This window comes from Coffea arabica, chromosome 9c, assembly GCF_036785885.1.
Source record: "Coffea arabica cultivar ET-39 chromosome 9c, Coffea Arabica ET-39 HiFi, whole genome shotgun sequence".
Taxonomy (NCBI): domain Eukaryota; kingdom Viridiplantae; phylum Streptophyta; class Magnoliopsida; order Gentianales; family Rubiaceae; genus Coffea; species Coffea arabica.
In genome coordinates, this window is record NC_092326.1 from 17,433,099 (window position 1) to 17,505,187 (window position 72,089).

The window sequence follows — 72,089 nt, forward strand, 5'->3', positions numbered from 1 at the left end:
GATCCGAAATCCATCCAAACATCAACCATAGATATATATACAATGAAACCCAACCTTTACAAGCCAAACGGCCTACCAAAGGATCCATTTAATTCATACATATACAAGTAGCCATTTGCACACCAAACATTGGTGGAATCAAAGCATTTAGGGTTTTCACCCTCAAGGAGCTTATACAAAATACATATACATGAGCTCAACTTGCATCCAACTATCATAACCTTTCCAAAAGTGTTCATTTTCCTGTAAGGAAAACAAATAACACGGAATGAGCTAAAGCCCAGTGGTATACCACCCAATAAGCAATCAAAGTCATACACGAATGAACTTTCATTTAAAGTGCGCAACTAAGCAATGAAGCAAAACGGTAAAAGGATGCGGTCGGCTCTCAAGAGCCCATTTCCACGCTTGCAATCTTGATCCAACCTCATTGACCCTCCGTCAATGTTAAAAGTACCAAACCGTAGACCGCACTTTACTTCACCCCTTCCACCCAACATACCCCAACCGGGCCCGCACTCCAATTCAGTAGCTTTTGGTAATACTCGAGTATACCGGAACCAAGGGTCTCATTACCACAAGGTTCCCCAGTACAGTCCCCGTGGCAATTCAATCTTCACGACCAAGCCCTCGCCGGCTCGATCCTGTGACGACCCCACTTCTCCCAAGGGCGAACCCAAGGGTATCGGCGGGCCGCCTGCCTAGCTCGCGCCAGGACTCAAAACTTAAAACAATCAAAGCCAGAAAATTCAAAAGAGTTCTATATACAATCCCAAAAGAGTTATAATTACATTCTCCAAAAGTATCGAGTCAAACCACCAAAACAAAAACAAACATCCTAACTGTTCAACTATTACAAGCCAATCTTACTATACTAGTATACGAGCCAAAAGTCCCCGCGTCGGCCCCTGCTAAGGAAAACAAAAGGAACGGGGTAAGCTATATGCTTAGTAAGTAAACAGGGGCGAAAGCATAAATTTCACGTAACAGTTACACAATAAGAGTAAATCAAAAGCAGAAAAGTAACATCACATAATAAGGATACAGGTGGCTCCAAAGCCAACTCATGTGCCATGCGTGATCTCCTGCCGACACTCCGTCGACTGCAAATAATAGTCCGTAGAACTTCACTTGTACACCCACCGACACCTTATCACCCTCACTGGCCAGTCACCTCACAAACTTGCCCGGGCGAACGAAATCACAAACTTGAGCTTGAGTCACAAGCTCGGGTCACAAACTTGGTCACCTTCTCGGTGAACCGGATTCACAAAATTGGTTCATAAAATGAACCTACAAACTTGGTGACCTCAGACTAAGTTGGACTGCCTTCGACCAAGCCCTAACCGGCTCGAATAGTCCAACCAGGTCAAGAGTTCGCCCCAAACTCACAAATTTCACAAAATTATTCAAAATCACAAACTTTGCAAACTTCACAAACTTTATTCGAAAGTCGCCCCGAGCCACAAGCTCAAGGGTTTTGGTTCCAAAAGGTTCATATACATATGCCAAGTACAATTATATATTCAAATTAGGGTTTAGGTCGAGTGCGATAAAGTACACCCTCGCCTAAGTGCCCTTTTCACATATCTCAAACACATAGCAAAGAAAACACACCAAACTGGCCTGAATACTTACCCAAAATACCGAAAGTAGTACTAAAGCAAAATCGCTTCGCGCGTTCGCTAGTAGTGGGCCCCACCGGCTCCGCCTAACTCACCGCTGTCTGAAACGGAAGATTTTATCACATTATATCACAAACGGCTACTAACAGATCCAAAACAAGCAAAACGTCAAAATTGGCACGCGCAAGTGCGGAAACGGCAAAAAGGGGCGCACGCGCACGCGCGGAACGGCAAACGGGACGGCCAAATCCGCCATCTCAAACCGTTTTGGTCAAAAATTAGGCTAGGAATATTGGATCAAGGTGAACGAGACACCGTTTCGAAGCTATGAGGAAGGCCTACAATTCTCATGAAGACACCTTAAACTGGATCCGAATCAAAACAAGTTGAAATCATGGAAAATGGTACCAGAGGTTTGCACTTTGAATGACAGACAAGGTCTGTTTACTAGACCATAACTTCTAGCTCACAAGTCCAAATCAGGAAATTCCAAAGGCATTAGAAATCTGAGACATAAGGCTAAAACTTTGATGTTTTATCCAAGATCTGAATCCACTCAGAATAGAACGAAAATCGAGTGCCAAAATACCCGTCAGAACTGTCCAAATACAAGGCAGTTCTGACGATCGATATTGTTTTGATCATAACAGGAGCTACGGAACTCGGATTTTGACGCACTTTATACCGTTTCGAAGATGAGACCAAGATCTAAATTTCTTATGAAGAAGTAGACACCCAGATCGAATGGAATCAATAGGGAAAAACCCACGGTCAGAAACTGAAATTCAAAACGTACACAAACGAACGTCTAAAACAGGCCTGATGGTTTTGTCCATAACTCAGGATACACTAATCCGTTTGACCTGAAAGTTTACAAGTAGATTCAGGACTTAAGAGGCTACAATGTTGAAGAAGGCCACTCAGTCCAGTTCCTAGCTTAACTAGGTCAAAAATGCCAAATACTATACCAGAATTACCAAAACAGGTTTGCAAATCGCACAAAACTGTAATTACTATAACGCGGTCTATACAAGTCCAAATGCCGAAATTCCAAAGGCATATGATAGCTAAGACATCCAGCTACATTTCATCAGAAGACACCAACAACTAAATCCAAACCAATTCCAGTCAAAATGGCCAATTACCAGTACAGTTTTCGCATTCTGTCCAAAGCAGAACAGCTACAGTAATTTCGTCATAACTCATTCTACATTAATCCAAATGACCTGAAATTTTACAGGCACCTCAAACACATCAATACCTACAATTTTCATGTTTTGAGCAAAGTCAAATTCGGCCTCTAACCCTATGATCCAAAACCGGACAGAATTAGGGATTTTCAAACCCTAACTTGCTAATTTATCTTCCAAACCAGAAATTTGCTGCAATTAACTACCATTCACACCAACTAGCTTCATTCCCAATCATTTCCAATCATCATACATAGCCACATCATAGTAATCATATGCAACCAGCAAAAATCCCAAATAAATAGAAAACTTCATCAATCTTAACCAAAATCAAGAAATAGTCCACAAAATCACACTTATAACAACCACAAGTCATTTATTAAGCATCTTTAGATAGAAGAGAGGGGTTCCATAGTCACTTACCTTAGAACCAAAGAAGAGAGACCACTTAGCACCTTAAGCTTCCAACCAACTTCACCACACAACTCACTATCACTCACTTAATGGATTTTATGGAGGAACTTGAAGATTAATCGGTTTAGTTGAGAGATTGGGCAAGATTGAAGACAAGATTGTGGAGAGTTTCTTTTCTCTTTTTGCTTGGAGAAGGTCGGCCAAAGAGAGGGAAGAAATGGTGATTTTTTTGTGAAATTTTTAGATATTTAACCAATTTTGGTCAAAAGTCAAAAAATGAAATAGTAATTCATAAGTCTTCTCCAATGAAATGGTGACACTTGTCACCACCTTTAATGCATTCCTATCCTTTCTTTTCTCTCTCACATCAATCAATTCACACTCTCTACTTATCTCTTAACACCCGATAAATTTTACACAGTATCCGGAATTTAACCTAATTGGCCGAATTTTCCCGAACTTTTCGCACTAGCGGGTCCCACTTCCGATATACGTTCTTAATTTCTCAAAAACAAACTAATCCTAGAAAAATCATCTAAAAACTCTATTTACTCAATAAAAATTATCTAGGGAATTTTCTAATAAAGAAAATATAGAAAAGGACGGGCAATAAATATAACTCCACTTAAGCTTTCTAACATTGTGACACTAGAGGTTTACTAATCCAGAGTTTACTAACCATTTTCAAACTTGTTAAACCTCTGTAAACTATAACGAATCCTATTTTTTTTTCTTGTGCCAAAACACACACTAGAATACCGCATAAACTAGGGTTTTATCGTAAGCAAAGTTAGGGTTTTCAATCTTGGCCGAGATTAGGGTTTCTCCTTAGCCCTAAAACCTTAATTTAACCGTACAAAATAATGAATAACCCTAATCTCAACGCATGAACGGACTAGGTCCTCACAGATCCAATTGACTACCAAACGGGGTTGAGCTCAGTAATGCAGTAAGGCCGTTGGACATCGTCCAAACGACATCAATTCAGTTTCCATGAAATGGAATTCACCAACCAATATATCAAGTTCAGTAATGCAATAAAACGGTAGCCAATCAATGACAATATCAAAAGAGGTGAGGGCGGTCAAGTACACCCTCACCTTAATCAATTCCCATATGCAAGTAAGCCTTCAAGGCATCACATAAACATTTAGCAAAGCCACATAGTAACACTTTAGTGAGTAGTATACTCACCAAGTGAGAAAGTGGTGTTTCATACACCGTGGTCACCAAGACGTCGTGAGCTACCGTCACGCCCTAGAATCACGCAACAAATGCAATGAGACTCGATAACGAGTCATATAGAAATTAAGAGGTATACTGTCCTCTAGGTGACCCTTTAGGGGGATGATACGAACCAAGAGACACCATTGCGAACTATTCGAGTTCCCCTAGGACCCGTAACTCGAGCACGAGCTAAGAAGATGAGGGAGGAACTCCAAGGACTTGTTCATGAGATACAAGGCCAAGAAATTGTTCCCAAGGTCATGGAGGGGCTTGAGCATGAAGGAATGAAAGTCATCCATGTAGTGCACGCCAAAGAGAACCATGTGTGACCCTTCTCTAGTCACATTTGCTGTTTTAGTTAAGTCATTGTAATAAGGGCTTAATGGTCCATAGCCTTGTTTTATTTACCTAAGCGATGATCTCATAAGGTTATTTACCTAAGCAATGACCTCATAAGGTTGTTTACTTAAGGGATGACCTCATAAGGTTTGGTCAAGCCCACAATTCTTAGTCTTATGGAAATAGTCAAGCCTACAATTGTTAGTCTTAGTCAAGACCACAACTCTAGACTAGTTCCACATTTAGTTGTTCATCTCTATTTAAGGCTATAAATAGCCCACACTTCCAATGGTTTATGCATTCAATCAATAAATCAGATTTTGAGAGTTTTCTTGGTTTCTCCAAGGCTTCTTGAATACCTTAGAATTTCTCTAGGTGTTCGTGACTTATCAATCTAGAATCGCACTAGGTTGTGGCGTCTTCTACCATTATACCAAGGTTCGTTAACCACGTGATTAACGGGTTGAGGTCATCCGCTTCAAACTTGGTGTCCTCTTGTCGATCCTGAAGCTAATCTTTTACGGGTTTCGTCACAAGGTTGGCGACGTTCGTATCAGTTGGTAATCAGAGCTAATTAAGAGATATCACGTTATATCCTTTTTTTTATTTGCTTTTCGAGTCAAGTTGTCGAAAATTCTGTTTTCGTGTTCTAAGTTGCTATCCGCAATTTCCAGATTTGTTACTTCGTGTTCTTGCGTTATTTTTCCAGATTTGTTACGACATGAACTTGTGTCTAGTTGTTAATTGCTGTGGTTAGCCTGGTTTGGTCCAGCCTTTTTTTTTTGTGTCTTATTCTTGATTCTTTGTTTGAGTCTTGTTTCTATCCTGTTATATCCATTCAATTCCAGTCTTTTGTTCTATTTGATCATTCGAGGTTACTGTTCATCCAAAAAAAAATCAGTTTGTAGCAAGGGTTTTAGAGTCCTATCTAGTTATTACCTTGTGTTCTTGTTTACATACAAAAAAAAAAAAAATAGCTGGCTAACCTTACAAAAATTCCTGGAAATTTGTCTTGATCAAAACTTGGGTTTTTTTTGAAGTTCCTGATTGTTTAAAACCACAATCTTGAAGTTCTTGGAACTTTAGTTGGGATTCTTGAAGCCAACCAAAATCTGTCTTGATCAAAATCGTGAAATCTTGGATTGTTTAGGGAGGAAATCATCTTCAATTTTGTGTTTCTTGAATTCTGGGAATTAACATCTTGAATTCTTGAAAGAATCTTGAAGTTTCTGGGTTTTGGGAACCAAATCTTGGTAAACAACAAGGCTGCAAATTTTCAGCTGCCAAAATCCTTGTCTTCACCACAACAATCTTCTTTCTTGACTAAGAACATTTTAGCCACGAAATTTGGCTCTTCTTGGCTGATTAGAAAACAAAAACAAAGGAAGAAGAAGAATATTCAGCCTATTCAAGTCAAATTTCCCAACCTATTCAAGTCAAATTTTCCAACCTGTTCAAGTCAAATTTTCCACCCTTGTTCCCAAAAACAACCAAATCAGTTCCAATCTTGAACTTGACCTTAGAATTTATGGGAACCAGCAAATAGGAAGACTAATCCTTGTTTCCAAAGGATTAAAGAAGAAAAGTCAGCCTTGGGTTTCCAAAACAGTCCTACCACAACACAAATTCATCTTCCATTCGGATTCCATCTTTGCAACCATTGGGGAATTTCTGTCCAATCATTAATTCTGGAAATTTTCGTGCATCATTAGGTTAGTTTTAAGTGTCATTCTGAATCCTCTAAGTGTCCATTTATCTACTAAAACACTGCCCAGAAATGCAGCAACCAGCAGCTCAAAATTCCAGTTTTGGGTAGAGTTTTTGTCTAGGATCCTTAAAATTCAACTTTGAGTCATTCATTGAGTCGTGGTCAGTCACTTCATCTTTTGTTCTTTTTTTCGTTCAAAGTGCTACAATCTTGTGACCCTGGTTGGTAAGTCTATCCACACTAGAAGGAGTTCTAACTTCTTCGAGGAGTTGACCGAGGAGCCTTGAAAATACCTTGGTGAGTTCTTAGAGTGTTCAAACACGAGAGCGAGAGTAAACACGTGAGGAAGTGTGCGAGATAAACTTTGCTTCTTTCCATTATTATTTTTTTTTACCCTACCATGGCTAACGAGGGGGGAGCAAGCTCCCAAGCTTTTGATCTTAAACTTTTCACAGAAGCAATCAAAGGCGAATTGGGACGCATGATGGACCAAAAACTTGAACTGATGCACCAACGCATTGACAGCTTAGAGTTGTCTCATGGAAGCTCCAAAGGCAGCCGTGGAAAGGCTTATGCACATGAGTCTAGCGACTCTAACTCAGACAACAACTATGAGCATAAGCAAAGTAGGTCCAAGCGTGATGTTAGGCCTTCAAATGACCACATTCCGGGCATAAAGATGAAAATTCCGCCTTTCCAAGGACGATCAGACCCTGATGCCTACTTAGAGTGGGAGAAGCGGATTGAACTTGTTTTCGATTGCAATACTTACTCGGAGGAGCAAAAGGTCAAGTTGGCCGTGGTCGAATTCACCGACTACGCCGTTGTGTGGTGGGATCAACTCTCCACTAGTCGAAGGAGGAGTCGTGAACCTACCATACAAACTTGGACGGAGCTAAGACGACTAATGAGGAAGCGTTTCGTACCCAGTCACTACTACCGTGACTTGTACCAAAAGCTTCAAACCCTCAACCAAGGAGTACGAAGTGTCGAGGACTATCACAAAGAAATGGAAATACTCATGCTACGGGCAGACATCATGGAGGATCGAGAAGCAACAATGGCACGCTTCTTGAACGGACTAAGGCCCGAAATCGCTGACCAAGTAGAGTTACACCACTATGTGGAACTTGGGGATTTGGTGGAAAAGGCCATCAAGATTGAAAGGAGGATTAAGAGGAGGGGTTCGACTCGGAGTTACTCCAACTTTTCACCCTCTTATCTCCGAACTACACCGCCAAAGAAAGAGGATAAAGGGCCGAGTAATTCCATCCCTTCAAGACCAAGGCCGGATATGACTAAGTGGGAGTCTAAGGCAACACCAAAGACTGCCATTGAGTCGAGCATGGGGCGAAATCGAGATACTAGATGCTTCAAATGCCAAGGCCGAGGGCATATTGCTAGCCAATGCCCGAACCAACGCACTATGATCATCTTACCCAATGGTGAGTTTTTCACCGATGATGAAGATGAGAAGGAGGAGTTGCCATCCCTTGAGGAAGAAGAGGAAGCATTACCCGTCGATGAACGAGTTGGACTCGTTGTCAGACGAGCCTTAGCAACCCAAGTGAAAGCTGCCGACCATGTACAAAGGGAGAACATTTTCTACACCCGTTGCTATATCAAAGGCAAGGTATGTAGTTTGATCATAGATGGAGGTAGTTGTGCTAACGTCGCTAGTGCCTTGATGGTGGAGAAACTAGCACTACCCACTCTACGACATCCAACACCTTATCGTTTGCAATGGTTGAACGATAGTGGGGATGTTCGTGTGACCAAGCAAGTCCAAGTACCTTTCCGAATTGGAAAGTATGAGGACGTGGTGTTATGCGACGTGGTCCCTATGCAAGCATGTCACATACTATTGGGGAGACCATGGCAATTCGACAAGGGAGTTACATTCGATGGCATTACCAATAAATACTCTTTCAAGCAAGGCGAGAAGAGGATTGTGCTTGTGCCACTCACTCCTATCCAAGTTCGTGAAGATCAAGAAAGCCTGATCAAGGAGAGCGAGCTTGAGAATGAGAAGAAAAAAATAGAAAAAATCGAGAGCTCAACAGGAAATGATAAGGCCGAGAAAATTGAGAGGAAAAAGACATATAGTGAGCCGGCCAAAATTGAAAAGAGAGAGAAAAGGCAAAATCTATTGATAAAAGCCAATGTAGTAAGAAAAGCTTTGAGTGTTAATACACCCATCTTTGTACTTTTGAGCAAAGAGGTGTTGGTTGTTACAAGTGATCTTACTAACACTCTACCATCTAGTATTGTCTCTTTTTTTCAGGATTATGAGGATGTCTTTCCCGATGAGATTCCAAATGGACTACCACCAATAAGGGGAATCGAGCATCAAATTGACTTGGTTCCAGGTGCCCTACTTCCTAACAGACCAGCCTACAAAATGGGTCCAGATGAGACAAAGGAGCTCCAACGCCAAATCGAAGAGCTTTTAACAAAGGGATGGGCACGAGAAAGCTTGAGCCCATGTGCGGTTCCTGTCATCTTGGTGCCTAAAAAGGATGGAAGTTGGCGAATGTGCACTGACTGTAGGGCCGTTAATGCAATAACGGTAAAATATCGTCACCCTATTCCTAGACTTGATGATATGTTAGATGAGCTATATGGTTTTAACCCTTTAACACCACTAGACTTATCACCTTTACCTTCTTCTGAGCACATTAACATGGATGGTGCTAAACGATCAGATTTTGTCAAGAAATTACACGAGCAGGTACGCCTAAACATTGAGCGAAGGATGGACCAAGTTGCTCAACGGGTTAACAAGGGACGCCAACGCGTTGTGTTTGAACCTGGTAACTGGGTGTGGTTACATCTACGCAAGGAAAGGTTCCCAGTCCAAAGACGCAATAAATTACTTCCCCGAGGAGATGGGCCGTTCCAAGTCATCAAGCGCATCAATGACAATGCTTACAAACTGGACCTACCCGGTGAGTACAATGTGAGCGCTACATTCAATGTCTCTGATCTATCTCCTTTTCTTGCAGACGATGAAGCTGATTTGAGGACAAATCCTTTTGAAGAAGAGGGGGATGATACGAACCAAGAGACACCAGTGCGAACTATTCGAGTTCCCCTAGGACCCGTAACTCGAGCACGAGCTAACAAGATGAGGAAGGAACTCCAAGGACTTGTTCATGAGATACAAGGCCAAGAAATTGTCCCCAAGGTCATTGAGGGGCTTGAGCATGAAGGAATGAAAGTCATCCATGTAGTGCACGCCAAAGAGAACCATGTGTGACCCTTCTCTAGTCACATTTGCTGTTTTAGTTAAGTCATTGTAATAAGGGCTTAATGGTCCATAGCCTTGCTTTATTTACCTAAGCGATGATCTCATAAGGTTATTTACCTAAGCAATGACCTCATAAGGTTGTTTACCTAAGGGATGACCTCATAAGGTTTGGTCAAGCCCACAATTCTTAGTCTTATGGAATAGTCAAGCCTACAATTGTTAGTCTTAGTCAAGACCACAACTCTAGACTAGTTCCACATTTAGTTGTTCATCTCTATGTAAGGCTATAAATAGCCCACACTTCCAATGGTTTAGGCATTCAATCAATAAATCAGATTTTGAGATTTTTCTTGGTTTCTCCAAGGCTTCTTGAATACCTTAGAATTTCTCTAGGTGTTCGTGACTTATCAATCTAGAATCACACTAGGTTGTGGCGTCTTCTACCATTATACCAAGGTTCGTTAACCACGTGATTAACGGGTTGAGGTCATCCGCTTCAAACTTGGTGTCCTCTTGTCGATCCTGAAGCTAATCTTTTACGGGTTTCGTCACAAGGTTGGCGACGTTCGTATCAGTGATGATACGAACCAAGAGACACCAGTGCGAACTATTCGAGTTCCCCTAGGACCCGTAACTCGAGCACGAGCTAACAAGATGAGGAAGGAACTCCAAGGACTTGTTCATGAGATACAAGGCCAAGAAATTGTCCCCAAGGTCATTGAGGGGCTTGAGCATGAAGGAATGAAAGTCATCCATGTAGTGCACGCCAAAGAGAACCATGTGTGACCCTTCTCTAGTCACATTTGCTGTTTTAGTTAAGTCATTGTAATAAGGGCTTAATGGTCCATAGCCTTGCTTTATTTACCTAAGCGATGATCTCATAAGGTTATTTACCTAAGCAATGACCTCATAAGGTTGTTTACCTAAGGGATGACCTCATAAGGTTTGGTCAAGCCCACAATTCTTAGTCTTATGGAATAGTCAAGCCTACAATTGTTAGTCTTAGTCAAGACCACAACTCTAGACTAGTTCCACATTTAGTTGTTCATCTCTATGTAAGGCTATAAATAGCCCACACTTCCAATGGTTTAGGCATTCAATCAATAAATCAGATTTTGAGAGTTTTCTTGGTTTCTCCAAGGCTTCTTGAATACCTTAGAATTTCTCTAGGTGTTCGTGACTTATCAATCTAGAATCGCACTAGGTTGTGGCGTCTTCTACCATTATACCAAGGTTCGTTAACCACGTGATTAACGGGTTGAGGTCATCCGCTTCAAACTTGGTGTCCTCTTGTCGATCCTGAAGCTAATCTTTTACGGGTTTCGTCACAAGGTTGGCGACGTTCGTATCAGTTGGTATCAGAGCCAGGTTAAGAGGTATCACGTTATATCCTTTTTTTTATTTGCTTTTCGAGTCAAGTTGTCGAAAATTCTGTTTTCGTGTTCTAAGTTGCTATCCGCAATTTCCAGATTTGTTACTTCGTGTTCTTGCGTTATTTTTCCAGATTTGTTACGACATAAACTTGTGTCTAGTTGTTGTTAATTGCTGTGGTTAGCCTGGTTTGGTCCAGCCTTTTTTTTTGTGTCTTATTCTTGATTCCTTGTTTGAGTCTTGTTTCTATCATGTTATATCCATTCCATTCTAGTCTTTTGTTCTATTTGATCATTCGAGGTTACTGTTCATCCGAAAAAAATCAGTTTGTAGCAAGGGTTTTAGAGTCCTATCTAGTTATTACCTTGTGTTCTTGTTTATATACAAAAAAAAAGAAAAATAGCTGGCTAACCTTACAAAAATTCCTGGAAATCTGTCTTGACCAAACCTTATGAGGTCATCCCTTACGTAAACAACCTTATGAGGTCATTGCTTAGGTAAATAACCTTATGAGATCATCGCTTAGGTAAATAAAGCAAGGCTATGGACCATTAAGCCCTTATTACAGTGACTTAACTAAAACAGCAAATGTGACTAGAGAAGGGTCACACATGGTTCTCTTTGGCGTGCACTACATGGATGACTTTCATTCCTTCATGCTCAAGCCCCTCAATGACCTTGGGGACAATTTCTTGGCCTTGTATCTCATGAACAAGTCCTTGGAGTTCCTTCCTCATCTTGTTAGCTCGTGCTCGAGTTACGGGTCCTAGGGGAACTCGAATAGTTCGCACTGGTGTCTCTTTGGAAACAAGGATTAGTCTTCCTATTTGCTGGTTCCCATAAATTCTAAGGTCAAGTTCAAGATTGGAACTGATTTGGTTGTTTTTGGGAACAAGGGTGGAAAATTTGACTTGAACAGGTTGGAAAATTTGACTTGAATAGGCTGAATATTCTTCTTCTTCCTTTGTTTTTGTTTTCTAATCAGCCAAGAAGAGCCAAATTTCGTGGCTAAAATGTTCTTAGTCAAGAAAGAAGATTGTTGTGGTGAAGACAAGGATTTTGGCAGCTGAAAATTTGCAGCCTTGTTGTTTACCAAGATTTGGTTCCCAAAACCCAGAAACTTCAAGATTCTTTCAAGAATTCAAGATGTTAATTCCCAGAATTCAAGAAACACAAAATTGAAGATGATTTCCTCCCTAAACAATCCAAGATTTCACGATTTGATCAAGACAGATTTTGGTTGGCTTCAAGAATCCCAACTAAAGTTCCAAGAACTTCAAGATTGTGGTTTTAAACAATCAGGAACTTCAAAAAACCCAAGTTTTGGTCAAGACAGATTTCCAGGAATTTTTGTAAGGTTAGCCAGCTATTTTTTTTTTTTTGTATGTAAACAAGAACACAAGGTAATAACTAGATAGGACTCTAAAACCCTTGCTACAAACTGATATTTTTCGGATGAACAGTAACCTCGAATGATCAAATAGAACAAAAGACTGGAATTGAATGGATATAACAGGATAGAAACAAGACTCAAACAAGGAATCAAGAATAAGAAAAAAAAGGCTGGACCAAACCAGGCTAACCACAGCAATTAACAACAACTAGACACAAGTTTATGTCGTAACAAATCTGGAAAAATAACGCAAGAACACGAAGTAACAAATCTGGAAATTGCGGATAGCAACTTAGAACACGAAAACAGAATTTTCGACAACTTGACTCGAAAAGCAAATAAAAAAAAAGGATATAACGTGATACCTCTTAATTAGCTCTGATTACCAACTGATACGAACGTCGCCAACCTTGTGACGAAACCCGTAAAAGATTAGCTTCAGGATCGACAAGAGGACACCAAGTTTGAAGCGGATGACCTCAACCCGTTAATCACGTGGTTAACGAACCTTGGTATAATGGTAGAAGACGCCACAACCTAGTGCGATTCTAGATTGATAAGTCACGAACACCTAGAGAAATTCTAAGGTATTCAAGAAGCCTTGGAGAAACCAAGAAAACTCTCAAAATCTGATTTACATAAATGAGCATAATAGCAAACCAGAAATTAGAAAATGGCCTTAGTCTTGGCCCCAAATAGAAAACTGTTTTGCCCTTATTATGCGGTAATGGTGTAAAAATCTCTACGGTTATCGGATGGGGGTGTAAGACCCACCGTTTTGAAGCTATGAAACAGGGCTACAACAATGTAGAAGGTCACTGAATCCAGTTCCTAGCTTAACTAGTTCGAAAATGCCAAATACTATACCAGAATTACCAAAACAGGTTTGCAAAACACAGAAAACTGTAATCGGTATATCTCAGTCCATACAAGTCCAAATGCCGAAATTCCAAAGGCATAAGTTAGCTAAGTCATCCAGCTACATTTCATCAGAAGACATCAACTCCAAAATCCAAACCAAAACCAGTCAAAATGGCCAATTACTATCGCAGTTTTCGCATTCTGTCCAAAGCAGAACAGCTACAGTAATTTCGTCATAACTCACTCTACACTAATCCAAATGCCCTGACATTTTACAGTCACCTTATACACATCAATACCTACAACTTTCATGTTTTGAGTAAAGTCCAATTCGGCCTCTAACCCTATGATCTAAAACCGGACAGAATTGGGAAAAATAAGAACCCTAACTTTTCACAATTCACTTCAAATCCAAAATTGGTTGCATTTATCCACAATTCACACCTACTAGAGTCATTATAGTCCATTGCCAATCATCAAAGATGGCTACAACATCCATTTCATATTAATCCAGAAAATTCATCATAAAATTAAAAACTTCACCAAATCAAGCCAAACCAAGAAATAAATCATATAATCCACCACTTTAGCCACTTCTAAGCCAAACATAAGCATCATTAGATGTAGTATGGTGTTCAAGCATCACTTACCAAGAAATCAAGAGAGATAGGGATTGTGGACACCTTGGCTCTTCAAATCAACTTCACTAATACACTTATTAGCACTAGAAGAAAGGTTTTTATGGAGTGAAATCTAATCTAAGCTTTTGTTTGTGGAAGATTGAAGCATATGGAAGCTTGAAAGTTGAAGAAATTTCCTTCCTTCTTGAGCTTAGAGAGCCGGCCACCAAGGAGATGAAAATGGTGAATTTTGTGAATTTTTGAGATATTTAATCCTTTGGTCAAAAAAGTCAAGAAAGTGAATAGTAATTCTTAAAGTCCAACCAATGAGAATGTGACACTTGTCACCTCATTAAATGTATTCCTATCCTTTCTTTCTTCTCTCACATCAATCATTTCACACACTCTACTTATCTATTAACACCCGATAAATTTTTCACAGTATCCGGAATTTAACCTAATTGGCCGAATTTTTCCGAACTTTTCGCACTAGTGGGTCCCACGTTCAATATATATTCTTAATTTTCTAAAAACTCACCAATGCTAGAAAAATCATCTAAAAACTATAACCGCTCATAAAATCCACCCAGATAATATTTCTAAGCCAGAAATGCAAAAATTATGCAATTAAGGGAACTAAAATCCTAGGAAAATGATTAGGGTTTTACGGGTTCTCACAGAATCAAGCTTAGGTTAAAACATGAAAGTTGTATAAAATGGTGTTAACTAGCTTCCTACAAAATTTCAGCTTGATCCGAGCGCTATAGCTTGTGATATGACCGAAATACCCTTGACTGTCCTTGAACCCTGTTCCGCGCCTAGATTTCTATTTTCGTGGGAAATTTCCATTTTTGACCATGACAATGCATGATTTGGCTTTGTAGGTCTGCATAAGGAATGTAGGTATATGTCTTGGTTTCGAAACACCATAAGATTCGTTCCAATCCAATAAGGGTAGCTTCAGTTATGGATATTGTGCCGAAAGGTGTTCAACGGAAATTTTATACGTTAACTGCGATCGTTGCGGAAAATTTACGCTTGAGGGAATGAATTCCGATTTCTAGGGTTTAATTGGGGGTTTTTCTAATGGTGGCTCTTAAGCTTCTAATTAGCTTTGATTGAGGGATATTGTGGCCTAATTGGACATATTTTATTGCTTATTAATCGTATGTGTGATTGGTAATATATTGTAGGTTGGAAATAAAGCATTTATGGGGAAATACTGTCTGAACTTTGAGAATGTATGATTGTTTTGAGTTTGTGATTTAGGGCTTGGACTCGGGCAAGATAATGACATATGATGGATGGTTTCTGAGCCGTGGAGGTGAGTGACCCTAAACTGTTTCCAAAGTACTTTTGAAATGTTTCTTGCATTATTTACTCGACTGCATATCATGTTTGCGCGCATGTGAGTTCATGACATGATTTGGCTTAAATGAGTTCTTGAGGAGTCTTGTGCTGAACACCAACGTCTCCACTCCTGTTTATTGTTCATGACATGATCTGGAGCACCAACGTTGCTCCCCCTTATTGTTTAACGTTAAGCAATCTATTTGAGCGTTGGGTGTTTAAGTACAATGATTTCACTGGCTCATAAGAGCAATAAACGTACATTTGATTACTGATTCATGACATCATTGAAATGAACGATTGTGAAATATATTTGATTACTGATTTTATTGGTTACTCACTGAGCTTTTAGCTCACCCCAAAACTATTTTATTCCCCTCCACAGGGCTCGAGGCGAAGGAAGGGCTTGTAGTACTCATTCATGTGATCGGATGGATTATCTCATGTATAGTTTCAATTTGGAATTCCTCTTGTATAACAGTTGGTATCAAGGATTGTATGAATGTTTGGAATCGATCGGATATATGTATATATTCCACGCTTGGGAACTAGTTTCCGCTTCGCTTATGATATGTCAATTTGTGGAACATCTGATGTATATTTGTAATATATCTTGTAATTTAATTGAGGACTTTAGTGAACGACAGAGTCCCGGCGAGAGTTGGGTAGGCAGTCCGCCGAACCCTTTGGTTTGCCTTAGGGAGAGGTGGGGTTGTCACAAGTGGTATCAGAGCTTAGGATTCCGATCTCTGTAGTGTATCCTATGCTAAAGTTTAGGATGCCAAACTGTGGGATTCGACTTGATTTGAAAGTTAAGCGATTAAGGGATAAAACCTATAGCTGCGATGTGTGGTCTCTGTACGGAGTGAACTTGAGCCAAGCGGTGTATAAGTATAAGTTGGAATGTCGAGGACGACATTCTTTTAAGGAGGGGAGTTTGTGACGCCCCGAAAGGATGAGTGTGAGAACCCGAAAATTTTTGTATATTTTCTAGACATTATTTTGTTTCCTTGTCTATAATTTTCTGCCTTTCTTCAATATATTAATTTCTTATACATTTTTATAAGGGAATATAGTTTTCAAATCATTTCCTTGATACAAGTTAGTTCACGTTAAGTTTGAAGGGTATACCATATGTGGGACCCACTAGTGCGGTAAGTTCGATAAATTCGGCCAACTATATTAAGTTTTGTATACTGGGTTTAATTTATCAGATGTTAAGAGATAATTAGAGGTGACTTAGATGGTTTAATCATGGAGAGACAAAAGGATAAGGTTTAAGCTAAAAGGTGACAAGTGTCACCATTCAATTCATCCTTGGACTTTTGACCAAGATATTTTTACTTTCTTAAAGCTAATTTTGGCCAATTTATTTCTTCATTTTTAGCTCCTTTGGCCAGCCCTCTCAACAAGAAAAGAAAAGAAAGCTCTCAACTTGTTTCTTCCATTTCTTGCCCTGATCTCACAAACCAACCATTAAAACTTTGATTTGCTCCATAAAAACCTTTCTCTTGGTAGGATTAAGATGAGTGGTGAAGTGGTTTGAGAAGCAAAGGTGCTAAGTTGCTTGTTGTCTTGAGGTTACAAGGTGAGTTGTTAAGAATCTTTCCCTTTAGCTTTGATAATGTTCAATTGGTGGCTTTATTGGTTTAATATAATGACATATGGTGTGATTATGGTTTGTTTATGGTTGGAAGTGAAGGTTTGATGAATTTTGATTTATTATTGTTATTTTTCTGTTTTGTATGAGGATCATGGTTTGATCATGGTATGACGGCTGGTAATGGTGTAAAATGAAGCTTGTATATGTTAGTTGAAGTTGGTTGCGGAAAATTTCTGGTTTGATACGAAATTCCAGGTTTAGGGTTTACATTTGCTCTGTTCTGACTGGAATGATTTGAGCATGTTAGAAGCCGAATCAGGCTTAGGTTAAAACATGAAAGTTGTATAAAATGGTGTTAACTAGCTTCCTACAAAATTTCAGCTTGATCCGAGAGCTATAGCTTGTGATATGACCGAAATACCCTTGACTGTCCTTGAACCCTGTTCCGCGCCTAGATTTCTATTTTCATGGAAATTTCCATTTTTGACCATGAAAATGCATGATTTGGCTTTGTAGGTCTTCATAAGGAATGTAGGTATATGTCTTGGTTTCGAAACACCATAAGATTCATTCCAATCCAATAAGGGTAGCTTCAGTTATGGATATTGTGCCGAAAGGTGTTCAACGGAAATTTTATACGTTAACTGCGATCGTTGCGGAAAATGTACGCTTGAGGAAATGAATTCTGGTTTCTAGGGTTTAATTGGGGGTTTTTCTAATGGTGGCTCTTAAGCTTCTAATTAGCTTTGATTGAGGGATATTGTGGCCTAATTGGATATATTTTATTGCTTATTAATCGTATGTGTGATTGGTACTATATTGTAGGTTAAAAATGAAGCATTTATGGGGAAAAGCTGTCCGAACTTTGAGAATGTATGATTGCTTTGACTTTGTGATTTAGGGCTTGGACTCGGGCAAGATAATGACATATGATGGATGGTTTCTGAGCCGCGGAGGTGAGTGACCCTAAACTGTTTCCAAAGTACTTTTGAAATGTTTCTTGCATTATTTACTCGACTGCATATCATGTGTGCGCGCATGTGAGTTCATGACATGATTTGGCTTAAATGAGTTCTTGAGGAGTCTTGTGCGGAACACCAACGTCTCCACTCCTGTTTATTGTTCATGACATGATCTGGAGCACCAACGTTGCTCCCCCTTATTGTTTAACGTTAAGCAATCTATTTGAGCGTTGGGTGTTTAAGTACAATGATTTCACTGGCTCATAAGAGCAATAAACGTACATTTGATTACTGATTCATGACATCATTGAAATGAATGATTGTGAAATATATTTGATTACTGATTTTATTGGTTATTCACTGAGCTTTTAGCTCACCCCAAAACTATTTTATTCCCCTCCACAGGGCTCGAGGCGAAGGAAGGGCTTGTAGTACTCATTCATGTGATCGGATGGATTATCTCATGTATAGTTTCAATTTGGAATTCCTCTTGTATAACAGTTGGTATCAAGGATTGTATGAATGTTTGGAATCGATCGGATATATGTATATATTCCACGCTTGGGAACTAGTTTCCGCTTCGCTTATGATATGTCAATTTGTGGAACATCTGATGTATATTTGTAATATATCTTGTAATTTAATTGAGGACTTTAGTGAACGACAGAGTCCCGGCGAGAGTTGGGTAGGCAGTCCGCCGAACCCTTTTGTTTGCCTTAGGGGGAGGTGGGACTGTCGCAAGTGGTATTAGAGCTTAGGATTCCGATCTCTGTAGTGTATTCTATGCTAAAGTTTAGGATGCCAAACTGTGGGATTCTACTTGATTTGAAAGTTAAGCGATTAAGGGATAAAACCTATAGCTGCGATGTGTGGTCTCTGTACGGAGTGAACTTGAGCCAAGCGGTGTAATGGTTCTAATGTGAAATGTGTAAAGGACTAAGTGCTCTTCGGGAGCGTAAGTTGTGAATTATAAAGTGGTAACTGCAAGATATGACTTGATTAGTATAAGTTGGAATGTCGAGGACGATATTCTTTTAAGGAGGGGAGTTTGTGGCGCCCCGAAAGGATGAGTGTGAGAACCCGAAAATTTTTGTATATTTTCTAGACATTATTTTGTTTCCTTGTCTATAATTTTCTGCCTTTCTTCAATATATTAATTTCTTATACATTTTTATAAGGGAATATAGTTTTCAAATCATTTCCTTGGTACAGGTTAGTTCACGTTAAGTTTGAAGTGTATACCAGATATGGAACCCATTAGTGCGGTAAGTTCGATAAATTCGGCCAACTAGCTTAAGTTTTGTATATTGGGTTTAATTTATCAAATGTTAAGAGATAATTAGAGGTGACTTAGAAGGTTTAATCATGGAGAGACAAAAGGATAAGGTTTAAGCTAAAAGGTGACAAGTGTCACCATTCAATTCATCCTTGGACTTTTGACCAAGATATTTTTACTTTCTTAAAGCTAATTTTGGCCAATTTATTTCTTCATTTTTAGCTCCTTTGGCCAGCCCTCTCAACAAGAAAAGAAAAGAAAGCTCTCAACTTGTTTCTTCCATTTCTTGCCTTGATCTCACAAACCAACCATTAAAACTTTGATTTGCTCCATAAAAACCTTTCTCTTGGTAAGATTAAGATGAGTGGTGAAGTGGTTTGAGAAGCAAAGGTGCTAAGTTTCTTGTTGTCTTGAGGTTACAAGGTGAGTTGTTAAGAATCTTTCCCTTTAGCTTTGATAATGTTCAATTGGTGGCTTTATTGGTTTAATATAATGACATATGATGTGATTATGGTTTGTTTATGGTTGGAAGTGAAGGTTTGATGAATTTTGATTTATTATTGTTATTTTTCTGTTTTGTATGAGGATCATGGTTTGATCATGGTATGATGGCTGGTAATGGTGTAAAATGAAGCTTGTATATGTTAGTTGAAGTTGGTTGCGGAAAATTTCTGGTTTGATACGAAATTCCATGTTTAGGGTTTACATTTGCTTTGTTCTGACTGGATTTATTTGAGCATGTTAGAAGTCGAATCAGTCTTAGGTTAAAACATAAAAGTTGTATAAAATGGTGTTAACTAGCTTTCTACAAAATTTCAGCTCGATCGGAGCGCTGTAGCATGTGATATGTCCAAAATACCCTTGACTGTCCATGAACCCTGTTCCGCGCCTAGACTTCTCTTTTCGTGGAAATTTCCATTTTTGACCATGAAATTGCGTGATTTGTGTGACAGCCCTACCTTCCCCGAAAGCGTACCAAAGGAGTTAGCGGACTGCCTGCCCAGTTCTCGCCAGGACTATCGAGCAGTTAAATGAAATCGAAAACGTTCAAGAAGGAAATAGCGCGCTCAAACGATTCAAAGTCGCCAAACGGCAAAACGAAAATCGAAACCACAATGAATAGTGGTTGCCACGTCACCATCCAACTAGGAGCCAAACAAATACAGATATGGCCATATAACTCATGAAAACATTCCCAATCCAAATAGGACACATGAACAGGGTAACTAGTTTTATACACATACGTTTATAATTTACGAAACAAAAAGAAGATAATTAGATCAAAATACATTTAGGGTTTTCCAACTATCAAGGAGCTTTACAAAATATATTAAAACTAGGTCGACTCGTGCTTCAAAACATCTTAGCCTCAAAAGTGGTTCCCTGTAAGGAAAACAAAGATAACGGGAAGGAGGTGAGCTTACGCTCAATGAGGTACCAAAATAATAGCAAGTAAGAAAAGTGGAACTTCATATTCAATTGGCCACATATGCGAATCAAATAAAGAAATGAACAAACACCGTAGACAGAAAGGATACGGGTGGCTCTCAGGAGCCAAATTCCCATTTGCTTCACCGAAACTTGATCGAAATAATAGTTGACACTCCGTCAACGTTAAAGAAGTAACCAATACCATGGACTCCACTTTCTCCGATTCCTTCCACCTCACATACCCCTACCGGGCCCGAACTCCAATCAGTTCAGAAATGGTAATACTCGAGTATACCGAAATCAAGGGTCTCAATACCTAAAGATCCCAAAACAGACTACCGTGGTTCGTTATCTAATCGACCAGGCCCTTGCCGGCCCAACTCGAGTAACTAGCCACAGGTGTTGGGCTCAGAGGTCATAGAAAAGTCGTTGGATACAAGCTTCCAAATGACGTCCGAACAGATACAGATAACAGATACAAGATAACAGATACAGATAACAGATTCAGACTCGCACCAAAAATTGGCATATGAACAGACAAGAGAACGAGTGTGATAAAGTACACCCTCGTCTCAAACAAAATAAACAGATAGTGTCGTCATTTAAATCGCAGATTACAGACGTAGAAACTAGGTTAAATAGCAAATGAGGGGAGTCGTACACTCACCGGTTCACGTAAAGATACTTCCAAAAGTTTTCACGCCAGTGTGGCTTTAGTCGCCAAGAAACCCTAAAATAATCGAAGTAAAACAATTGAAAGTTCCATATCCAAAATCGAGTAAATGAAATGTACAAGTGAGGCCCGACTACTGGTCGTATGCCTCGCCAAATACTTACTAATGCAAGAGTGCAAAACATGATTTTTTGGGAACGAAAAGGTAACAAAAGGACCTAGGGCTTGAGCGACCCAAAAGAGCTTCAATTCTATCAAAAGGCAATTCAAACTTAAAGGAACCAAACGGCCTAGAAAATTGGACAGCACCTTCCCTAAATTTGCTTACTTTTCCAGCCATCAAGACTTTCTTTTTTTTTCCTCAATCACTCCCAAAGTCACACACAAAATAATTTCATTCAATAGCCATTCAATAGGCTCCAAGTAGTACAAGTACAATTCAAGCTAGGGAAAAGTCCGGAAATGAAGTTAAACTTTAAATCCTAAAAACAGTTTTTTGACATCATTTTGCGGTTTTGGCACCATCGGTACTACAATTATCGGATAGAGGTGCAAGATACACCGTTTCGAAGCTAACAGATAGGGCTACAATGTTACAGAAGATCACTCAGACCAGTTCATAGTGCAACTAGGTCAAAAATTCAGTATACTAAACCAGAACCGCAAAAATAGGTGAACAAACTGCATTCTGGTTAACGAACTGTAATTCAGTCTACCTAACTCCAAATCAAGTGATTCTAAAGCCATCCGAAAGCTAAGACATCAGGCTACATTTCATCACAAGACCTCAACAACCAAATCAGTCATATTCCCAATCAAATTAGCCAATTACAGAAGCAATTCTCAAGTTCGGGTAGAAACAGGGCAGCAAGGGTATTTCGGTCTTTTCACAAGTTACGCTACTCCAATTGGCCTAAACTTTTACAGGAATCTCTAAAATGTCATTCCCTACAACTTTCATGTTTTAACCCAAGGCTAATTCGGCCTCTAACTATGATGAACAGTGCCAGGCAGAAATAAGAGGAATGAAACCCTAACTTTCAAATTTGCTTTCCAAAACAGAAATTTTCTGCAATTAGCTACCATTCACACACCAAGGCTTCATTCTAGATCATTTCCAATCATCATACATGGCCACAGCACATGAATCATATAAAACAGAAAAATTATGCATAAAATAAAAAATCCATCAAACACCACCAAAAGTCATGAAATACTCCACAAAATTTCATCTTCACCTACTAATTTCACCTCATAACCAACAAGGAAACAATTTCTTAACCACTTACCTTACAAACACTAGATACAAGGTAGATGAGAGTCTTTCCCTCCAAACAAAAACCACCATGCACTTCAATCACTCCTAGCAAGTAAGTTTTATGGAGGAATTTGAGAAATAAACGGTTGGATTTCAAAATTTGGGCAAGAAAAGGAAGCAAAAGTTGAAGAGTTTTCTCTTGTTTCTCTCCAAGAGTGGCCGGCCAAAAGGATGAAAATGGAAGCTTATTTTTGGTCAAAATTGGTTTAGTAAAGGTAAAGAAAGACTAGTCAAATGCCAAGCTCCAATCACAATGCAACATGTGTCCATCTCAAGCTTATCTCATTTCCTTTGTCTTGCAAGAATTAATGAACTAGCCAAACCCCTAATTATCTCATAACACCATGTAATATAATCCATGTATACAAAGCTGCTCCAAATGAACAACATTTACCGCACTTAACGCATTAGTGGGTCCCACGTCTGGTATACGCTCTTAATTTCTCAAAAACTAACCAATACTAGAAAAATCATTTAAAAACTAACTTTACTCATAAAAATTATTTTTAAAATTTTTCGAATAAAGAAAATATGGAAAACGTGCAATTAAAAGAAAATAAAACCCTAGAAATTAAGAAAATTACGGGTCCTCACAATTTGGCTTTGGAGGTCTTCATAAGGAATGTAGGTATATGTCTTGGCTTCGAAACGCCATAAGATTCGTTCCAATCCAATAAGGGTAGCTTCAGTTATGGATATTGTGCCGAAAGGTGTTAAACGGAACTTTTATACGTTAACTGCGATCGTTGAGGAAAATTTACGCTTGAGGGAATGAATTCTGGTTTCTAGGGTTTAATTGGGGGTTTTTCTAATGGTGGCTCTTAAGCTTCTAATTAGCTTTGATTGAGGGATATTGTGGCCTAATTGGATATATTTTATTGCTTATTAATCGTATGTGTGATTGGTAATATATTGTAGGTTGGAAATGAAGCATTTATGGGGAAATGCTGTCCGAACTTTGAGAATGTATGATTGCTTTGAGTTTGTGATTTAGGGCTTGGACTCGGGCAAGATAATGACATATGATGGATGGTTTCTGAGCCGTGGAGGTGAGTGACCCTAAACTGTTTCCAAAGTACTTTTGAAATGTTTCTTGCATTATTTACTCGACTGCATATCATGTGTGCGCGCATGTGAGTTCATGACATGATTTGGCTTAAATGAGTTCTTGGGGAGTCTTGTGCTGAACACCAAGGTCTCCACTCCTGTTTATTGTTCATGATATGATCTGGAGCACCAACGTTGCTCCCCCTTATTGTTTAACGTTAAGTAATCTATTTGAGCGTTGGGTGTTTAAGTACAATGATTTCACTGGCTCATGAGAGCAATAAACGTACATTTGATTACTGATTCATGACATCATTGAAATGAACGATTGTGAAATATATTTGATTACTGATTTTATTGATTACTCACTGAGCTTTTAGCTCATCCCAAAACTATTTTATTCCCCTCCACAGGGCTCGAGGCGAAGGAAGGGCTTGTAGTACTCATTCATGTGATCGGATGGATTATCTCATGTATAGTTTGAAATTGGAATTCCTCTTGTATAGTAGTTGGTATCAAGGATTGTATGAATGTTTGGAATCGATCGGATGTATGTACACATTCCACGCTTGGGAACTAGTTTCTGCTTCGCTTATGATATGTAAATTTGTGGAACATCTGATGTATATTTGAGATATATCTTGTAATTTAATTGAGGACTTTGGTGAACGACTGAGTTCCGGCGAGAGCTGGGTAGGCGGTCCTCCGAACCCTTTGGTTCGCCTTAGGGGGAGGTGGGGCTGTCATACCAGTCACATAATCAATTTAAACAAGGACATTGATAATGTAATAACAAGTAATCCAGGAAACATTTACAATATGAAGCAATGATAACACATTCATTAAAAGGATACATGCTCACATGGAACCTTTTGTTCTTTCATTCACCTTTCATTTCCTTATTCCTCCAATCATTTTAAAATACATTTTGTAAGTGAAAACCCCTCCATTGACATTGTCACTCGTTCATTCATTTCATTCTTCCCCCTTTTGGACATTGGCCAGATTCCACCTGACAATGTGGTAATACTCGAGTATACCAAACTTTCACCAAGGGTCACCAAATCGCCCGACCAAGTCCGCTTCTGGCTCGAGTCAACCGGCAACGAAGGGCAAGGGCTCAGTTCAACCAAAAGGCTTATATTCATGCACAACTAACATTTAAATCACTTAAACATTGAAAATTTCATATTTCATTTGTGACGCCCCGAATGAATGAGTGTGAGAAACCGAAAATTTTTATATATTTTCTAGACATTATTTTGTTTCCTTGTTTATAATTTTATGCCTTTCTTCAATATATTAATTTCCTATACATTTTTATAAGGGAATATAGTTTTCAAATCATTTTCTTGATACAAGTTAGTCCACATTATGTTTGAAGTGTATTATGGATGTGGGACCCGCTAGTGCGGTAAATGCGATATATTTTTGACAACTTGTTGGAGTTTCGTATTAAGTGATGTTATTTTACAAGGTGCTAAAAGATAATTAGAGGTTACTTAGATGGTTAATCTTGGAGAGACAAAGGGATAAGAATAAACTTAAGAAGGGCCAAGTGTCGCGATCCGATTGGAAGTTGACTTGCCTAACTTTTATTTAACTTTCCTAAACTCCAATTTTGACCAACATTTTCTCTTTTCTTTACCCTTCTTGGCTGAGACATGTAGAGAGAAAAGAGAGGAAAAACCTTCATCTTGTTACTTCAATTCTTGTCCAAATCTTGAATTCCAACCGATTAAATTGCAAACCACTCCATAAAATTTGCTAGCTAGGGAAGGTTAAAGGTGTTGGTGGAGTTGTTTTGGAGGAGGAAAGATTAAGCACCTACCTTTCTTGTGGTTTTAAGGTATTTTGCCAAGAACATCCTCTTTACTTCAATTCATTGCTTATTAGTGGTTTTTAGTTGTTTTAGATGTTGTTTTGCGGAAGATTTGGTGATTTCTATGGTGGTTTGAGAAAATTCCAGATTTTAGGAAATCTTGTTTTCAGTTCTGTCCGTTTCTGTTTGCCTATGTTAAAGGGCGAATTAGGCTTAGTACAAAACATGAAAGTTGTAGAGAATGATATTTTATAGTTACCCACAAAATTTCAGCTCAATTGGAGCAACGTAGCCTGTGAGAAGACCGAAATACCCCTACTGCCCTGTTTCTGTCCGAAACTGATAATCAGCTTATGTAATTGGTTATTTTGACCAAGAATATTACTAAATTGGTTGTTGATGTCTTCTTAAGAATTATAGACTTATATCTTAGTTTTCAAATGGCTTTGGAATTACCTGAATTAGAGTTGTGTTTGCTGAGATATGAGTGAATGAATCAGGACTGCTAGTTGAATTTCACAGTGAGCTTCGAACTGGAAAATCTGGAGTTGTTTTGGTAAATTTGACCTAGTTAGGGTGAGAACTGGACTAAGTGGTCTTCATGAAAGTTGTAGGTCTTTGTCTTAGCTTCGAAATGGTATAAGTTGTATTCCAATCTGATAAGGGTAGCTTCACTTATGGATATTGTACCGAAAGGTGTTAAACGGAACTTTTATATGTTAACTGCGATCGTTGCGGAAAAGTTACGCTTCAGGGAATAAATTCCGGTTTCTAGGGTATAATTGGGGGTTTTTCTAATGGTGGCTCTTAAGCTTCTAATTAGCTTTGATTGAGGGATATTGTGGCCGAATTGGATATATTTTATTGCTTATTAATCGTATGTGTGATTGGTAATATATTGTAGGTTGGAAATGAAGTATTTATGGGGAAATGCTGTCCGAACTTTGAGAATGTATGATTGCTTTGAGTTTATGATTTAGGGCTTGGACTCGAGCAAGATAATGATATATGATGGATGGTTTCTGAGCCGTGGATGTGAGTGACCCTAAATTGTTTCCAAAGTTACTTTTGAACGTTTTCTTGCATTATTTACTCGATTTCATATCATGAGTGTTTGCATGTGGTCCATGACATGTTTTGGCTCAAATGAGTGCTTTGAATTCGTGTGCTGGACACCAACGTCTCCACCACTTCAATGGGTTCATGACCTTATCTGGAGCACCAACGTTGCTCTCTCTTACTGTTAAACGTTAAAGGATCTATTTGAGCGTTGGGTGTTTAAGTGCAATGATTTCACTGGCTCACGAAAGCAATAAACGGATATTTGATTACTAAATCATGACATCATTGAAATGCATTATTGGGAAATATATTTGAGTACTGATTTTACTGGTTATTCACTGAGCTTTTAACTCACCCCAAAACTATTTTATTCCCCTCCACAGGGCATGTGGCGAAGGAAGGCTTGTAGTACTTATTCACGTGACTGGATGGCATATATCTTGTACAGTTTGGATTTGGAATTATTTTATGTATAGTTGGGAATTGTTTCCGCTTCGCTTATGACGTGTAATTATTGGAGAATTTGATGTATATAGGAGTTTTATCTTGTAATTTATTTGAGGAATGTAGTGATCGACTGAGTCCCGGCGATAGTTGGGCAGGCGGCCCGCCGAACCCTCTGGTTCGCCTTAGGGGGAGGTGGGGCTGTCACAGTTGGTATCAGAGCTTAGGTTTCAGATTCCTGTACTGTATCGTAGGCTTGAAGTTTAGGATGCCGGACTGTGGGTTTGGTTTGAAATATCAAAGATTCTTGCAGGATGTCTTGACTTGATTGGTACAAGATGGAATGTTGAGGACGACATTCTTTTAAGGAGGGGAGTTTGTGACCCTCCGAACGAATGAGTGTGAGAAACCGAAAGTTTTTATATATTTTCTGGACATTATTTTGTTTCCTTGTTTATAATTTTATGCCTTTCTTCAATAAATTAATTTCCTATACATTTTTATAAGGGAATATAGTTTTCAAATCATTTTCTTGATACAAGTTAGTCCACGTTAAGTTTGAAGTGTATTTTGGACGTGGGAACCGCTAGTGCGGTAAATGCGATATATTTTTGACAACTTGTTGGAGTTTCGTATTAAGTGATGTTATTTTACAATGTGCTAAGAGATAATTAGAGATTACTTAGATGGTTAATCTTGGAGAGACAAAGGGATAAGAATAAACTTAAGAAGGGCCAAGTGTCGCGATCCGATTGGAAGTTGACTTGCCTAACTTTTATTTAACTTTCCTAAACTCCAATTTTGACCAACATTTTTTCATTTCATTACCCTTCTTGGCTGAGACATGTAGAGAGAAAAGAGAGGAAAAACCTTCATCTTGTTACTTCAATTCTTGTCCAAATCTTGAGTTCCAACCGATTAAATTGCAAACCACTCCATAAAACTTGCTAGCTAAGGAAGGTTAAAGGTGTTGGTGGAGTTGTTTTGGAGGAGGAAAGATTAAGCTCCTACCTTTCTTGTGGTTTTAAGGTATTTTGCCAAGAACATCCTCTTTACTTCAATTCATTGCTTATTAGTGGTTTTTAGTTGTTTTAGATGTTGTTTTGTGGAAGATTTGGTGATTTCTATGGTGGTTTGAGAAAATTCCAGATTTTAGGAAATCTTGTTTTTAGTTCTGCCCGTTTCTGTTTGCCTATGTTAGAGGCTGAATTAGACTTAGCACAAAACATGAAAGTTATATAGAATGATGTTTTATAGTTGCCTACAAAATTTCAGCTCAATCGGAGCAACGTAGCCTATGAAAAGACGGAAATACCCCTACTGCCCTGTTTCTGTCCGAAACTGATAATCAGCTTATGTAATTGGTTATTTTGACCAGGAATATTACTGAATTGGTTGTTGATATCTTCTTAAGAATTATAGCCTTGTATCTTAGCTTTCAAATGGCTTTGGAATTAACGGAATTGGAGTTGTGTGTGCTGAGATATGAGTGAATGAATCAGGACTGCTAGTTGAATTTCACAGTGAGCTTCGAACTGGAAAATCTGGAGTTGTTTTGATAAATTTGACCTAGTTAGGTTGAGAACTGGACTGAGTGATCTTCATGAAAGTTGTAGGTCTTTATCTTAGCTTCGAAATGGTATAAGTTTCATTCCAATCCGATAAGGATAGCTTCACTTATAGATATTGTGCCGAAAGATGTTAAACGGAACTTTTATACGTTAACTGCGATTGTTGCGGAAAAGTTACGCTTGAGGGAATAAATTCTGGTTTCTAGAGTTTAATTGGGGGTTTTTCTAATGGTGGCTCTTAAGCTTCTAATTAGCTTTGATTGAGGGATATTATGGCCTAATTGGATATATTTTATTGCTTATTAACCATATGTGTGATTGGTAATATATTGTAGGTTGGAAATGAAGTATTTATGGGGAAATGCTGTCCGAACTTTGAGAATGTATGATTGTTTTGGGTTATGATTTAGGGCTTGGACTCAGGCAAGTTAATGATATACGATGGATGGTTTCTGAGCCGTTGAGGTGAGTGACCCTAAAACGTTTCCAAAGTTAGTTTTGAACGTTTTCTTGCATTATTTACTCGATTTCATATCATGAGTGTTTGCATGTGGTCCATGACATGTTTTGGCTCAAATGAATGCTTGGAATTCGTGTGCTGGACACCAACATCTCCACCACTTCAATGAGTTCATGACATTATCTAGAGCACCAACGTTGCTCCCTCTTACTGTTAAACGTTAAAGGATCTATTTGAGCGTTGGGTGTTTAAGTGCAATGATTTCACTGGCTCATGAGAGCAATAAACAGATATTTGATTACTGAATCATGACATCATCGAAATGCATTATTGGGAAATATATTTGAATACTGATTTTATTGGTTACTCACTGAGCTTTTAGCTCACCCCAAAACTATTTTATTCCCCTCCACAGGGCTCGTGGCGAAGGAAGGCTTGTAGTACTTATTCACGTGACTGGATGGCATATATCTTGTACAGTTTGGATTTGGAATTATTTTATGTATAGTTGGGAATTGTTTCCGCTTCACTTATGACATGTAATTATTGGAGAATTTGATGTATATAGGAGATTTATCTTGTAATTTATTTGAGGAATGTAGTAATCGACTGAGTCCCGGCGAGAGTTGGGTAGGCGGCCCGCCGAACCCTCTGGTTCACCTTAGGAGGAGGTAGGGCTGTCACATCATTTAGGTCGAGTGCGATAAAGTACACACTCACCTAGCAAAATTCATTTTTAACAAACATTATCATTTAATCAAATATCCACAAAAAATCATATAGTTAATGGAAACATAACAAACAAAGAACGCTCACCTATTTAAGCAAAAGAACGTCCAAAGTATTCTTCCGGGTATTACCTTCAATCACCAATAAACCCTAAGATTAATCAAGAGAAAATATTACAGTTAAACCATTCAAAGTTTAGGTGAACCAAAGAAAATCCAAATAACTACTAGTACGAAGTATAAATATGGTTTTAGAAGTGAAAAGAATACATTTAAACCAAAGGACATGAGTCAAATATTTGTAAAACTTATGCTCGCTCGTAAAACTTTGAAATTTCTATTTGAGTCGAAATGACAAAGAAAACGTATTTCTATTAGTCATAAATTTCAATTTTTCAAAGGTAAAAGTTTCGGCCGAATTCCAACTTATAAGCCTCTATTGAAGAAGGCTTGAATACCTCAGATGATTCAAATTAGTTTCATCCTCAACCCTTACTCAAGTTGCGAGTACATCTACCTCGCCCTCGAGTGCAAATTTGGGCAGCACGCCCTTTGTATTTACCTATTTTCCAACCATTTATGGCTTCATTCTTTTCCTCAATCAATCCCAAAGTCACACACAGATAATCTCATTACAATAGCCGTTCAATAGGCTAAAAGTCAATCAATTACAAAACCAAATAGAAAAGTGACCGGAAATAAGATTTAAGGTGAAGAACAAGACGATAGGTTTGACGTCTCTTAGCATATCGGTCACAACCGAAGCTACGGTTATCGGATTGGGATAACATTTATACCATTTTGAAACTAAGCCAAAGGGTTACAACTTTGATGAAGACAACTCAACCCAATTCATAGTGTATCTAGGTCAAATTTACAAGTTACAGAACCAGAATTTCACCATCAGGCTGGTTAACAGCACTGTGTTCAAATGACAATAACTCAGGCTACACAATTCCGTTTGAGGTGTTTTCAATTGCGTTGGAAAGCTGAAACATAGGGTAAAAGTTTTGTGTTTTGACAAAAGGCTAATTTGATAAGGATCAAGGTGAAAAATGCAGCCAGAATGAGGAAATGTCAAAACTGTCCACAAAACTATACCTATGGCAGCAAGGGTAATTTTGTCATTTCATATGCTACAGTACTCAGATTGAGCTGAAATTTTACAGGAAGTTATAAAACATCATTTCCTACAAATTTTATATTTTAACCTAAGGTAGATTTAGCATCCATCATGGCTGAATGAAACTGGGCAGAACAGGGGAATACAAAACTGAAAAACTGGAATTCATGCATTCAAGTGCTAATCTTCACAATTCTAGCTTGAAACACTACTTCACCTCCTTATCTAAGCTTATTCACATCATATTCTAGATAAATAACACTAATAAAAATAGAAAATTTCAAACCGTAGCTGAAAATTATAAGTTAATAAGCAAAACCATGAAATCTTCCATACATTCCACCACAATCAAGCCATGCTTTGCTTAAATTGCAAAATAAGAAAGAAACAAGGGAGGTTTCTAGTATAATACCTCAAAATCTCCAAAATAATTTATGATACGAGAACTTTCTTCCTCCCAAAAGTTCCACCAAGCTCATCTCCAAGCTTTCCCAAAGATTGATTGGGGTAGAATCAAGTTTTATGGTAATTTTCTCAAGAATCAAGCAAGCTCTCAAGTTGGTAAAAATGGAAAGTTTTCTCTCTTCTCTTTTTCCTCTCCTAAGTCATGACCAAGCATGAAGAAAATGAGGTGTTTTTGGTTCAATTTTATAAGATAAAGACTAAGGATAGTCTTGGTCAAGACCTTGGTTGGATAATGGTGGCTGACTTAAGGGTTAATTAAGAGCTAATTAACTGAACTAAAACGAGGAGATTAAGGTAATAAAGTAGTATTCAAGTGATGCACTCAATCGGTAACGAACGGTACACATCGGTTCAACCCGTTTTTCCTTATTTCGCACGTACTCGGGTTTTCACATATAATTCACTAACTTATTATTATCACTTCTAATCACACACTTAATATCATCTAAAACTCACTCTTAATCACTAAATTTGATACACACTCCATACCGAATAATTACACTACGAAAAGGCGTAAAAACCCTAATTTGCGATAACTTGAAAACTAAAGGAAAAACCCTTAATTCTATGTTCATTTGCACTTATTGTGGGGTAAATGAGTAGTAAGGCTATTCTAAAGTAATAAATTTCAAATAAAAGGGAATTTTTAGAAAAATATAAGGAAATTTTTCCAGTCATCACATGAACTAAGGCTTGAAGTGACTCCTTGAATCTCTTAGCTCGTGCTCGTGTCACTGGGCCTTGGGGCACCTTCACATGGTCTACATGAACACCAAGGGCCTCTTGCCCAACCGCATCAGACACTCACCACTAGCCAAGGGCAAAATAAGAGTGAAGCGAGAAATCAGATGAGCTCTTCGGCGTCTTCATGACCACCTGAGCATGTACAATCATAATTACCTAAGTGCTCGACCAAGGTTACAAAGAAAGACATTTCCTCGCTACCCTTTCTCTAGATCACTAGTTCGAGTCAAGTCAAAAGAAACATTTCTCGCTGAAACGTTAAAATAATGCTTAAAGAGAGCTCAAAGGTCATTTTTTTATTCAAGTCGTGGTAAGTAATCTCATATCCAAGAGAAAGCACCATTTTCACTTTTAGAATGAAAATCGAGGAAAAAGGTAAATGGTTTTTATTTCCTAAAATTTTAAGTTTCATGTCTAAACCTAAAAGGTAAGTGTGAGGACTCGCAAATTTAACTATTTTAAACTCTTATTATTAGCTTATTTAAATATCTAATTGCCCGTTTTCCCCGAATATTTCATTTCAATCTTTTTAGATCCAATTACATGGAGCTATGGCTTATGTGTATTTTTAAAATGACTTGTTTAAAAATTTAATTTTTGAAAGCTCGTTTAGAGTGAGTAGTGGATGCGCGGTTGGAGACAATAATCGAATTGAGGATACAATAAGCTTGGAAAATTGGAGACTTATACATTAATCTTGAAATAGGTATTTTTTTTTGTGTTTAAGTGCTCAAGTGTTAGTTAGTTATACTATCGTCATAAGAATTTATTAGAAATTTCACTTTATCTCGCATAAATTGGAAGTACGCGCGATTAATTGAGGGACTTTAGACCTTTATTTTTAGACTACTAAGAGTGAATAATAATAGTAGAGATGGAAGTGCAATAGAGGTTTAGTGCACTAGTGAAACAAATTCGAGAGGAATCGAGCATGAAACGTGCGCGTGCGCGAGCGGAGGAAGGGTTGACATTTGAACACTTTTGAGCCACACACTTAAGCTTCTCAAGGAAGCTTCATTTTCATCAAACACACTCTCTCTCTTGCTCTTGCTGGTTGGCAGACTCAAGGAGGAAAAACAACCCAAATTCTTCGTCATTTCTTGCTTCATTTCTTCATCAAATCACCTCAAAAATTTACTACAACTTGCAAACCACTTGGAGATCAACTTAAGCTAGGCAAGGAGCTTGTTTCTCATGGTTTTCTTGGCCTTAAGGTGACCAAAAATTTATTCTCTAGCCATCTAAGGAGGTAAATGATGATCAACCTCTTGAATCTTGGTTTATATAAGTTGTATTGTACTTGTGAGCTCATAGATTCATATGGGTAGCTTTATATTGTGGGAAATCTTGTGAGTGGGCTCTATGAAACCCACAATGGCTTGATGAGCTGATTTGATGAGATTTGATATTATTTATGTTAGATTAGTTCTTAATCTAGTGAAAATAAGTTGTGTTGTGAAAGAAAACTCAAAGGAAGTGAGACGAGCAAAAGTGATGATTCTGCCCCTGTTTTGCCGTGACCATTAGTGCGCTTTTATGTAGTTCAATTGACTTGATTTTGATATAAACATGTTGTGTGGGTTGTGTGGAAAGGTTCCACCAAAAATCATCCAAATTGGTCGGGCAAAAGTTAAGATTTCGAAAATATAGCAAAACTGAAAACGTAACCAGAGCCTTTCTGGCAATGGTATTGTTTCGGCCATAACCTTTTGCTCCGACGTCGAAATCGAGTGCCGTTTGTGGCATTAGAAACTAGACACTTCTAGTTTTCCAACGGTATGAAATGAATGCCCTGATTAAACCTGAGTGAGCTGTACGAACCTTGTAAAATGGCCTATTTTGTTTCTCATATGTACTGGAAGCCCTGTTTTGAGCTGCGACTTGATGCTCAAATATAAGCAAGTCGTGGACAGAATTTTAAAATGATTTCTTCTGAGAAATTGTATCCTTATGAATGTAGTTTTCAACACCACCAACCACTCTCAATTCCAAGTTGAATTGAGTGATTTGTGGCCGGATTTTAGAGCTGTCTTTGTGAAAGAAAACCTAATTTTAGACTGATTTATAGCTAATCTTGATTTGGGACTTGTTATTCGAAATCCTTGGTATTAACCCCCTACCAAACATATTTTGGATGTTTCCTAGACTTTGTCTTCATAAATGAATCATGTTCGAGGAATTTTCATTGGCCAAATGTTTGAGAAAAGAAAAACGAAAGTGCAAGGCAGATTTACCTTAGCAAATTGTGGAACTTTAATGGTATTTTTAACCGACTTCCCGAATGCATTTTTACATGAAATTTGACAGAGGAATAGCCCTTATATATTAGTGTAATAATACCAAATTTGGTGCCATTCCGAGTCTATTTCGATGCTTAACCAAAGATTCAAAATATATGTTTTTAACCTGGAAATAGTCGAACCGTCCCAACTTTTGGGTAATTTTGAGCTGCCATATCTTGGTGCTCAAAACTCCAATTCTTGTTTCTCTTTTTTTTTTTTTAAACTTTGATTGTAACTCTAATTGAGTTCCAAATTTCAGAGGCTAGTTCGCATTGTGTGAATTTTACCGAATTTTCAAAGTTGGCCAAAAACCAACCCCAAAACTGTCTTGATAGCCAAAACAGCGACTTGAAGACAAATTTTGAATGTCTTCCATTTGGAATCATGGAAATGTGTCCTCTAGAAACTTTTAGTACTTTGGAAGTAGTTTCCAACGGTACCAAGGTTTCCAATTTTGGACTTACAGAGAGTGAGAGACGATTTTTCAAAGATCGCTCAATAAATCTGAAATTTCCGAACTTAAAGGAAATTGAAGGTTACGAACTCTCTATTTTCCTTCGATATTGCTAGACCGTTCTACACTTGATTTCAAAGATGAAAATCAAATTTCGCTTATGTTTTAAAACTCCATTTTTGAACCTCGATTTACGAGTAATTAAGGCTCTCTTTTACGACATTTTCTTAATGTTTTACAAGAGTACAACTAATTTTGGCCCCAATTTACTTATCGTCTCAATAGGAGGAATCATTTGTGAATTTTCTTCAAATTAATGTCCTTTTACGCAAGGGAATTTTACCAATTTTGATAAAATGGCCAAAAAGTGATTATTAGATGCTCATATTCCAAAAATCACTCTTATGAAGACGATCGGATCCTACCTTACCTTGTGCACTACCCCTTTGGATGGTACAAAATGTAAACGTGCAAGTCTCTTTGGATTAAGTATCCGAGACACAAGGTGGTTTATTCCTGACACGGGATCCCCTAAATGGCATTCCCTTTCTAGGGTTATGCATGATGCCATTTATTAAAGAAATGTAAATATGTGACAAATATGGTCTAAAGGACATAAACAATGCATCGGGGGGAAAAGGTCTAAAATGAAATGTACTTATTGAAAATTAAGTGTAATAACTGAAATTTCAACATGTGAGATATCTAGTGGGTAAGTTACTAAAAGAGTGCCAAAAAGGCCTCTTATTGCTAGGACACATGAATGCAAGCCAAGAAAACAAAAGAATGGTTAGTACAATTGATAGTACACATAACATATTGGGAGCAATTAAGAAAAAGAAATACAATAAAACAAGTAAAAGGGGTGGAACCCCTTCCCTCGTGCCTAATGTGCCTAAAAGAGGGTGAGGCTGACTCTAACCTAGGAAAACGCTAACATGGATGCATGATGTTGGGGTTCACCAATGCGACTAAACTCGATAAGCTTTAAAAGGTCCCCAAGCCTTCAGACCTAAGGGAATGGGTCATCAATCCCAAGACCCTCGATCGGTGGCTCGAGCGATCCCCTAGGTATTGCTATGGGCGCAGAGCACACCATCCACATACCTAGAGAAACCATTCCTAGTCCTACAAGGCGGTGTGGGAAAGAGCCCACGAAAATAAAATAAAATGGGATAGCAGTAAGTAAACGTGCACGTATGACGTGTTCCCTATTTTGAGGAAAAGGGTTGAGAACCAACGCGAGGCTCTAAAGGTGACGCACACCCCCCCCAAATGCAATGCAAGCGCGAGATACAACAAGTACAACATACATCCAATCAACCAATCATACATATGCAAGTGAGGGAATAGTTTGATACGCGCGCGAGGCAAAAAGTCCTAAAATGCAAAATGCAACCCTAATATCCAAATGCTATGCATAAAAAGGGTAGAAAAGGGAAAAGAATAACCAAATCAAATGCTTGGACCCACTTAGGAAATCCCCAGTGGAGTCGCCAACTGTCGCGCCCCACTTTTTGATGTTGGTGTGTGTGAAAGTAGTGTGTATGTGAACGTGTGTGAAAAAATGAAAATAAAAGGCCGTGGGACTTGAAAATGCGACGATTCGGCCAAATAAAGTTCAAAAAGGGTTTTGGATGAAAAAATGGAGTCGCCACTTGGTACGGAGTTAGGGTGTACCAAGTGTCGCGCCCCATTTTTTTGATAAATAAAATAAATGGTTTGAGAAAGATGTTTTTCATTCAATTGTGATTGGAAAATGATTTTTTGATTTAAAAGAAAAATGGGTCTAAATGGGGGTTTGAAAATGCGACGATTTGACCCAAGATTATAGTTTAAAAAGGGTTTTTGAAAAAATGGGAGTCGCCACTTGGTAATGAGTTAAGGTGTACCAAGTCACCTAAAAATGAATTTTTAAAGGAAAAATAGGAAAAAGTAGTAAGAAACCCCTTTTAAACGACTCCTAATCCACGTAAACCAAAGAAAAAGGTTCGGGAGTCACATTTGACAAAGGGGAAGGCAAGGATAAAATCCAAGGCACCCCTTTGACCTAGCCAAGGCTAGTTGCATGATTTAATCAAAGATTTTCTTGTTTTAACCAAAGAATTTATTACATTTGGATGCACTACATGAATGCAAAAGAAAGGAAAAATGCAAACCTAAATTCTAAAATGTCTCTTGTAAGGTTTTTGGTCCCAACCACATGAATTGTGGCGGCCAATAAAGGAAAACCTTATAGAGGTCGATTAATGCAAATGATGGCTAAAGTGCAAGTGTGCAAGTGTATAAAAAGGTGCACGTGTGAATTTGTATGAAAAATCCAAGTGTTTGTGTGTGCAAGTGTATGAAAAGGTGCATGTGTGAAATTGTATGAAAAATCCAAGTGTTTGTGTGCAAGTGTATGAAATATAGTGATAAGTGCATATAGGTGTAATTAAGTGCAATTTTGTGAAGTAGAAATCAAAATGAACAATAAGGAAAGGAAAAGTGATGAGGAAATGTGAATTGAAAAATGAATAAGTGATAAAATGAGAATGAATGAACCTAAAGGAATGCATCAGGTCGGGTATGGGAATGACTCCTAACGTTTTCGACTTCGATTTTCCCTTTGATTAGAAAGCAAAACTAGCGTGCTAAGGCTATCGAGTAGCCACACTCGCTCGTTTCCCTTATCAAAAGGGGACTCTTCAGGCAAATGTACCCTAACTAGCATGAGATGCAAGACCTAAAGTGAGGGGAAAGGGGTTCGAGGATCATGCCAAATGATAAAACTAAGGAAAATGCGTGATATGTGGTGAACAAGCAAATGATGTACTAACGAGGGAAAATCCCTAAGGGTCTAGCGTTGGACTAACCCATTCTATGAATTCCGACTAGCGTTGGACTAGTGGGAACGATAAAAGAAGCCACAACTAGCGTTGGACTAGTGTGGTGACGTACATTCATCCATTCCATTCATCCACACTATAAAAAACGAGTAGACATGCGAATCACTTATAAGCACATAGCACATAACACTTAGCATGCTTGACTAGATGCAAGGACCTAATAACGCAAATTAACACTTAACACGTAGGCATGCAACCAAGCTAATGAACCTATTACATTCACTAACTAAAACAAAAAGGGAAAGGGAAAATGGACCAAATTGCTCGCCACAGCCCTATCTATTACAAGCCAAGAGGTGTACACATACCCCATTAAAAGAATAACTTAATGAAAACAAAAAGTAAATGACATAAGTAAAAGGAATTAAAGAAAAGCTAGGAAAGCAAAGTAGACATGCAATTCACTTAGCACATTGGATCACATAGGAGAGACAAAAAGATAAAAGAGATTATACCGCCCCCTTTGGAATGGTGTCCAAATGAAAGAAAAATGGCTTCAAAACAATAAAAAGGTCACGGTACCTCAAATAGTAAAGTATAGCAAAGTCACCAAATCTCTCCTAATTGCGATTTAAATGAAATCAAACAATACATAGTTTCCAATAAAGGAATCCACCAAGGACCCAAATGCAAGCATTAATCAACCATTCAAAGCCAAATGAAACATTTTAGAACTCAAAAGGTCCATGAGCATGAAAAAGTCAATTAATCAACTTATTTAGGGAAAGTAAGGAAAATGGGTCACCATAAGTTCATTTAGTCACAAGGTTCACAAATCCATGCATTAAGCACCACCTTAACAAAACATGGTCATTAATGAAAGCAAACAAGCAATCGAGTTGAAAAATTGAGGCTACCAAGGACTCAATTGTGAACATTAACCAAGCACTCAAGCCTAATTAAACATTTTTAGGAACTTCAAGGGCCCAAAAACAAAGAAAAGGTCAAGTAAAAGTTAAAATCCAACTACTTCTAGGACCAAATTGCAAGCTACTAGAACTTAATTGAGTCTTTGTAGCATTGCTGCAAAATTACAAGGACCAAATTGATTAGTTTTTTCAAATTCTGGGTCATAGTGCAACCAAGGGAGACTTGAAGGATCAAAGTGCAAATTCAGAAATTTATTTCATGCATGCAACGTGAACTAAAGCCTTCATTACTTCTGCAATTCTGGTTTCCTTTCCTACATGATGTGCCGTGCTTCATTTGTCAACAAAATGCATCACCAAAACAACGTTGAACCAAAATGAACCTCAAGATGCAACTCTAATCATTACCAAACTTAATGCCACACTTTTAATGCAACAAAACTTAGTTGATGACTGTCAAAGAGCAAGAAAAACAGCAAAAAAAAAAAAAAAAAAAAAATTGCCGCCAGAATTTTCTGCAAAGCTAGGAAGCTTGCTGCAATTTACGTTTCCAAATGCAGCTTTGCAACATGCCACTTCCAACCGAAAACAGCAGGCATCAACAAACATCAAGCTATCACAAAATCCAAGCCCCCCAACTCAAACACTAGCTCTTAACCCATGTAGTTAAACATAAATGATTGGATAGAAATGCAGCAAAAGATAGGATGGCACTAGCAGCAATTTTCCAGCCACGGCTTTCTTTCCATTTTTTATCATGCAGACCAGGTTTTTGATTCAAATGCACAGCTTTGATTTCAAAATCATAATCTTAAACTGAGTAACAAGACGTCATGATGATTACAATCCAAATGACCAGAAAAGATCATACAAAAATTCTGAGAGAGAAAACAAAACTGGTTCGACAAAGATGGTTGCAAATTTCAGCAAAGCATTCGAACATGATTCAGACACTTCAGTCCCCCAAACATGCATACCCAACACCAAATCATTCCATTCCTTCCCCCAACACTAGATTAGGACAACAACTGAAATGTAAAGACTCAACTAACCACTAAAGAGAAGGCAACACGGCAGAGAAATGGAAAAGAAATTCAGCAACCTTTCTTGCTGTGTTTTAGCAAGAGCGACTTTAAAATAATCTTGGCAACCTCAGCAATTGTTTCATGCAAAACTCATGCAACCACCGAAACATTCTCTGCAACAAACCATTACTAATGCAAGCTTTCTGAAATCAAGCAAACTGTCGGCAAGAAATTTCATGCAACACGTTTGAGCTAATGCCAACTAAACATGGAAGCCTGCTGTGGATTCATTTTCAAACTCAGGTTTCGGACCCAAATGCACAGCTTTGCTCGAAAATTTTTAACCAAAATCATAATTTGAAACTAAGCAACAAGACACCTAACTTTAACATCCAAACAAACAAGAAACACAGAAGGAACTGATGCAGTCACGAAGAAACTCCTGCACTTTGCAAATTCCAGCCACCATTCTTTCTTCAACATTTCCCTTTAAGCTAAAACACATTCATGCACCTAAAGCCTACAGATTTCACCCTTCCATCTCGAATATTGCAGCTCCTAGATTGGTTCTACCCAAGCGCAAACCGAAAAGAAATGAAATCCAAGCCACATCATACATCTGATTTTTTTAACTTCAAAAACTGTTGCCCAAGCTACGCAGGACAGAAAAAAGAAAGAGAAAAAAAAAACAATGGCAATGAATCATAAAAAAACAAACATGTCAAAGCTGTAGAACAGGCTCAAACAGACCAGCGGCAAGAGAAAAAGTTGGACAATTTATGCATCTCAACCAAACAACAAAGGCATGATATTGAGCAATCGAAAATCACAGAAATTGAACATTCAAGCAAGTAACTCTTCTGCATTTATTCTACTAGATTCACAGACCGCACAAACCCAACGCTGAACCAACCCAGTCAATAGCAATAGGAGGTGAAAAACTGCGAAACCTTGCTATGTTTTCAATCTCAGAAACATCACACAAGTCAAACAAGCATAACAGTCCCACTGTGAACCTTAAACCCAAAACCCAAACTTAAATCAACCTTCGGAAACGAAATGAAAGGCTGCTAAGGACAAAGAGCAACATATAGCTAAAAAGGCTCCAACCCACAAGTGAAGAACATAGTTTCTAATTATAAAGGATAAAAGTATTACCTTAGTCACCAAATGGGTCGTGGAAATGTCCGTGAAAGGATTCGGATGATTCTGCCAGCCTTTGAAGGATATCAACGGGAAGGCAGTGATGATGACACTGCACCGTTCTTGCAAATCCAAATTTCCTTTCTTCCTCGCGCTGCCGCCGCTCTTTGATCAACCATCAATCTCATCTACCTCTAGCCTTCCCTCTGCTCTCCCTCTTATTCTTGTCTCTGTTTCCCTCAGAACCTAGCCTTTTCCACTTAGCCGCCAACTCCAACTCTCTGGTTCTCTCTCTTTTCCCCTTTTCAACCATGCTCCCTTCAATGAAGTCCCGTAGCCCTCTGCCTTCCTCTACGCCGTATGCTCTCTCCCTACCCCAAAATCTAGCCGTCAGTTCTCATCCCCAGATTTGCAGCCGTCCCTTCCTAGACCTCTCAAACCCTAACCGTGCCTTACCCCTTGATCCCTCAACACCTCTCAGCCCCAAATATTCCAACAACTTCCTCCGTAGCCTTTTCTTTTCTCAGCTTGTTTTTTTTTTCTCCGTCCCCCCCAATCCCTTGCCTTGCGGCTGCCTGTTTTCTCTTCCCTTTTATATCCAGAAACCACAACCCTAAACCCTCAAACATTCCATCATATTTGCAGCTAAGGGCTGCACAGGTCCTCCTTTGCAAGCTGCAAAAATTGCAGCTTGCCGTGACTAGCACCGTTTTTTTTTTTTTTTTTTTTTTTTTTTTTTAGCTTTCAACTTAATAAATACAGAAATGATAAAATATAATAATAATAACAAATTGACAAAAACCAGGTAATAATAATAATAACAAAACAAAAATAATTTTAAACAAAAAACTAAACAAAAATGGCCATTTTTTTAATTTTTCATTTTTTATCATTTTCTTTTTCTCAAAATAACTTAATAAAAATAACTAGAGTGCCCAAAGATTGAATTTGAACGTATTTTGTGAACAATTTTCTTTTCTTTCCCTTTTTTTATGATTTTCCTTTTTTTTCTTTTTTTTTCTTTTTCCTTTTTTTTCCAAGAAAGCATTGAACTTAAATCAAAACAATTAAAACATATATTTTTTTTTTGAATGCTTTTTCTTTTCTTTTCGAGAAATTCTATACTAAAAACTTAAAAACAATAACAACATTAAAAACTAAAAAAAACTAAAACTAAAAAGTGAATAAAACAAGCACAAACTAAAAAAAATAAATAGTAAATGAAATTACACCAAAATTTGGTGTCTACAGTTTGCCCCTCTTTGTTTGAGTTTTGGAAAAACTTGAGACAAAGAAGTAGACACCAAATACTTACCTGCTTTGTTCGGTGGCAAACGTCACGAACGGTGGACGTTTTAGAAATAAGGACTGACCCCTTTTGGCAAAACTTTTAAAATGGAATTGACTTATACAGGAAATTTAAAGCGGGATTGACCCGAGCGAAATTTAAAGACGGGATTGGCCCAAACAGGAACTTAAAGCGGGACTGACCCGAACAGGAATTTAAAACGGGACTGACCCGAACATGGATTGAAAACGGGATTGACCCGGACAGGAATGTAAATGGGATAGACCCACGGAATAGACCTGAACAGAAATTTAAATGAGACTGACCCGAACATGAATTTAAACGGGTGAATTGAAGTGAAATGGAGTGTTGGTGGGATTGACCCATGTTAATTGATGATACAAGTGAAAGAAGTGAAATGAAGTGTTAACGGGACTGACTCATGTTTGTTAATAATGCAAATGAAATGCTCGCTAGTGGGACTGACCCACGGTTAATGGCGAATGAAAAGAAATGCTCACTAGTGGGACTAACCCACGGTTAATGGAGAAGAAAATGCTCACGGACGGGACAAACCCAGCTCCAATAGCAATGAGAATGAGATGCTTACTGACGGGACAAACCCAGTTCCCGTAGCAATAAAATGATTTTGATAATCGGACAGTGGGATAAAACCCGAGCCTGCCGAGGTCGGAGGGATAAAACCCGTGCCAAACGAAAATAAAAGCGGTCAGTGGGATAAAACCCGAGCCTGCCGAGGTCGGAGGGATAAAACCCGTGCCAAACGAAAATAAAAGCGGTCAGCGGGATAAAACCCGAGCCTGCCGAAGTCGGAGGGATAAAACCCGTGCCAAACGAAAATAAAAGCGGTCAGCGGGATAAAACCCGAGCCTGCCGAGGTCGGAGGGATAAAACCCGTGCCAAACGAAAATAAAAGCGGTCAGCGGGATAAAACCCGAGCCTGCCGAAGTCGGAGGGATAAAACCCGTGCCAAACGAAAATAAAAGCGGTCAGCGGGATAAAACCCGAGCCTGCCGAGATCGGAGGGATAAAACCCGTGCCAAACGAAAATAAAAGCGGTCAGCGGGATAAAACCCGAGCCTGCCGAGGTCGGAGGGATAAAACCCGTGCCAAACGAAAATAAAAGCGGTCAGTGGGATAAAACCCGAGCCTGCCGAGATCGGAGGGATAAAACCCGTGCCAAACGAAAATAAAAGCGGTCAGTGGGATAAAACCCGAGCCTGCCGAGGTCGGAGGGATAAAACCCGTGCCAAACGAAAATAAAAGCGGTCAGGGATAAAACCCGTGCCAAACGAAAATAAAAGCGGTCAGTGGGATAAAACCCGAGCCTGCCGAGGTCGGAGGGATAAAACCCGTGCCAAACGAAAATAAAAGCGGTCAGCGGGATAAAACCCGAGCCTGCCGAGATCGGAGGGATAAAACCCGTGCCAAACGAAAATAAAAGCGGTCAGCGGGATAAAACCCGAGCCTGCCGAGGTCGGAGGGATAAAACCCGTGCCAAACGAAAATAAAAGCGGTCAGCGGGATAAAACCCGAGCCTGCCGAGGTCGGAGGGATAAAACCCGTGCCAAACGAAAATAAAAGCGGTCAGTGGGATAAAACCCAAGCCTGCCGAGGTCGGAGGGATAAAACCCGTGCCAAACGAAAATAAAAGCGGTCAGCGGGATAAAACCCGAGCCTGCCGAGGTCGGAGGGATAAAACCCGTGCCAAACGAAAATAAAAGCGGTCAGCGGGATAAAACCCGAGCCTGCCGAGGTCGGACTTGATTTGATTTTTTGACTTTTCTGATGATGATTTTTGATGTTTGATTTGATTTGATTTGATTTTTGATTGATTTTATTTTTCTCAATAATAAATTTGCCCCAGTTGGATGAATTTTTTTGCAATTTGAGTCCATAGTTGATTCGATATCGCCATGTCGCTGCACCTTTTGATCAAATTTGATTGCAACTTTTTCAAATCTGCCCTTGTTCACCTGGGGACTCTTCCCGACACCAATTCCAGTGCGATGTGTGATTACTTTCATCTGTGCATGCAATTTTTCCTGTGAAAGAGAAAAAACAAAGAAATTGCCACCACCATTTGATCCTGTTTTCCTTCGAGAATCGTGTAAACATGAGTCTTTCAACGCCTTTATTAACTTTTGCTGCGACAGCCGATTGAGTTGGATTTCTCACCCTGAGGCTTTTCCGATTTTCAAACTGACCAGGTATGTGCTTTGCTATATTGTGAAGTCTGTGTAGCTGGCTTGGCTGAATTTCAACTGTTCCCAAAAGATGACTGAATCCAAGCATGCTTTTTGCAATAAACCACGGGGATTGTCATTCACCACAATTCAATGATAAAAAATGAGGCATGCAAGAAAATTCACATGTCATGTAAAAATGAATAGGCACAAGCATGCACACCTAACAGTTGTGCTTAAATTCTACAAAAATGCCATGAATGCAAGTAATTTGGAAAAAATGAGTTTCCTAAGAATGTATTTGCAAAAGAATGTTTTACAAAATGACACGGCTTTAGCCAACGGATGTCATATTTGAATCTCTGAATATCCTTGTTCTGGAATTCAATATTGGCAGAGGTATGACAAAAATGAGGAAAAATCCAAATGGACCAAACCACCAGTTGTTCCTCCTTGTGCTTGCTCATTGCAGAAATCCTACATTGGCGCCCTTTCGGGTCTTCACCAAGGTTGCCCCCACTCCTTTTCTTTTGTTTTGTTTTTGTTTTTGTTTTTGTTTTTCTCTTTTCCTTTTCTTTCTCCTTTTCTTTTGAGGTGCCCTTTCGGGTTTTCCCTTAAGGAACAATGGAAAAACTCAACCATAATCGACTCAAGAGTATGAACTGAAGATTGCTGACATCAGTAAAATGCGCTTCCCTTGTAAGATTAGGCGAAGGCATTATGGACATCACCTGCCAGTTGATTAGCAAAATCCCTAATAGAAATGCAGCAAGTGACGAAAGTCAGGACTTTTGGGCTTTTGTAATGAGGTTAGGTGGGGTGTTTTTCAAGAAAAGTTGAGGCTTGAAAGCAGGTCTGATGAAATGTGTGAAATAACCTGAAATTGCATCATTTTGAAATTATCTCCAATTTTTGAACGAAACCGAGGAAAATTTGCCCCAGTTTGATTGGATTTTTCTTTCTTTGTATTTTTCATTGCATTTTCTTCTCTTTTGCATTTTTCTTCAAAACTAAATTTGCCCCAGTGTGGGGTTCTTTCTTCCTTTTCATCTCTCTTTCAAAACAAATTTGCCCCAGTATGGGGTTCTTTCTTTTCCTCAGATCTCTTTCAAAGATAAATTTGCCCCAGTGTGGGGTTTTTCTTTTCTTTCTGATCATTTTTCAAAATGAATTTGCCCCAGTGTGGGGTTTGCAATTCTCAGGGGTTGCCAAACGAAAATTATTGTTCTGATAGCTCAAAAGGGACGACTAGGGATGAAATGTTTTGATTGGAAAGGAAGATGGCCTGACTTTTGCCTCGTCTCTTGCATGATTTTCTAAAAGAAACTTTGCATAATCAAATAGAGAACATCTTACACATGTCCGAGTTGATAGGCTGAGAGAACGTCTGTCCTTCCATCTCTCCTTTGAACACCCAATGAGCTTTGTCAATTTGAAGCAAATTTGCCTTTGACTTCGTCTTTCATCGCTTTAGCACTTTGTTTCCTTTTTCAGAAGATCGGTGGCGGATCCTTTTGTTATGAACACAGGTCATGCGTTTTGACAACGTTGGTCATGGCACATAGCATTCAACTGCTTTTCATTAATCAGAATCAATCGTTAATGACACTGCTTTAACCAATCAGCTTACAACCTGGCAGGAAAGGGATTTTCTCAATGAAGGAATTTCCCAATGAAGGCTTTTTCTTTTTATGAAGGCTTTCTCCATGAAGGGGTCTCTCAAAGAAGAGATTTCTCAATGAATGGATTTTTTAATGGAGGGGTTTTCAATGGTTTTCTCAATGAAGGCTCTCCCAAGGAAGGGATTTTCAACGAAAGGATTTTTAATGAAGGGATTTTCAATGAAGGGCTACATCAGATTCCAGAACAGTGATATTCAAAGGATCAAATAATTTCATCTTTGGCCATCTCAAAGAATTAACAAAAATTCAGGAAAATAATCAAATAAACAAATAAAACAAATTGTGCATTTCATGAAACTTCAAATCAAAGCAGAAACAAGACAAAACTCAATTGCAAAAGATGCTTTCGTTAAGCTATTCACATATGCAAGAAAAAGTTTTCGTGAATTTTAGTAAATGACAAACCCTTAGATTCATCGAAATTCCCTTTGAGATGGAGGATAATCAGCCATCCAAATTGTGCGGAGCTCCTTCAAGATTTTCAAATTTCGTCATTGGAGGTGGATGCTTCAAAGGTGTCACTGTGTTTGGGAAAGGGGTTTGTACTTATGTTCGGTCCTTGTTCTGCACTTCTTCTAATCAATATTTCCCCGGCCTCGATCATTTCTTGGACTTTCTGTCTAAGTGCTCTACAATCAGTAGTTGGGTGGCCAGGTGCTCCCGAATGATAGGCACAAAAAGATTGAGGATTATAATCAGGAGGAAATCCTTTAGCATAGGCTTTAGGAGGTATTGTACCAATTTTCCCTGCGGCCTTGAGCTGCTCATATAGTTGATCCAAGGGCCGGCCTAAATTGGTAAAAGTTCTATATCGAGCCGGGTCTTGGGTGCCAGCGGTTTGTTGATAGTTGTGATTATGGTTGACGGGTAATGTGGGTCTTGGATGATAAGGAGAGCGAGGTCTAGTTTGAAAACTATGTGGAGAAATATGAAATGGTGTTGTAGGTGTGTTTGGGTAATTTGGTCGAGGTCGAGGATGAGGGGTATTAATGTGATAAACAGGCTGAGGGTTTGAATAGTAAGGGTAAGGGTTGGAGTAGGCAGGGTATTGTTGAGGTCTGGGAATTGGAACAGGGTTTCGATTCCAGATAAAAGCAGTTTCCCCCTCTTTCTTTTGGAATTGTTGCTTCCTCCCATTACTACCTTGGCTTTGCAAAGCATCCAACTGTGATTTGAGGGCAGACACATTAACAATCTTTCCAGCTTTCACGAAATCATCAAATTCCTCAAGCTTGTTAACAATTGTAGCAAATGAGCATCCAGTCATGCGGAAAATTTCTTCAAAGTACGGCGGATCATGTGTCTTAATGAAAGCGCGTATGATTTCGTCTTCAGTCATTGGTGGCTCGACTTTTGCAGCTATTTTCCTCCACCTTTTGGCATATATCCTGTGGTCCTCAGAGGGTTTTCTTTTTGTCCCTTCCAACGTGGTTCGTGTTGGAGCCAGCTCGCAATTATACTCGTACTGCCTCACAAAAGCATTAGATAAGTCAACCCAGGTCTTTGCTTCTTCGGGTTTCAGCTTGGAATACCAGTCGAGTGCATCCCCCTCCAGACTTTCTGGGAATAGCCTCAAAGGCAGATTTTCATCATCTGTTGGTCTACCCAACTTATTGGCGAACAATCGGAGGTGTGTCTTGGGATTGCCCGTTCCATCATACTTGTTGAATTTTGGAGTTTTGAACCCCTCAGGCAATTGCACATTCGGGAAAAGGCAAAGTTCATCATAGTCCAGCACTCCTTGTTTGTTCAAACCCTGACTCCTCCTCATAAACTCATCAAAACGGTCAAGGCGTTTGAGCAGCTTTATATCAACGGGAGCGGAAGATTCCCCCATTTCTGGCTTGGTCTGAACGATATGGTCAGGTAGGAATGGCTCAGCAGCAGTGTGATAGAAAGTATGTAGCTCTGGTGGTATGTTTGAAGTAAGTTGGGGTTGTGGACCTTGCATGTAAGCGGGGAAAAATGAAGGATCAGGAGGGTAAGTGTATGGCAAATGTATGGTGGGGTACGTGAAAGTTCCTTCGGTTGGAATAGGGAAAGATGGAGCAACAGTGGCTTGAATTGAAGGTATGACAAATGGCTCTGGCCCAGGCTGCTTGCCGGGCACGGGCTCAGGTTGAACTCCACTGCTGATAAGCTCATCGATTAATTTCCTCTGGGCCGCCATCTCAGTGGTCATCTCACCGAACTTAGTGAGCATCTCAGTCAACTGAACCCCCAAACTTGTGGTCTCAGGCTGGGCGGTAGTAACAAACCTGTCTGATGGTTCCAGTTGCGGACTCATGTTTACACGACTCCTCCGAGCTTGACTACGGGATCGTGTTATGATGGGGCTTTGACGAGAAGCTATGTTTAAATATTACCTGAGAATTTTGAAAGGAATTGCCTTTAGATTCAACCCTTGCTTAGTTATTCCAAAGAAAATAAAGAAAAGGAAAAGAAAAAGGCAAGAGTTAGTAGATATCCAGAAAATTCGGATGCATGTCCTATGGGGGAACCCTTTTTGTGCCAAGGGTAGTCCTAGCATGAAAATGCAATCCTCTAGGGTAGGCACCATACCATACCTGATGGATCTGATCAACTCATTGAGTGAAAGTAATTTTGAAAAATTGGGTCAATTGGAGTGACGAGAGATATTTTGTCAAAATGAGGTCAACGTCCGAATGGATTGATCACTTTTGATCGATACAAGAGTTTGCAAAAACGCACGGGTTTGACTTTGACGAACTTCCTATCGAAGAGATTGGAATTCATTGACCAAATCGTTTCAGTGAAAAACCCCAACTGATCAAATGGCTGGATGCAATGGATGATTTTCTCAAAATCGACTAGGTTTTCCATTTTGAAATTCGTCATTGAAACCCTACTCGGTCAAATGGGTTGAACGAAATTGACAATTTTATTTAAAATCGACCGCATTACCCTAAAAAAGGGAATCGGGTCAAATGAATTGAGTGAAATTTAAAAACTTACTCAAAATTGACCGAATCATTCTAAAAAAGGGATTTGGTCAAATGAAATCGAGAATTTATTCAAAATTGACCGGATCGCCCTAAAAGAGTAAACTGGTCAAATGAATTGGACGAAATTAATGATTTACTCGAAATCGATAAGATCGCCCTAAGAATGGAAAAATTGGTGATTTATTCAGAAAATCGATTAGATTGCCCTAAAAATGGGTGAATTGGCCAAATGAAACGAAATGAAGATTTATTCAAAAATCGACCAGATGACCCTAAAAAGGGTAAATTGGTCAAATGAATTGACGATTTATTCAAAATCGACCAGGTGACCCTAAAAAGGGTAAATTGGTCAAATGACCCTAAAAAGAGTAAATTGGTCAAATGAATTGACGATTTATTCAAAATCGACCAGGTGACCCTAAAAAGGGTAAATTGGTCAAATGACCCTAAAAAGGGTAAATTGGTCAAATAAATTGACGATTTATTCAAAATCGACCAGGTGACCCTAAAAAGGGTAAATTGGTCAAATGAATGGATGATTTTTCAAAAATTGACCGGATGACCCTAAAAAGGGTAAAGTGGTCAAATGACCCTAAAAAGGGTAAATTGGTCAAATGAATGACTTTTGAATGAATTGGCAAAATGGATTGGTTGAATTGTCTGGCCATTGGTTATTTCAAAAAAATTAGTCTATGAGCCTTCTAAAATCACGATTTGGCCTCCATTCATTTATTGTCTCAATAGTAAGGAAATATTTATGAATTTCCTCGAATTAATGTCCTTTAAGCAAGGGATTCTTACCAATTTTGATACAACGGCCAAAAGATGATTGTTAGATGCTCATATTCTAATGGTTCAAAAATTGCTTTGCCGTCTTCGAAAAGATCGGATCCTACCTTACCTCGTGCACTACCCCTTCGGATGGTACAAAATGTAAACGTGCAAGTCTCGTTGGATTAAGTATCCGAGACACAAGGTGGTTTATTCTTTAACACGGGATCCCCTATGTGGCATTCCCTTTCTAGGGTTATGCATGATGCCATTTATTAAAGCGATGTAAATATGCAATTTGAAATGAAACGTGACCTAAGGAACCCTTTATTTGCCAGAGTAGGCCTAAAATGGTATGGCATTATTAATTTATGAACAAAATGTACCACAATTTTCAAACGTGCAATAGCCTATCTACAAGGGTAGGTCCTAAAAGGAGGTCATGCCAGACCTCTTATTTCCTAACGTTTGTGAATGCAAAAGATAAGAAACAAGGAAACGTTAGTTCAACACATAATCACATAACACGTTGGATAATTAGATGATACAAAAGCAACAAAGAAATAAGGAAAGAGGGTGGGATCCCTCCCCTCGTGCATGGTGTCCCTAATAGGGTAAGGTCGACTCTACCTTAGGCAATTCTAAAATGGATGCATGAGGTTGGAGTTCACTAATGCATCTAGACTCGATAAGTCATAGGTCCCCAAGCCTTCAGACTCGTGACCAAGGGTCATCACTCCCAAGGCCCTTTGTCGGTGGCTCGAGCGATTCCCCAAACACCGCTACGCACACGTCGTGTTACGGCTGCATGTTTGAGTGAATCTATAAAAATCCTCAACCTTCGACTAAAAACTAAAGGCTATTAACCCAAAGTTTAAAGCGGAAGATTGAGTGATCCATTGGATCGTGCTACGCACACGTCGTGTTACGATCACACGTCCAAGTGGGTCTCCTAATCCTACTAGGGTGGAGTGGCGTGACAAGCCACTAAAAAGAAAATAAAGAGGGATGAATAATAAAGCGTATGCGCGTATGATAGTGCACGTTTTGGAGGGGAGGGATCGAGAACCCACGCAAGGCTCTAAGGTAGAATCCCCTCCCAAATGCAATGCAAAGCGCGGAATCACATACAAACATCCATTCATCAAAACAATCGTAGGCGAACGTGTGAGGAAGTGAGTTGATACGCGAAATGCAAAAATCTTAGAAAAGGGAAAAATGCAACCCTAAACATCCAATGTAATAAATAAAAAGGTTTAAAAGAAGAAAAAGATTGATTAAATCAAATTTGCTCGGACTCTCGAATGTCCCCAGTGGAGTCGCCAACTGTCGCGCCCCATTTTTTTGATAAATAAAATAAATGGTTTGAGAAAGATGTTTTTCATTCAATTGTGATTGGAAAATGATTTTTTGATTTAAAAGAAAAATGGGTCTAAATGGGGGTTTGAAAATGCGACGATTTGACCCAAGATTATAGTTTAAAAAGGGTTTTTGAAAAAATGGGAGTCGCCACTTGGTAATGAGTTAAGGTGTACCAAGTCACCTAAAAATGAATTTTTAAAGGAAAAATAGGAAAAAGTAGTAAGAAACCCCTTTTAAACGACTCCTAATCCACGTAAACCAAAGAAAAAGGTTCGGGAGTCACATTTGACAAAGGGGAAGGCAAGGATAAAATCCAAGGCACCCCTTTGACCTAGCCAAGGCTAGTTGCATGATTTAATCAAAGATTTTCTTGTTTTAACCAAAGAATTTATTACATTTGGATGCACTACATGAATGCAAAAGAAAGGAAAAATGCAAACCTAAATTCTAAAATGTCTCTTGTAAGGTTTTTGGTCCCAACCACATGAATTGTGGCGGCCAATAAAGGAAAACCTTATAGAGGTCGATTAATGCAAATGATGGCTAAAGTGCAAGTGTGCAAGTGTATAAAAAGGTGCACGTGTGAATTTGTATGAAAAATCCAAGTGTTTGTGTGTGCAAGTGTATGAAAAGGTGCATGTGTGAAATTGTATGAAAAATCCAAGTGTTTGTGTGCAAGTGTATGAAATATAGTGATAAGTGCATATAGGTGTAATTAAGTGCAATTTTGTGAAGTAGAAATCAAAATGAACAATAAGGAAAGGAAAAGTGATGAGGAAATGTGAATTGAAAAATGAATAAGTGATAAAATGAGAATGAATGAACCTAAAGGAATGCATCAGGTCGGGTATGGGAATGACTCCTAACGTTTTCGACTTCGATTTTCCCTTTGATTAGAAAGCAAAACTAGCGTGCTAAGGCTATCGAGTAGCCACACTCGCTCGTTTCCCTTATCAAAAGGGGACTCTTCAGGCAAATGTACCCTAACTAGCATGAGATGCAAGACCTAAAGTGAGGGGAAAGGGGTTCGAGGATCATGCCAAATGATAAAACTAAGGAAAATGCGTGATATGTGGTGAACAAGCAAATGATGTACTAACGAGGGAAAATCCCTAAGGGTCTAGCGTTGGACTAGCCCATTCTATGAATTCCGACTAGCGTTGGACTAGTGGGAACGATAAAAGAAGCCACAACTAGCGTTGGACTAGTGTGGTGACGTACATTCATCCATTCCATTCATCCACACTATGAAAAACGAGTAGACATGCGAATCACTTATAAGCACGTAGCACATAACACTTAGCATGCTTGACTAGATGCAAGGACCTAATAACGCAAATTAACACTTAACACGTAGGCATGCAACCAAGCTAATGAACCTATTACATTCACTAACTAAAACAAAAAGGGAAAGGGAAAATGGACCAAATTGCTCGCCACAGCCCTATCTATTACAAGCCAAGAGGTGTACACATACCCCATTAAAAGAATAATTTAATGAAAACAAAAAGTAAATGACATAAGTAAAAGGAATTAAAGAAAAGCTAGGAAAGCAAAGTAGACATGCAATTCACTTAGCACATTGGATCACATAGGAGAGACAAAAAGATAAAAGAGATTATACCGCCCCCTTTGGAATGGTGTCCAAATGAAAGAAAAATGGCTTCAAAACAATAAAAAGGTCACGGTACCTCAAATTGTAAAGTATAGCAAAGTCACCAAATCTCTCCTAATTGCGATTTAAATGAAATCAAACAATACATAGTTTCCAATAAAGGAATCCACCAAGGACCCAAATGCAAGCATTAATCAACCATTCAAAGCCAAATGAAACATTTTAGAACTCAAAAGGTCCATGAGCATGAAAAAGTCAATTAATCAACTTATTTAGGGAAAGTAAGGAAAATGGGTCACCATAAGTTCATTTAGTCACAAGGTTCACAAATCCATGCATTAAGCACCACCTTAACAAAACATGGTCATTAATGAAAGCAAACAAGCAATCGAGTTGAAAAATTGAGGCTACCAAGGACTCAATTGTGAACATTAACCAAGCACTCAAGCCTAATTAAACATTTTTAGGAACTTCAAGGGCCCAAAAACAAAGAAAAGGTCAAGTAAAAGTTAAAATCCAACTACTTCTAGGACCAAATTGCAAGCTACTAGAACTTAATTGAGTCTTTGTAGCATTGCTGCAAAATTACAAGGACCAAATTGATTAGTTTTTTCAAATTCTGGGTCATAGTGCAACCAAGGGAGACTTGAAGGATCAAAGTGCAAATTCAGAAATTTATTTCATGCATGCAACGTGAACTAAAGCCTTCATTACTTCTGCAATTCTGGTTTCCTTTCCTACATGATGTGCCGTGCTTCATTTGTCAACAAAATGCATCACCAAAACAACGTTGAACCAAAATGAACCTCAAGATGCAACTCTAATCATTACCAAACTTAATGCCACACTTTTAATGCAACAAAACTTAGTTGATGACTGTCAAAGAGCAAGAAAAACAGAAAAAAAAAAAAAATGCCGCCAGAATTTTCTGCAAAGCTAGGAAGCTTGCTGCAATTTACGTTTCCAAATGCAGCTTTGCAACATGCCACTTCCAACCGAAAACAGCAGGCATCAACAAACATCAAGCTATCACAAAATCCAAGCCCCCCAACTCAAACACTAGCTCTTAACCCATGTAGTTAAACATAAATGATTGGATAGAAATGCAGCAAAAGATAGGATGGCACTAGCAGCAATTTTCCAGCCACGGCTTTCTTTCCATTTTTTATCATGCAGACCAGGTTTTTGATTCAAATGCACAGCTTTGATTTCAAAATCATAATCTTAAACTGAGTAACAAGACGTCATGATGATTACAATCCAAATGACCAGAAAAGATCATACAAAAATTCTGAGAGAGAAAACAAAACTGGTTCGACAAAGATGGTTGCAAATTTCAGCAAAGCATTCGAACATGATTCAGACACTTCAGTCCCCCAAACATGCATACCCAACACCAAATCATTCCATTCCTTCCCCCAACACTAGATTAGGACAACAACTGAAATGTAAAGACTCAACTAACCACTAAAGAGAAGGCAACACGGCAGAGAAATGGAAAAGAAATTCAGCAACCTTTCTTGCTGTGTTTTAGCAAGAGCGACTTTAAAATAATCTTGGCAACCTCAGCAATTGTTTCATGCAAAACTCATGCAACCACCGAAACATTCTCTGCAACAAACCATTACTAATGCAAGCTTTCTGAAATCAAGCAAACTGTCGGCAAGAAATTTCATGCAACACGTTTGAGCTAATGCCAACTAAACATGGAAGCCTGCTGTGGATTCATTTTCAAACTCAGGTTTCGGACCCAAATGCACAGCTTTGCTCGAAAATTTTTAACCAAAATCATAATTTGAAACTAAGCAACAAGACACCTAACTTTAACATCCAAACAAACAAGAAACACAGAAGGAACTGATGCAGTCACGAAGAAACTCCTGCACTTTGCAAATTCCAGCCACCATTCTTTCTTCAACATTTCCCTTTAAGCTAAAACACATTCATGCACCTAAAGCCTACAGATTTCACCCTTCCATCTCGAATATTGCAGCTCCTAGATTGGTTCTACCCAAGCGCAAACCGAAAAGAAATGAAATCCAAGCCACATCATACATCTGATTTTTTTAACTTCAAAAACTGTTGCCCAAGCTACGCAGGACAGAAAAAAGAAAGAGAAAAAAAAAACAATGGCAATGAATCATAAAAAAACAAACATGTCAAAGCTGTAGAACAGGCTCAAACAGACCAGCGGCAAGAGAAAAAGTTGGACAATTTATGCATCTCAACCAAACAACAAAGGCATGATATTGAGCAATCGAAAATCACAGAAATTGAACATTCAAGCAAGTAACTCTTCTGCATTTATTCTACTAGATTCACAGACCGCACAAACCCAACGCTGAACCAACCCAGTCAACAGCAATAGGAGGTGAAAAACTGCGAAACCTTGCTATGTTTTCAATCTCAGAAACATCACACAAGTCAAACAAGCATAACAGTCCCACTGTGAACCTTAAACCCAAAACCCAAACTTAAATCAACCTTCGGAAACGAAATGAAAGGCTGCTAAGGACAAAGAGCAACATATAGCTAAAAAGGCTCCAACCCACAAGTGAAGAACATAGTTTCTAATTATAAAGGATAAAAGTATTACCTTAGTCACCAAATGGGTCGTGGAAATGTCCGTGAAAGGATTCGGATGATTCTGCCAGCCTTTGAAGGATATCAACGGGAAGGCAGTGATGATGACACAGCACCGTTCTTGCAAATCCAAATTTCCTTTCTTCCTCGCGCTGCCGCCGCTCTTTGATCAACCATCAATCTCATCTACCTCTAGCCTTCCCTCTGCTCTCCCTCTTATTCTTGTCTCTGTTTCCCTCAGAACCTAGCCTTTTCCACTCAGCCGCCAACTCCAACTCTCTGGTTCTCTCTCTTTTCCCCTTTTCAACCATGCTCCCTTCAATGAAGTCCCGTAGCCCTCTGCCTTCCTCTACGCCGTATGCTCTCTCCCTACCCCAAAATCTAGCCGTCAGTTCTCATCCCCAGATTTGCAGCCGTCCCTTCCTAGACCTCTCAAACCCTAACCGTGCCTTACCCCTTGATCCCTCAACACCTCTCAGCCCCAAATATTCCAACAACTTCCTCCGTAGCCTTTTCTTTTCTCAGCTTGTTTTTTTTTTCTCCGTCCCCCCCAATCCCTTGCCTTGCGGCTGCCTGTTTTCTCTTCCCTTTTATATCCAGAAACCACAACCCTAAACCCTCAAACATTCCATCATATTTGCAGCTAAGGGCTGCACAGGTCCTCCTTTGCAAGCTGCAAAAATTGCAGCTTGCCGTGACTAGCACCGTTTTTTTTTTTTTTTTTTTTTTTTTTTAGCTTTCAACTTAATAAATACAGAAATGATAAAATATAATAATAATAACAAATTGACAAAAACCAGGTAATAATAATAATAACAAAAAAAAAATAATTTTAAACAAAAAACTAAACAAAAATGGCCATTTTTTTAATTTTTCATTTTTTATCATTTTCTTTTTCTCAAAATAACTTAATAAAAATAACTAGAGTGCCCAAAGATTGAATTTGAACGTATTTTGTGAACAATTTTCTTTTCTTTCCCTTTTTTTATGATTTTCCTTTTTTTTCTTTTTCCTTTTTTTTTCCAAGAAAGCATTGAACTTAAATCAAAACAATTAAAACATATATATTTTTTTTGAATGCTTTTTCTTTTCTTTTCGAGAAATTCTATACTAAAAACTTAAAAACAATAACAACATTAAAAACTAAAAAAAACTAAAACTAAAAAGTGAATAAAACAAGCACAAACTAAAAAAAATAAATAGTAAATGAAATTACACCAAAATTTGGTGTCTACACCAAGTCACCCAAAAAATGATTTTGTTTTGTTTTTGAAAGAAAAAGTAAACAAACCCTTTTGAAGAACTTTTAGGTCTACGTAACCAAAGAAAGGGATCGGGGGTCACATTTGATAAGGGAGAAGGCAAAGGCAAAGCCTAAGGCACTCCCTTACCCTAGCCAAAGCTAGTTGCGTGACTTAGCCCCACTTTTCCCAATTTTCTACCCAGGGTATGTATCGCATGTTGGATATGACTATATGAATGCAAAACCTAGACCTAGGGGGACATGAGGGGTAAAATTTCTCTCCAAAGCTTGAGTGATGCCAATCACATTAATTGTGAAGCCCAATAATGATTCTTTGAAGAGGTCACATATAATCCTAAATGACGTAAAAATGAGTGAAATGAATGCATGCCATGTGAAAATGTGAGTTTGTGTGAAGTGAAAAAGTGATAAAAACAATAGTGTGTAAGTGAAAATGTGCAAATGGATGTACAAGATAAGGTGAGTAAATTAATAATGTGAAAATGTATGTGTGATAACATAAAGTGCATGTGTGCGAGTGATATTATAAAGTGTAAGTAGTTGAGTGAAAAAGTGCAAAATTAAAGTAGTGTGAAGTGAGAATGTGGAAAAAGGGTTAGAATATAAAGTAGACGTGTATGTGATAGCGAATGAGTAAAATGCATGAATCCTATAGGAATGCATCAAGACGGGAACGGGGAGTCCTAACTGTGTGACTTTAATTTTCCCTTTGATTAGAAGGGAGAACTAGCGTGCTAAGGCTATTTTGTAGCCAAACTCGCTCGTTTCCCTTATCGAAAGGGGACTCTCAAGCAAATGAACCCTATAACTAGTATGAGATGCAAAACCTAAAAATGAGGGGAAAAAGGGGTTCGAGGAGCATGCCAAATGATAAAACTAAGAAAAATGCATGACATGTAGTGAACATGCAAATATGCACTAACAAAAGGGGATGGCCTATTGGGTCTAGCGTTGGACTAGCCCTTTCTATGAATTCCTAATGAAATAATGAGCCACAACTAGCATTGGACTAGTGTGGTGATGTACATTCATCCATCACATTCATCTACGACTATAGAAAGCAAGTAAACATGCCAAACACTCATAAACACATAGCACATAACACTTAGCATGCTCGACTAGATGCAAGAACCTAATAAAGCAAATTAACACATAGCCACAAAAGCAAGCAACCAAGCTAATAGACCTATTACATTTGCTAGCTAGGCACACGTCTTCAATAGGTCTTCATCAAGTGCTCTCCAAGCCCTATCTATTACAAGCCAAGAGGTGTACACATACCCCATAAAGAATAACTTAAATAAAAGCAAACGTAAATGAAATGAATGAAAGGAATTAAAGAAAAAACAAGAGAAGCAAGTAGACATGCAATTCTCACTTAGCACTTTGGATCACATAGGGGAGAGACAAAAAAGATAAAAGAAGTTATACCTCCCTTGAAATGGAGTTCTAATGGGGTGAAGTCACTTATTTATCCTCCAAAATAAAAGAAATGGTCAAGGTACCAATTTATTTGGGGAAAATTAAAAGAAATGCGCAAATACAAAGCTCACTTAATCGTAAAGCCCCTAAAGTCATGACTTAAGTGCAATTGACAAAGCATGGTAGTTAATTGAAGCAAAGCAAGCAATGAAATTGCAAAAACTAAAGCTGCCAAGGACCAAATTGATGACATTATTTAATTGGTTGGGTCCTAGTAGCATTAAGGAGGCTTAAGGGGTTAAAAGGCAATTTTCCTGAAAATTTTTCATGCAGCTCATGCAATCACGAAGGGAAAACAAACTTCTGCAACGTTTTGCCCTTTAGCTTTCAGCAGCCAAAAGAAGAATCTGAACGTGGCTTGCTTTCAAATTCAAATTTCAACCCAAACACATAGCTTTAAACTAGACACAAGCTACATACTCTCTATTATCCAAACAGGTAGCAAATCTTAGGAAGATTGCATGTAAAATTCTAAAAAAAAAAAACATGCAAAACATTGAAGAAACAAAAACTGCTGCAACTAGTTCATCAACACGGACAGGCGGCTGGGAATTTTCCTATATCCCTCTTTGCTACTTTCTGCAATCTGCTGTGCTTTGTTACCAACACACAACACATCAACTTCGAATCAGCAAAACACAAGATACAAACACCCTACTTATCAGGCAAACCAAAAAAAACAATCCAACAAATCCAAACCTCATGCGATCGAGCATCACATTCGGCAAAGCTGCTGCAATTTCGTTTATTTTTATTTGGCTGAAACATGCTTAGCAACTCAAATGAATCCTTACTCATTCGACCACACAACTAGAACCAAAACATCATACAGATTCAAGGGAAACGTGCAAATCTGAAAAAAAAAACCAAAGGGCTACAACTTTCAGCTAGGACCGCTACGGACAGCAAAACATCGTCCAGATTTGTTGCACAATCAACACAAAGAAGGAATGGAAAATATAGCATGTCATTTAACAACAAAAAATCATCTCAACCCCAGCATAGTGACCGAAAAGAGACTTGACTAAACTATCAAGTTGATAGAAAAAAAAAACAGATACTTGGTCAAAGAACGAACGGGAGGAAAAGAGGGAGAAACAACGAGAAAACTGCACCCATGAGCATTCAGTTCCAACCAAATCAAACACAACGTTGATGCATACTGGTTTCATAAAGACCCAACAAATGAACCAAAACCAGGTTTCAGTTTAACAGATTTGGTTCTGTTTAGAGCATGTAGCGAATAAGAAAAAAGGATTGGAGATTACCTGTTTCGCTGCCGGAACGCAACCTCCTCCCTGCTTGATCCTTAGAGTTGCCGCCGTCGTGAAGCTTCCAGTTTCTTAGTCGCTCCTTCAGCCCGTAGCTTCCCTTTCTCCTCAGCCGAAAGCTCCTTCCTTCCTTCTCCCGTAGTTCTTTCTTATTCCAGCCCGTCACTTTCCCTCTTTTGTTCAACCCATAGGTTTCTTTTTTTTCTAGCTGCCAACCTCATATCCTCTTGATGAAAACCCTCAACCCCTCTGTTTTTCACAGCCCAGCCGTCATCTAGTCCTCTCTGCGTTTCTCCCTTTTTGTCCAAAAACTCTCAGCCGTCGTCACTCTCCTATCTTCTCTCTTACCCTTTGCTGGTTTTTCCTTTTCCGTCACCCCCCAGCTCTCTATTCTCTCAAACTCTCCTTCCGTTTTTTTTCTCCCCCTTGCGGCTGCTGTTTTGTTTTCTATTTATATCAAAACCCACACCCTCAAACCCTTCTCTCAAGGGTGAGGATGAGAGTGCCAGTTTGTTCAGCATCCTAGGGCCATCCGATGGCTACCAATGAATTTTCCAAGCTTCTGCAAATCTGATGCATGCGGATCTTTTTTTTTATTAATTAAATAATAAACAAAAATATAAAGAAAATAATAACTGAAATAAAATTGAATAAAAAACTAAGCAAAACTAGGCATAAAAAGATAACAATGCCATGCTAATTAATTTCCCCTTTTTTTATGATTTTCTTTTTCCAATTGATAAACAATAACTTGAAAATTAAAAAAAAATAAAACATTTTCTTTCTTTTCTTTTCTTTTTTTTCTAATGAATTTTTCCCTTTCAATAAATGCTCATGCTAAAATAACTCAAAAATAAAATAAAGAAATAGCATAAAATAAAATGAAAGACTAAAGAAAAATAAAAGAAATAAATACAAAACTAACATGAAAAATAAATAAAATTGCACTCAAATTTTGGTGTCTACACTTACTTTGTTCAAATAAATGGAAAGGCATCCAAATCAATTTTTGCAATCAAATGGGCCCATACTGGGGCAAAATTTTTATTTGCAAGATTTCGCAAAATAAACCCACACTGGGGCAAATTTTTTATAGTCCATTTGAGGATTTCGTCAAAGAGCCAAGTAATATACTTTCAAATCAGTCACACTGCTCTTTCTATGAATAGTAGTTGCAATATTTTGAAATTCAAGTGCATGTCATACTTTGGTAAGCCCCTGTGCAGGTATCCATGGTTGAAATCGACGAAGGAGCGTAAGTCAAAATCTTACGAATCAAGGCCTCAAGGAGGAGCAACCACGCTGTAAGGCAAATCAATTGATCAGTTTAATAATTGGTGGAAACTGGAGCAAATTATTTTGAAAAGATTCTCTCGAAAAATCAAAAAATCAAAAAATCAAAAAATCAAAAAATCAAAAAATCAAAAAATCAAAAAATCAAAAAATCAAAAAATCAAAAAATCAAAAAATCAAAAAATCAAAAATTAAAAAATCAAAAAATCAAAAAAATCTAAAAATCAAAAATCAAATCAAGTTCATCACGGCAGGCTCGGGTTTGATCCCACTGTCCGATTGTGTGCATTTCATTTACATCGCTACTGGAGCATGGGTTAGTCCCGCCAGTAAGCATTTCATTTTACCGCCACTGGAACGTGGGTCAGTCCCGCCAGTAAGCATTTTCATTTACATCGCACAGCCACTGGAGCGTGAGATTAGTCCCGCCAGTGTGCATTTCATTTTCACAGTCACTGGAGCGTGAGGTTAGTCCCGCCAGTGTGCATTTCATTTTCACAGCCACTGGAGCGTGAGGTTAGTCCCGCCAGTGAGCATTTCATTTAGTCCCGCCAGTAAGCATTTCATTTTTTTACATCGCTACTGGAGCGTGGGTCAGTCCCGCCAGTAAGCATTTTCATTTACATCGCTACTGGAGCGTGTGGTTAGTCCCACCAGTGAGTATTTCATTTTCATAGCCACTAGAGTGTGAGGTTAGTCCTGCTAGTGTGCATTTCATTTTCACAGCCACTGGAGCGTGATGTTAGTCTCGCCAGTAAGTATTTCATTTTCACAGCCACTGGAGCGTGAGGTTAGTCCCGCCAGTGAGCATTTCATTTACACCGTCACTAGCCGTTGGGTCAGTCCCACTAGTGCGCCTTTCATTTTACCCCGCCGCTAGCCGTGGGTCAGTCCCACTAGCGTGCATCCCATGATTTTCATTTTATTCGGGTCAGTCCCACGATTTTAAATTTTGTTCGGGCCAGTCCCATGATTTTTAAATTTTGTTCGGGTCAGTTTTGTTTTAAGTTTCTTATCTGGGTCAGTCCTCATTTAAAAAAAAAAAGCATCAGTCGTTTGCAGCCGAATACCGCAGGTAAGTATTTGGTGTCTACTTCTTTGTCTCAAGTTTGTTCAAAACTCAGACAAAGAGGGGCAAACTGTAGACACCAAATTTTTATTATTTTTAATTTCATTTTTATCATTTATTATTTATTTATTAATTGGGTTAGATTCATCATTTTCATTTTTGTAAGATGTTAAAAGTGGCTTTAATTCTCTTAAATTTGGTTTGAAATTGTTAACTTTTTTTTAATTGATTTTTGAAGAAAAATGAAAATGACAAAAAGTAAGGGAAAATGTGTGGATAGGTGGAAGTGTGCATGTTGAACAAGTGTACAAAATAATCATTAGACAAGTGTCTAAGGAATTATAGGACAAGTGTATAGGAGGGAGGTGTTAAGGACACTTGGAGGTTAAGGGGGAATTGAAGAGGAAGGCCACGAAAAAAAAAGAAAAAAAAAAAAGAGGAATCAGGAGGGGTCGGCTAAGGAAAGAAAAAAGAGAAAGAGAAAAAAAACAGAGAGGTGGCAGCGGAATTTTGGGGAAGGAAAAGAACAGAGAAAAACTAGGAAAAACAAAGGGGCTGCATATGGAAGGTAGAGTGGGAGATAGGGATAACCGAGAGTGTTGGAGATAGAGGGAAGAGGGCAGAGAAAAAGGTTTTGACGAGAGAAACAAAGGAGGGGGATAGAGATTGACGGCTGGTAAATCTGCAAAAGAGGGAGAGCAAAACAGAGGGGACGGCTGAAAGGGGAGGCTAGATACGGCTAAGGGTTCAAGGAAAGGGGAGGCTGATGACGGCTGGAAAATCTGGAGAGAAAAGGGAAAAACAGAGGGCGGCGGACGAGAGAATCTGGGGAACAACGGCTGAGAAAACCAAGCAAGAGAGAGAGCTACGGGAGGCTTGGTCTAAAGAAAAGGAACAAGAAAAACAGAGGAGGAAACACAGCGGATGGAGGTTCTGGGTAAAGCTTCGAGGGGGGGAGAGTGTGAAAAACAAAACAGAGAAAAAGGGGAGAGAAACGCATGGCAAAAACAGAGCAACAAGAAAAGGAAAAGGGGGCAGCAGACGGCCTCTCCCCTTCCAACGGCTTTTGAATAGTCCAGCGCCGCCATGGCCTCATCCCCACCACCTCGTCGGAATCCGCCATGGCCACCGGCGGATCTTCATAAAGAGAGGGCACGGTAAGCTATCCTTTTCCTTTAAATTTCGGTTTTCTCTCCAAACGCAGAGACTGAAATCTTTCAAAGCATGTTTCTTCTAGTTTGTGAGTTTGTCCATCGCAAAGCTTTTGTTGATTATGCGCGATTTTGGAGCATACATGGTCTATGTGTGGATTGACTGAAGTTCTTTTGTGTGAATATGACAAATTTTTGGGCTGATCATTACACCATTTGAGCAGAAAAATTACTGAATTTGTAATGCCCAGCAGCTGTTCGATTAAATGACTAATTGAAAGTTCTATTTGAAAGACGATTCATCTGCACTTTAACGTGTGAAGAAAAATGAACATTTGGTTTGCTCAGTTGCTCGTCCGAACATAATAACCAATGTCTTCATGGAAAAGGATAGTGTTGGTCCGTTTGTACCCTTTTTCTATTTTATTTCTCTTTCCTTATGCTTGAATCCGAATTGATGTGATAAGAGGAAGTGTCGTGCGTTTCATTGATTGTTGGAAATAATTGGAATTGAAACCAGATTTTCTGGTATTGCTGACCAAAAAGGAATCCAAAATGCTAAACTGATGTTAAGCTCGTTGGAGAAGACAATCAATTGTCTAAAATTGCATTCTCAGCCCATACATTTTTGCTTCCGCTGGGATGTAACCCCAAAAGTTTTTTTGAACTTCATAATTTGCCCCCCCGAAACTGTTGTAATTCCTTCAATTAGATCCCTGTTTTTGTTGCATATGAACCCCTCAAGTTCCCCCCCGTTCTGATGTGACCCAAAAAATTGGAAAAGCTGAACTAATTTTGCCCTCTTAGGCTTAATCCTATGTTTGCCTATTTTATGTGACTTTTTGGGATAAATTAATTCGGGGATTTAGATCATAATTGTGGCTTAATAATTTTAGTTAATTTACTAATCTTGTTGGGTTTAGTTATGGTTTAGGTTTTTGGGTAATAATACTTAGTTGGGTTGGGCTAATGGATTTTGGTTTGCTTCTTCTGGGTTTATGATTTGGGCTTGGAAACTTGAGGCCCTTAATTTTGTATGAGCTAGATTAGTGAAAATGATGGGCTAGCCAGATTGTTTTCCTTGGACTTCCGATTGGGCCGAATGATCTTTGGCCCAAACAAATAAATAAAATAGCCCAGTGGTTTAATCCATTAAGAAGCCAGAGAAATGAATTCGCAGATCAGTCCCTGTACTTCTCTTTAATTTCACTACGACCCTGCAAGCTTTCATTACTTTCAATTGGGTCCCTAACTTAATTGTAAATAGGCCGCTAAACTTTATTTTTCTTTAATTTTGACCCCAAAGCTTTGTTAATTTTTGCAATCAAGTCCTTTCTTCTTTTGACCTCTTGAATGTGGGTTGTTTATATGATTTAATTGATTCAATTTCATGTTTATTTTTATTTTTTGTGATTCTTTATTAATTAAAGTGGTGCCTTGACCCTTTTTATTATTTTGGAGGGTAAATAAGTGGTTTTACTCCATTGGAGCCCCAATTCAAGGGAGGTACACCCTAATCCCTTATTTCTTACTATATTTGACTCTACGTGCCCTATGTGATTTTACATGTTTAATTGCATGGTCTCTTGAATGTTTATTTATTTATTTCATTTATTTATTCATTCGCTTTATTGGCTTTAGTTTTGTATATTTATTTTTAGTTCAATTTTGATAATTTGAAAGGCACTTGAATGCCAAAGTTGTAATAATTAGGGATTATTTTATTTATTTTATTCCGTTTCCCCTCTTAGATTGTAGTAGGCTTCCCCCCAAGTGTAATAGTTAGGGGTTCATTTGCTTCATTTTGCTTTTTGTGTGATTTGCATGCTTACTTGCTATGTGTTACTGCTTTCCCTAGGCTTTAGCATCTAGATATGCATGCTTATGTGCTACGTGCTATGTGAAGATATGTGCCTTGCATGTCTACTTGCTTCTAGTTATTTCTGCTTATATGGATGAATGACATCACCACACTAGTCCAATGCTAGTTGTGGTCTCTTTCCCGAATACACACTAGTCCAACGCTAGTTGTGGTCCTTTGTTCCGACTTTTCTCACTAGTCCAACGCTAGTAGGAATTCATAGATATGGGCTAGTCCAACGCTAGACCCTTAGGGATCTCCCTCGCTAGTTCATAATCGCATGTCTCACTACATTTCATGCATTTTTCTTAGTTTTCTAGCATTTGGCATGCTCCTCCAATCCTTTCCCCTTCATTTTAGGATTTTGCATCCTCATGCTAGTTATAGGGTACATTTGCTTGAGAGTCCCCTTTCGATAAGGGAAACGAGCGAGTGTGGCTCCAAAATAGCCTTAGCACGCTAGTTCTTCCTTCTAATCAAAAGGAAAATTAAAGTCGTGAAGTTAGGAGTCATTCCCGTACCCGACTTGATGCATTCCTCTAGGATCATGCACTCTCATTCTTATCATATCACTTCCTCACTCTTTCATCCACATTTTCTCACAACTTATATTTTTTACAATCCACATGCCATGTTTGCACATTTTTCTTTTTTATCATTTATTTTCTACCTCACAAATTGCACCCAATTGCACTTATATGTATCTATTATTATATTTCATCCACTTGCACACAAACACCTTTATTTTCCCAATTTGCACACATGCACTTGTCTTACATTCGCACACATGCACGTTTTCTTACATTTTCACACTTGCACTCATATTTGAGTCTTCATTTGAATCATTCGCGACCTCTATGACGACTTTCCTTATTGGCCACCACAACTCATGTGGTTGGGACCAAAAAGTCTCGTAAGAGACATTTTAGATTTAGGATTGCATTTCTTTTTCATATCCATTAGTCATATCCAACATGCAACGCATATTTTGGGTAGAAGAATTAGGAAACGTGGAGCTAAATCACGCAACTAGCTTTGGCTAGGGTAAGGGAGTGCCTTAGGCTTTGCCTTTGCCTTCTCCCTTATCAAATGTGACCCCCGATCCCTTTCTTTGGTTACGTAGACCTAAGAGTTCTTAAAAGGGGTTTGTTTACTTTGCTTTTCAAAACATTCATTTTTGGGTGACTTGGTACACCCTAACTCCATACCAAGTGGCGACTCCATTTTTCATGCAAAAAACCCTTTTTGAACTCTGTTTGGCCAAATTGTCGCATTTTCAAGTCCCACGGCCTTTTATTTTCATTTTTCACACACGTTCACATACACACTACTTTCACACACCACCCATCAAAAAGTGGGGCGCGATAACAGGAACCCGATTGGAAAGAGTTAAGGAAATGCCGACTTGAGGCACATTTGTATTAGTGTTTTGATTGTAATCGACTAGACACTTTTGGATGTTGTATATTGTGGGGAAAGTGATTGTAAATTTGAAATTGTGATGTAAGACTGGATATTTATGTATAGAAATGACTTCGTACCTTTATTTCGACTTTCATTGTTAGTATTAGACTAGGTTTGAATTGGATTTATCTCGAGTCCTGGCGAGAGCTGGGCAGGCGTCCTGCGGATGCCCTTGGGAGAAGTGGGGCGTCACAGCAAGGAGCATGCACATCATCCAAACTAATGGAGTTAAAACTCGTTTAAACTCCACTCATTTTCATAAAAAAAATATCAAAGTTAAGGTTCCAAGATTCAAGTATGAAACTAATGAAATTTACCAAGAATTATTCTAGACAGAATCTCCATTTTTACAGTTTAACTAACGAAAATCAAGGCATAAAACTAGGGTTTGAAGTTCATTTTTCAAGTATAAAATAAGGTCTCATTAACCAAGAAAGTGGCTCAACCAAGAAAATGCGTTAAGAGAGGTTTAACCTTCGAAAACTGAGATTTGAAATGAAAGTTTAAAGTTCCAAAGGAACCATGCATTCAACCATGAAATTATACCTAAAACAGTCCAATAATTGCAAAGGAAGGTGGAAAGTTCTTAAAAGAGCAATTTGGTTGAAAACAGAAAATTTTCAGTTTAGAGTGACACTACTTGGAAAAAAAATTGTATCTCGAGTTCTGTAAATCCAAAAATGGAAAACATTATACCGTTGGAAACTAGGTTCGAAGTACTAAAACTTTCTAGAAGACACTTTTCTTAAACTCCAATTTGATGTCCTTCAAACTTTAGCTCAAAGTAACTACTCTAGGCAGGACAGAGCAAAACAGGCTTGTAAATTCAGTAAAGTTTGGAAATTCGGCAAATTTCATAGAAATGGAATCAGCCTTTGAAGTTCGTATCACAATAAGAGTTCCAAACAAGGTTTTAAACACGACAAACTGAACTATGTTCGGAGTCTTTAGTATCAAGATATAACTGTTCAAAGTTGGTTAATTTTCACTACTTGAACAGTGAATTTCCAGATTTGAAAAGTAATTTTGGGGTATCATTTGGATATCGAAATGGTCTTGAAATTACACCAAATTTGGTACTCTTAAACTTCCATATGTGGACTACCTCTCTACCAAATTTTACATAAAACTCTTGTGGAAAGGCAGTTAACAAAAAGACCAAAGTTTGGAAAATGTTTCAAGACTAATCTGCCCTCTTACTTTTCTTTATTTTCCAAACATTTTGCACAATGAAATCAGCCCCAATTCGATCCATTTTTTTGAAACCAAGGTCCTATAAACATTTAATAAGCAATTGAAAAACAATTGACATCAAAATTTTTGAAATAAAACATCCCAAAACAAGTTTGACCATTCGGCCAACAAGAAAGGAAAAACTGTCCAGTTTTCCAGCTTGGTCACACTTTTGGTTCAAATTGGAAATGGTTGGTGGCATTGGAAACTAGGTTCAAAATGCCACATTGCATCAGGAGAAGACATTTTCAAAATCTGTTCATAAGTGAGAGAAAATAGAGCCACAAGATGTAGCTTCTCCATTCCTCTCGGACAGACAATTAGAACCGGACAGTGAACTTTGTCGAATCACTAGGATGACTCAAAATGAACTAGTGAGTGATCTTCACTCTGTTGGAAAGCCAGGAATGTTTAGTTTTGAATGCCACTAACGGCACTCAATTTCGAATTCTATACAGAGAGATACGTTCAAACAAAGAGGTACTGTTCGGCTGCCAGATTACCATTTCCAGCTTTCTTGCAATTTCGAAATTCCAAGTTTTGTTCAACCAAATGAAATGATTTTCGCAAGGCACTTTGTACACATAATATACAACATATATCACTCAATTTCACAGCCAGACAACCAACAAAATTCAAAATTCAAGCAAGATAAAAAGCAGGACAGATTTGTCCAGCTTCCACTTCCAACTTTCCTTGAAGAAACCAGAAATTTCACTACAAAAACCTCCAAGAATCTCCACTAGATGTTGTCCTCCTCTAAGCTAAAGTTAATCTCCAAGTAGTATGTGAGTTGGGTGGAAAATTTCGAGTGAAATGGAAGCAAAAATGGTGCAAGATGAAGAGGCTTTCTTTCCTCATTTTCCTTTGAGTTTCAGCCGGCCATGGAGAGAGAAAGAGAAGGGTTTGTGTGAGGACCCAAAAATTTTCTTATTTATCGGATATTACAAGTTTTTACTCATTTTCTCCGAATTATTTATTTTGACCATTTAAAAGTCCATTTATATGGAACAACTCTTTTATATTTTAAAGCATTTTATTGGAAAATTCACTTTTCAAAAATTCGTTTAGCTCGGAATAACGAGTACACGTTTTCGAGGCTATACTTGAATCAGGAGTATATTAATATTGGAGAATTAAGAATGATCAATAGTAGATTAAGAAAGGTTAATTGAGGAATTAATACTAGACTCCTGTGAGAACTCGCAAAATTTATTATTTTAAATTCCTATTTCGAGCTTATTTGAATATTTAATTGCCCATTTATTCCGAATATTATTTTCTAACCTCTTTAGATCTAATTACATGGGTCTATAGTTTCGTTATATTTTTAAAGTAACTTGTGTCAAAATTCAATTTTTGGAAGCTTGTTAAGTGAAAATAGTGAATACATGTTTGGAGATTACAGTTGATTTGGGGTGTAATAAGCTTGGAAAAACTAGAGGCCTGCACAATGGTTTTAAAATAGGTGTTTTTATGTTTAAGTATTCAAGTGATAATTATTAGTACCATCATTATAAGAATTTCTTGGAAGTTTCGCTTTATTGCGCTTAATTTGGAAATATGCGTTTTCACATGCACGATTTAATTGAGAGACTTTAGACCCTCATTTTGGGACAATTAAGAGTGAATAATATTTATATGAATATGAGTACATTAAAGGTTTAGTACACTAGTGAAATAAACTCGAGAGGAATCGAGCACAAAACGCGCACGTATACGCGCGAAGAAAAGTTGACTTTTGGACAAACATATGGGCCACACATTAAAGCTTCTTTTGGAAGCTACTTTTGGACAAACACTCCCTCACTTTTCTCTCTCATTGGCCGGCCATCAAGAGCAAGAAAACAGCCAAGACTTCTTCCATTTTCTTCTCCAATCCTTCACCAAATCTCCTCCAATTCACTCCAAATTTTACCCACACCTAGTTTAACACTTGGAGATTACAACCCGCTAAGAAAGGGAGCTGCTGTCCACGATTTTTCTTGAGCAAGGAGGGCCAAAATTTCTATTCATACACACCAAGTGAAGTAGGTAACGATCAACTCTCCAATTCTTGTTTTATGGAAGTAGTAATGCACATTTAAGAGCATGCATGCATATGGGTAGCTTGGATTTGTTGAAAAAATTGTTGTGTGGTCTCTATGAACTCCCACTTGGATTGGATGGACTGATTTAGTGATTGACGATGAAATTAATGTTGGTTTAGTGCTTATATTGGTGGATTAATATTGGGTTATTGATAGAAACTCAAAGATGGTGCAATAACCAAAAGTGACCATTCTGCCCCTATTTTGTTCGAGCACTTTGGTGCGAAATTTTGAGGTTCTATTGGCTTGTTTATGTTGTTTACATGTTATATTGAGTGTGTAAAAAGTTTCATTGAAAAATAACTTGATTTGGTCACCCAAATGTTGGATTTACGAAAGCTTAGAAATTTGGAAACTAATCCCGTATTTACCTAGGCAATGTTTTTGTTTCGGCTATATCTTTTTACTCCGATGTCGGAATCAAGTGCCATTTGTGGCACTGGAAACTAGACATTCCCATCTTTCTATGGTATAAAATGGACATTCTGGTTCCAGTTGTGTGAGCCAAACCATTCATTTAAAGATTGTTGTTCTGTTTCATTGGTTCACTACAAGGCAGAACATGAACTGTATATTGAGGCTCAAATGTGGACTAGTTGTGGATGGATTTTGCAAATGGTTTCTTCTGAGAAAATGTAGCCTTATGAGTCTATTTTCCAACACCACCAACCATACTCAATTTCGAGTTGAATTGAGTGATTTATGATCAAAATTCAAATCTGGTCTTGTGAAGGAATACCATGCATTTGGATAGATTTGAAACTAACTATGGTTTGGGACTTGTTATCCAAAGCTTCTTAGTGTAAATCATCTATCGAATGTACCTTGAACATATTTTGGATATTACCTACTGGAATGAACCATGTTTGAGATGTTCCTTGACCAAATATTTGGAAACGGCAAAACAGAAGTTCAAAGGCAGTTTAGCCTTAGAATTTCTTGGAATTTCAACGGTTTTGTTAACCCACTTTCTGTGCTTATTTCTCCATGAAATTTGGTAGAGGAAGAACCCTTATATGTTAGTATTATACTACTATTTTGGTGTTATTCGGAGGCCGTTTCATGGCTCAACTAAACTTCCAAAGTTCATGACTTGATGTTGGAACACCCTTGTTTAACAAGGAAATTTGGGTAACTTTGAGCTACCATATCTTGGTGCTCGAAACTTCAATTCTCATTCTGGTTGTTTTGTTTTAAACTTGGATTACAACTCTAATAGAGTTCCAAATTTCAAAGGCTAGTTCAAATTGAGTGAATTTTGCCGAATTTTCAAAGCTGGCCAAAAATCACCTTCAATCTGTCTTGATAACACACGTTATATACTTCAAGCCAAAATTTGAATACCTTCCACTTGGATTCATGAAAAGGTATCTTCTAGAAACCTTTAGTACTTTGAAAGATGTTTCCAATAGTACCAAAATTTCCAATTTTGCACAATCGGGGAGTGAGTTATGATTTTTCAAAAATTATACCAAAAATAGAAAACTGACACCATTTGAAAGAAATCCGTGTTGGAAACTGTTCACCAGAATCCGGCCTTGAATCCGGCCAGTTCTTGGCCCGATTGGTGTTGGAATTTGAAAAAAAATAGAGGTTGCTCTCTGCCTCCAATTCGGCCAGGAATCCGGCCGGATTGTGACGTGACCTGTGACAGCCCCACCTTCCCCTAAGACGTACCAAAGGGGTTAGCGGACTGCCTGCCCAACTCTCGCCAGGACTATTGAGCAGTTAAAAGAAATTGAAAACGTTCAAGAAGGTAATAGCGCGCTCAAACGATTCGAAGTCGCCAAATGGCAAAACGAAAATCGAAACCACAATGAATAGTGGTTGCCACGTCACCATCCAACCAGGAGCCAAACGAATACAGATATGGCCATATAACTCGGGAAAACATTTCCAATCCAAATAGCATACATGAACAGGGTAAATAGTTTTATACACATACATTTGTAATTTACGAAATAAAAGAAGATAATTAGATCAAAATACATTTAGGGTTTTCCAACTATCGAGGAGCTTTGCAAAAATATATTAAAACTAGCTCGACCCGTGCTTCGAAACATCTTAGCCCCAAAAGTGGTTCCCTGTATGGAAAACAAAGATAACGGGAAGGGGGTGAGCTTACGCTCAATGAGGTACCAAAATAATAGCAAGTAAGAAACGTGAAACTTCATATTCAATTAATCACACATGCGAATCAAATAAAGAAATGAACAAACACCATAGATAGAAAGGATACGGGTGGCTCTCAGGAGCCAAATTCCCATTTGCTTCACCGAAACTTGATCGAAATAATAGTTGACACTCCGTCAACGCTAAAGGAGTAACCAATACCGTAGACTCCACTTTCTCCGATTCCTTCCACCTCACATACCCCTACCGGGCCCGAACTCCAATCAATTCAGAAATGGTAATACTCGAGTATACCGGAATCAAGGGTCTCAATGCCCAAAGATCCCAAAACAGACTACCGTGGTTCGTTATCTAATCGACCAGGCCCTTGCCGGCCCGACTCGAGTAACTAGCCACAGGTGTTAAGCTCAGAGGTCGCAGAAAGGTCGTTGGATACCAGTTTCCAAATGACATCAGAACAGATATAGATAACAGATACAGATACAGATAACAGATACAGATACAGATACAGATACAAATAACAAATTCAGATTCGCACCAAAATTGGCATATGAACAGACAAGAGA